The 72,089-nt window shown below is 38.3% G+C and overlaps 4 protein-coding genes across 4 annotated transcripts in view; 3 read left to right on the top strand and 1 right to left on the bottom strand.

Moving 5' to 3' along the window:
• Nucleotides 1-12,819, bottom strand: part of LOC139715531 (condensin complex subunit 3-like) — a 17,808-nt gene extending 4,989 nt beyond the window's left edge. Inside the window, exons 1-15 of the mRNA XM_071627098.1 lie at nucleotides 12,674-12,819; nucleotides 11,665-11,871; nucleotides 11,077-11,305; nucleotides 10,253-10,398; nucleotides 9,787-9,871; nucleotides 8,986-9,178; nucleotides 8,389-8,538; nucleotides 7,641-7,775; nucleotides 6,612-6,825; nucleotides 5,545-5,727; nucleotides 4,967-5,074; nucleotides 4,042-4,161; nucleotides 1,706-1,987; nucleotides 997-1,178; nucleotides 154-322 (exon numbers count right to left, since the gene is read on the bottom strand). Coding sequence (XP_071483199.1) covers nucleotides 154-322; nucleotides 997-1,178; nucleotides 1,706-1,987; nucleotides 4,042-4,161; nucleotides 4,967-5,074; nucleotides 5,545-5,727; nucleotides 6,612-6,825; nucleotides 7,641-7,775; nucleotides 8,389-8,538; nucleotides 8,986-9,178; nucleotides 9,787-9,871; nucleotides 10,253-10,398; nucleotides 11,077-11,305; nucleotides 11,665-11,871; nucleotides 12,674-12,781 — 2,511 coding nt within the window. The 5' untranslated portion in view covers nucleotides 12,782-12,819. The remainder of the gene's footprint in view (nucleotides 1-153; nucleotides 323-996; nucleotides 1,179-1,705; nucleotides 1,988-4,041; nucleotides 4,162-4,966; nucleotides 5,075-5,544; nucleotides 5,728-6,611; nucleotides 6,826-7,640; nucleotides 7,776-8,388; nucleotides 8,539-8,985; nucleotides 9,179-9,786; nucleotides 9,872-10,252; nucleotides 10,399-11,076; nucleotides 11,306-11,664; nucleotides 11,872-12,673) is intronic.
• Nucleotides 12,820-20,934: 8,115 nt separating this feature from the next.
• Nucleotides 20,935-37,469, top strand: LOC139715555 (aspartate aminotransferase, cytoplasmic-like). The gene is made up of 9 exons (XM_071627118.1): nucleotides 20,935-21,247; nucleotides 24,663-24,844; nucleotides 26,268-26,376; nucleotides 27,198-27,307; nucleotides 29,682-29,786; nucleotides 30,197-30,347; nucleotides 30,825-30,990; nucleotides 32,839-32,981; nucleotides 33,759-37,469. The coding sequence occupies exons 1-9, from the start codon at nucleotides 21,106-21,108 to the stop codon at nucleotides 33,911-33,913; spliced, it is 1,263 nt and encodes a 420-aa protein (XP_071483219.1). The 5' UTR covers nucleotides 20,935-21,105; the 3' UTR covers nucleotides 33,914-37,469.
• A 3,075-nt stretch (nucleotides 37,470-40,544) lies between these two features.
• On the top strand, nucleotides 40,545-60,756 carry LOC139715541 (endoplasmic reticulum-Golgi intermediate compartment protein 1-like). The gene is made up of 10 exons (XM_071627106.1): nucleotides 40,545-40,597; nucleotides 50,098-50,159; nucleotides 51,726-51,798; nucleotides 53,449-53,537; nucleotides 54,946-55,070; nucleotides 56,176-56,283; nucleotides 56,727-56,787; nucleotides 58,147-58,247; nucleotides 59,397-59,519; nucleotides 60,480-60,756. Exons 1-10 carry the CDS (start codon nucleotides 40,578-40,580, stop codon nucleotides 60,585-60,587), a joined length of 870 nt encoding a protein of 289 aa, XP_071483207.1. The 5' UTR covers nucleotides 40,545-40,577; the 3' UTR covers nucleotides 60,588-60,756.
• A 6,094-nt stretch (nucleotides 60,757-66,850) lies between these two features.
• On the top strand, nucleotides 66,851-70,511 carry LOC139715530 (NAD(P)H azoreductase-like). Its single transcript, XM_071627097.1, has 4 exons — nucleotides 66,851-67,145; nucleotides 68,807-68,964; nucleotides 69,544-69,757; nucleotides 70,201-70,511. The coding sequence occupies exons 1-4, from the start codon at nucleotides 66,851-66,853 to the stop codon at nucleotides 70,509-70,511; spliced, it is 978 nt and encodes a 325-aa protein (XP_071483198.1).
• The last annotated feature ends 1,578 nt before the right edge of the window (nucleotides 70,512-72,089 follow it).

Raw genomic sequence — 72,089 nt, 5'->3', positions numbered from 1 at the left:
TTGTTTAAAGAGTTCATCTAAACTGAACCAGTCACCAATGGTTATAGCATACTTCAGACGACAAGTCCCTCATGAAATTTTGTTTTTCACTGTATTCCCTATCTTTCTTCTTAATTGATGGGTTGAGTGAAGTTGGTTGTATGTTTTCCTCACCTGTATGTCAGAGGCCTGTCCATTGGTCAGCATAGTGTGGTTGGTTAGGTGGACCATGAACTCAGCCACATTGCTGGGGTTGACCTCGGCCAGAGGGGAGGTGGTTGGCGCATTGAAGAGTGTCCTCAGGGTTGGAAGGAAGGCCTCCTCCCAGCATTCCTGGTGAACCCTGCACAGTACACAAACAGTGCATTGATCAAAGTATTGTAATTAGGCTTTAAAATCAATGTGCAATCACATTGAAATTAATGATTCTTGCATGAAGCAGTTTTTATTGGAACTGATTGACAAATTGCCTCTCATCGACATGAATAACTGCATATGCTGAGTATTTCGCGAGGTTTTTATCTTCGCGAATTTTGCGAGTCAAGTGCTATTCGCGAATTTCAAGACATGCGAAAATATTGACTTTGAACCTGACATGAATGTGACATGCACGCATACATTTCTCCATTACGTACTGTACTTTACAATCTCAAATTCAAGCACATGCGAAATTGTCGGGCTTCGCAAAAATTTAGACTTGCTAAATGTATGGCGTATGCAGTATTCAGTGTTTTAGTAGGAGCCATGATAAAAATTATGAGCATACATACTTGGGTTAGACACATTCACATTGTTATGGCTACCTCATGTAGGTCTCATGTATGCTACTGTTTGGGCATGTGGAGGTTCCATAGAAATGGTGAAGCCATTATGATTCTGATATTGAAAATGCCAACAATGATGAAGAAGCAATGATGCCATTTTAAAGAGAGACAACACTTTGGTTGAAATAAGAATGGGCAAATAAATACAACATAAACCACTGATGTTTTCTATAGACACATGGCCTACACACACCTTCCAGCAAAGGAGTAGATAGGGAAGAAAGTTCCGAGGCAGGAACGGAGATGTTGGTCCTCCTCAGAGGTAGGGTTGTACCACAGCAGGAGGAGACGGGACAGCAGGCGGGGACTGGTGATGCGGCCAGACAGGAGAAGCTTGGACAGTCCCTCCGCTGCGACGGTCCGCAGCTCATTGCTCTGAGGAAGGAAGAGTGACGGGTGACAGGGAGGTAGAGGTCTTAGGTGAAAATCTTGCTGTATTTAGTTCATTTTGTCACAATCAGTTGCAAATTCCCTATTCAATAATTAGACATTCCAATCAGATGAATCTTTTCAGCAGTATTTAGTGTTGAATATTTATTAGTTGGTGCAACATCTATTCAAATCATTTCTTTGATTATTGGACATCATCGAATGTATGCATAGGAAAATGTATGAATGATGCAAAATCTTAATGAGTAAAGTTGATGCCTCGTAGAGAAAAACAATATGAGAAGTATACTTCTACTGACAAGACAAACAAAATACATTTAACTATCTATTGTGTGTTTCTCCATCAAGACAGCAAAACACTTAACACACATTTTTTTCATAATTACTTTGATAAAAACAGAGAACATTGATCAAATTGAAAACAAATTTAGTGAAGAATAAAAAAAGAATACATCTAACTAGTAATCACTATGTCTGGAGATTTTTGCAAACAAGTTAAAAACTAATCTCACCTCACTATCAAGAAGCTTTGTCAGGATGGACAGAACACTAGTGGCAGTGTTCTGGGAGGTTTTGTCTTTGTCTGTTGGTGTCTCTTCTTTTGCACCCTCCTCCTCCTCCTCCTCCTCCTCCTCCTCCTCCTCCTTGTCCTTCTCTCCTTCATCCTTTCCAGCAACACCCTCCAAGGAGCCTGACTCAGGGAGCTTGAAGATGTCTAGACCATAGGTATGGGCGATGTCGAAGACGGCCTGCAGGGCTGTGATCTGGATCGTCTCCTGGTCCACTTGGGAGATCTTGGGAGGGGCAGCACCAACATCGACACGAGATTCATTATCATCAATAACATTTACCACATCACAGGCGAAGAATAGCTAGACTTTGTCAGTGATAAATGGGATGAACAGGAGAGGTTGGCATCCAACTGTCACTTCCAAAAAAGCTTTTGTTTTTTTTTACCCACTTCCAGCCATAGTTTCACACAACTTTTTAAAATTCACAAAGTGGCTTCTCAGTGTGAATGGCTCAAATTAAGAATCAATACTCAGCACAACACCTTATCTGAGGTACCAGTACTCGCTTTTTACATAGGAGGAAGACAGGCTGACAAGCAGGTGCTATGATCAAGAGGATCACACAAGGCACTTTCAACAAAGGGTTTGGTGTCATTAAACAAGAAGCTACATCCGCACAGTTTCTTCAACCTGGGGGGATAAATGGATGCTTACTAGGAATTAAGCGACAGACCATTGCTGGAGTTGGAATAGGCTCAAGTGTGCCAGAAGGCAGCAACCTGGCTGGAAAGCTTCCGTAGTTCGTCAGGAGATGAGGGAATGCACCGTAAGGTCAAGTTTCACTCAAGTGACTGAAGGGATATGATATATGATTTGTTGAAGAGGACTATGAGCACTGCGACATGGTGGAAGGTGCTTTGTAAAACCCACATTTACTATCATCATATCACTCTTTCGAAGGCAACGTCACTCCTGATATTATGTTGCTTTGTATGAAAACATTAATATAAATAGTAGATCGGTAAAAATTTTGGGGAAAAAATAATCAGACACACAGAGGAAAGATATACACTGATAAAATGTAGAGAGTAAGGCAAATTGTTAACCCAGTGTGACGTGGGTGTTGACTTGAGTAGCACTCCCAAATTTGCATTGTACACAAACTGTCACTAATTTTCATCTTTATGCCTCTGCCCGAAGGGTGCCGGAGGCATCATATTTTTCGGGTTGTCCGTCCGTCCATCTGTACGTCTGTACGTCCGTCCGCATTTGTTTACGCGATAACTTGAGTAATATTGAGTGGAATTTTACCAAACTTGGTCCAGGTGTAAAGTATGGTGGGGCAATTACTTGATTTGATTTTGGGTGAAATCAGCCAAGGTCAAAGATCAAAGGTCAAATCATGAAATTGTATCCGTTTACGTGATAACTCAAGACTGAACAAAGGAAAGTTTACCAAACTTTGTCCAAAGATGACATATGATGGGGCAATTACTTTATTAGTTTTTCAGTGAAACCGACCAGAGGTCAAAGGTCAAAAGTCAAGGTCAAATCCTAAAATATATCTGTTATGCAATGATTCAAGACTGGATGAAGCAAATTTCACCAAACTTGGTCCAAGGATGATATTTGATGGGGCAATTAATTAATTAGTTTTTGGATGAAATTGGTAGGAGGTCAAAAGGTCAAGGTCAAATGCTCGACATTTTACTATTTTCACCATATCTATGCAATTTGAGAAGGTATTTTCTTGAAACTTACTGTAAACATGTACTACCAAATAACAACTCTCCAGAGAAAGTTTCAGGTCATGAGGTCAAAGGTCAAAGGTCAAAGGTCAGGTGAAAACATTAAAATTTCATGGAACTTGGTACATATACATGTACTGACTGACAGGGGTTATCAAGGAAATTTAGGGGGTCATGGGTAAAGGTCAAGGTCAACTCCTCAAAATTTCACTATTTCCCTAGGAGAACCATGCATTATGGCGGAGGCAGATCAGTTGCCATAGCGACATTTCTAGTTTTCAAATATTTTGGCACAGACAGAACTTATCTGCGAGGAGGACATGCAAAAAAGTATTACTCTTATTGTTTACTAATAACAGATCTGATGAAATTTTTTTGAGCAAAAAATTGACATTTGAGAACTTTTTTCTGCATCTAATATTTTCCCAAAATTTTCACTGATCTAATTTTCTGCTTTTATTCTTCTTTTTTTCACACAAAGCAACATAATATATCAGGATGGACTTCCCCTTTAAGGGGGTGGAGGTGGGGTCTGCATATGTGTGACACTGATGGGCCACCTAATCTCCATGAGGGAAGGAGGTTTACCTGCATGAGAAGGAGAAGCTGCTGCTTGGCAAAGTTGCGGCTGATTTGGGCTCCCAGCCCCAGGCACTTGACCGCCATGTTACGGACCGAGGGATCCTCATTGGTTATTCCAGGCAGGACCTGATCAAGGAAAGTCCAGACATAATATTGTGTCAAACCTGACCAGTCACCTTTATTCTCTCCTTCATGCCTCACTACTGCTTGAAATATAATTGACAGGGTAAAGTTGTGTAATATTGGCAGTTTATGTCAAATCAAACAATTCTCAAACATAGCTTCATAGGTGGCTGGCAGCCAAGAAGAACTTTTGATAAATGTGATCAGTTAATGTCAGTGCCATGCGGCCATAAGTTTCAAATGCATTTTCTATAAAAGAAAAGGAATCGGTGTGCCTAAAGAGCTCAGAAAGCATGGACTAAATTGGTGCAATATCAAAACACTGTAACAGTTGTACACAGTATCTAAAAAATGAATAACCTTCCTCATCCGTATTACCAGTATAAGCAGTTCCAAGAATGTGCATTCTTCAGCTGCTATTTACAATCTAAGTCTAATTTCGCTTGTCCACACAATTAGAACACCAATACAGACTTTATGCAGTCAACCATCTGGGACAAACTTTAGCACACATCATGGGGAACTATTTTCATAGATAAAATCATAATGAAGCCTTTATAATGCCAAAATTCACAGTGTTCACAAACAGGTGGTATGATTCATGTTTTCACAATACTCATAACCAAAATATAAAATCATTCTCATGCACAGTCCAAAATTAACTAACATACATGTATGATCACTCAATGAAACACGCAGTATATTCATATAAAATGAGAATTGTAGTACTGAAATACTAAGACACTTTGACGTCTTAAGCCTCTCTGTTCCTGATAACCCCCGATAAGGAGTCCTTTCGTTCACCTACCAGTAAGGTGAAAAGAGTCTGCAGGGTTGGGTTCAGCTCCTTCACACTCAGATGCTGCATCAGCTCTGCAGCTATGGTCAGGCACTTCAGTAGGGTCTCCGGGTCACTCTAAAAACACAGATACAATTTGTAATAAAAAACAAGAGAGGGCGCTAGTTTACAGTTGAAAGAGGGAGGGCAGTCATTTAAAACTTCCTACTGCAAAATGGCATTGCTTCTAATACCCTCAGCTTCTCTCAACTTGAGCATACGATCCTAATTTTGTAAATGCAAATTCAAATTGCCTGATTATTATCATTAGTTGTTGTTGTTGTTACAGTTGTGTTTTGGAGGTGGGCTTTTTAGATTCTGCCAAGCTTGTCAAAATAAAAGTAAACTGGTTCATCTGGCTAGTTGAGAACAAAAATTTGACACAATACATGCTCAGATGGACAGATTGACAAAGAAAGAGGAAGAGGAGGAGGAGAAGGAAGGACCTACAATTCAAAGCCTGAAACCAAGATGGATACATTCACAATATGTTAATCCTCCTCCTCCCTTTCTCTAATAACTGCATGGTGGGTGTGGTTCCAACGTACCTTCTCAGTGCGGATCTCCTGGGTGGTGTTCACGATCTGAGACTCCTCCAGGAGAGAATTCTTAGTGCATTCCAGCTCCTCCAACCTCTGCTTCAACTCGGCAGCCTGGCCAAAGTCCTGGTGGGCCACAGACTCCTCCAGGGCATCTCTGGCCTGGGTTAGGTCCAGCCGGACACTGGCCAGCTGAAAAAAAAAAAATGGACATCCAAGATTTTGAAGCCATGACAGGTTAATGCTTTGTTTGTTTGCTTGTTTGTTGTCAAGTCATGGTGGTTGCAGAAACACCTTCCTGTGATGTACATACATCTTGGGGTAGGTTTACAGAAGTATTTCAAGCAATGGTATTTGCATAACAACACATCCTAATAGGATAAAACGAGGAGTATACAACACAGTTCAGTTCTAACAACCGACACATTGAGCTGCACAAAAACATAAATATTCTGTAAGAATTTCATTAGCCAACTTTGTTAAAGTACACTTCAGCAAGACTTGTTCAAGTATTTCATTAACACCCAGCTACATCTATCAATTCCGACTCGCATAAAAACAAATAAACAAACTATGGCAATTGACGTAAGTCGATCAACCCACCGAGGTGCCATGATACCACAGTCATAAATGAATGTCATTCTAATGCCTAGGTATCAGCAGAATGTCATGAGCCCTCATTCAATGATAGCCAGTTCAAAGACATGTATCACAAAGAAAGTAAACCAGTGGATATCATGGCTGCCAGTATCCACACATGAAATTCAGGAGGGTCCAAAAGGCTAGCAGGAAGGCACATTTGTGTTGCAGAGAACTTTAAAAGTGAATAATAATGTCAAAATCAGGGTGACTTATATTTTTTAATTGGGGCATGAAGGATGTTACTAATTTTGGAAGGGAGCCTTGTGAACAATCAAGGACACTAGCAGACTTCAGTAGAGCATAGTACATAAGAACTTTGAGTACATCCTTACAGCATCTGCAAAGCGATCAAAATATTCATGCATCTATCTTGAGCCTCAATTGTCAAATACGTCGCAGATTTCCTTGTGCTACAAAAAGAGGAGGATGCCAACCTTGAGCTCTCGCTTGCGAATCTCGTCGGCTGGGATGGGCTTGTTCACCACGGTGATGGGCTCCCGGATGTCGGCGACGATCTCCGCCATCAGTCCGATGCGGGCCTCGTCGTCGACGTGGAAGTCCTTCAGCCGGACGATGAGAGTGGCCACCAGGGAGGGGGGCACATGGGGGGCAATCAGCAGCTCCTGCACCAGTGCATCCAGTCTCTTCCTGCAAAGTGAGGTTGCAAGGGTTAATGTTTTTGACTCATGGCAAAGGAAAAAGTACGCCAAAGTCCTCTCCTGATGTTTTCAAGGATGGCAGCCATCTCCAGTCTAGCTAGCCTACATCCATCACATAACAATGATGATCATCATAATCTTTTTCTTGATATCAAGGACAATTCTGATGACAATAATAATATAGCAAAACAATAATCATTATCATCATCAGTATCACAGGATTAACAATTGTGATTATGAAATAGGAAGCAGTGACACCTGACTTTATTCCTGCAAGGCTCATGGGAAAAAATAAATCAAGTGCCAGAAGCCACGCATTTAAGTTTGATTGGTTGAGGTCGAAGTTACATCTGACATTTTTTTTTTCATTACATTACAAGTTTGCATGCAACAATGCCCTGATGGCAAAAAAAAAGAAAAAAAAAAGAAGAAAAAAATATATATATATTCTGAAAGTGAACATGACTTTATCTTGTTCAAAATGTGATCACCGTGCAGGGGTCTGTGTTTCTAAGGTATGTTAACGGTTTAGTAGGGCTGGGCCCTCTTACATTCTAGGGACTTTGACAATGAAATCATCCCTTGTGTCTGACAGTACTGTGCTAATAAGACATATTTCCAGTTTTCTTTGATCATGACTACTTACATGGTGAAAATACCTTTTTCATTAAAAATGAATAACTACATCACCAGAAGCATACACTAGACTCCAGAGAAATCAAAGATCTTAGTGCAAGCATTGACATTTGCAAACTTCCTATTTGAGAGGTGCTGGTCACGAATGATGAATCAAAGTCAACTGACCTGCCAACCTCGTCAGACTGATCCAGGCTGGACGTCATCTTGAGGAGGTGCTCGCAGATGAATTCCTGCTTGAGGGTGTTCATGACGACAGTGGTGACATCATGACCGCCGGTCTCATTTAGAGTTTCACAAAACCTATTGTGGTACGATGTCATTGATGGGGAGAAATGTGAGAAGTGCGACACTTGTTTGAGAACCAAATATGTAATAGACTGCAGTGTTTACACACTGCAAACTGTTTCAATCAAAAGATTTTCCCTTTTTCAAGTATGTAATCAGTGACACTTCATATCACTTGTGAAGGCGGAAAGTGCTTACAAAACTAGACTGAGATTATGATAGCGTAAGTGTGGTAGTCATTTTGATGTCACACTTCGAAAAGGAAGGAAGCAAGGCAATGACTGTTCCTTCCCTTACAAAGATCTTGTATACTGTATTCCATGGATATCATTTTCTATGTTTGTGGCTTTCAATTAACTAAAATCTTTTCAATATATATCTTAATTTTATTCTGTCACTACAAATAAAAGAAAAAAAAAACAGAAATTGATAAAAACAAACACAAAACAAATGTCCTCGATTTTTCAGGCAATGGATTCCTTAAAACTATTTATCTATCACTGCAGTATCACACTATCAGCTGGGCACTATAGTTTCCGCTGCAGTGTTTAACAACTTACAACCAATTCTACACTGAAATAACTCTAAACATTTGAAATATGGGGTCCGATTTTGAGATTGTTCTCACTTCTGGATGTAGTCGCAGAATGCAGAGGCATTGGGCATCAGTTTGTCCATCAAAACTTCCGCCTCGTCTCCAAGGGAACGGACATGCTCCACCAGGCATTTCCAGTAAAGAACATTCTCACATGATAGCATCTCAGAGGGAATCACCATACTGCCAAGATTGATTAAAAAAAAATCAATTATAATAATAATCAAGCAAAACAGCAATCACTATGGCACATCTCAATCCAAAGTATTCTCAGTGCAAGCTTCAATCTTCTAGGAATTGCATATTTTTATGATACAAATCATCTCACAAAACTTCATGAAGCTTGAAATTTTCAAGCAAAATTAAAAGGAATGAATCATATTTTTCTACAAAAAAACAACAAAATTTCCATTTCTACGGTGTGAGTAAGGGCTTTCAGAACATGCATTCCTATATTACCATTAATGCAAGCAGTAACAATAAGTCCGCTTTTTCAAACACACTGGCTAAATAAACATAACTCTGACAGAGCAAACACAGATTTAACCAGAAAAACAAACAAACAAACAAACAAACAAGCAAACAAACAAAGGTGATGATACAAGTTTCCAGATACTCCTCTACACCTACTCTTCATTCAGCAGGTCGAAATCCTCAATAATGCCAGTTGGGGGGACCTTCTGGAAGATGGTCTTGAGGGCAAGCTCTGCCGTGGAGCAGGCATTCTCAACATCCAGCTTCTCCAGGAGGTCGATGGCGTTGCCGTCGAAGGCCCTCAGCCAGCTCTGCAGCAGTTTGCCGGCACACACATCTCTCACCATATCTGGGAATAAGAGCACAAAAGCAAGATGAGTAGCATGTAGGAGAGGAGAGAGTCTGTCTCACCTTTCAAATTTGATGGATCAACACAAGGACCATCACTTGCAAGCATGTTCTAACACCAAGAGTTTACGGAGAATGCTACCAAACAGAAATTCATTTTCTAACACAGACACAAGGGCATGCAACATATCAACTAAAAACAAACAAAAAAACAAAACAATAACAGAACAGACTCAGTGCTTGAGTGACACTTGAAAAACATGAAAATTAGTTTGCAGTCAATATGCCAGTGACTTACTTCCTAGGGAGAGTGCCACCAAAGTGATGTGGTCACATGTTTGTGATGAGCAAAAGACTTTTGATTCACTCAGTACATAACACTGCACTGTATTTCAAAGCTTAGTAGAAGAAATAATGTCCTCCCTTTTGTTGCTGCTTCAAATAAAATTGAATTTTTGGTATTGCACAAAATTTGACAAGTGATGCAAACATGAAGATGGTTGATGACAATTCCAAAGCATCATTAGATGGATGTCTAATTGACAAATGTGACTGTCAGATTTCTAGAAAGTTGTAGTTTTCAGGCACATTTAGTGTGTTTCTTTTTACCTGAGTGGTCAGTAAGTCCAGCTTGCAAGACTTTCACTCGTGTGGAGATGGACAGGGCCCGAATGTGCACCTTCTCTGCAAGAACCTATAATCAGGGGGAAAGGCACAAAGAAAGCAGCTGTAAATTTTAGTACCTCTGGCTACATTTTTTTGATAAGTGCTGCTCAGCCAGCAGTATCTCATCATTCTAGTTATCGAACAAGGAATCATAGTTCCTGTACATTGGTCACTCGGTACAACACTTTCTTCTGCCAACAGATTAAACTGTAATGCAATTAAAATGTCAGCCAACTTGTCTTCAGTATCCACCTGCCTAGCGCAATCACTTTTCATGTTTCTCTGCAGTAGCTGCTACATACAGGTGAAAGTGGATCTCTACTAATAGAAACGTACAATAATGTTGTCCATCAAGAAGATGTGATGAAACGATTAGCCAGCCAAGTACATGTAATCAAGAGATGTTTACCAGGAAGGCCATTTTTCGCACGCTGTCCTTGATGTCCCTGGTACGCTGCAGGATGGCCGACAGGGTCTGACCGGCCGGTGCAATGCAGGACAAAACCGTCCGCCTGACCTCAAAGTTGACATCCTTCTCCATCAGGTAAAGGTACGCTATTGGAGAACAATTCACCAACATAAATTCAAATTAACACACGGTAGAGGTAGTGCAACTTGCATCCCACACCAGGAATCATTTCTTTTAAATTGAATCATCGATACATATGCATGATGCCTTTATAATTTCATACTTCTGTGAGGTTCAGCCATGTGCAAGTCATGACAGGAATAGTAAGATGCTCTTAAGAAACTTAATGTAGCAATGTATTTTGCAAAGTGACAATTAAAAGAAGATACCGGTACATCTTTTACAGCAAGATCTTTTGACCTGCAAATGGTCTCTCTTTCAAGCAAGGATCTTATCATTTTGCTTAGAAAAGACATAAATTTCAATACAGTGTGTTCATAATGAAATATTAATAAATACTTAAATTTCAAAGCCTCTCAACATAAATGTATTTTAACCCATGGATTGAGGATGGGTTGAGGATGGGTTGATTTTGCTACAACATGCCATTTCCCATAGACACTTGCCCAAGTATATTTGGGACACATCCTCAACAGGTTAACAACCATAACAAGATATTTAACATTTGCATCTGTACACCAATTACAAGAAATGAATCTCGTCCGTTTTTTACTGAAACTGTCTCTATGTTCATGGGAACTTTGATAAGACTGGAACCAGCTATAACACATGAAAGTGCTCAGGGCCCTTGGCATGTATCTCACCTTTAATGACTGGGCAGTCAGGGTCGGAAGGGTCCTGGAGCCGTGCCAGGGCCAGCACTGCCTGGACCCGCACTGCGGGGAACTTGTCCTGCACTCGGGTCAGCATGCAGCGATAGATGCGGTCATACAGGTCATCATCGATCTGGGCTTCCTCCCCGAGATTGTTCAGCAGTTTGTTGATCATCTGGCATGCCCGGAAACGCACTGCTCGGTCCCGCCCGTTGTGCGACTAGAATATCAGATCAGATAAGAGCATTAGAGTCTTTGTGTTTAAGCTTTCCACCACAACGCTGATCGCTAACCTCTGGTGACTACTACATGTATATTGTGGAGAACCATGTTAGTGCATGCTAACAATCCTGTACTCTGAAGATTTTAATTTTTCACCAAACAAAATGGCTTTCAGAGTATAGAGCTGCCAATGAAGATATATTTTAGAATAGTAAATTATTAATGAGAGATATTGGCACCCCAACAATACACTTGAACTTGTTTGCCACAGTTCAATTGAGAATGCCTGGGAGATTTAACCTGGATTCTATTATTTGATATGAAAGTCCATGGCAAACAGAATGAGATTACCCGTACCTTCAGGAGAAAATTGAAGAGGAAGTATAGAAAGTTGTTGTCTGTGTCTGCATCATTCTCCTTGGCCTCGTCCTCCACAGCAAATGATGCAGCAAACTTGGCCACAAAGTCTAGGGTTCGTTCGACGGCAGCCTCCCTCTTGAAGATAACCATGGAGTATTTGAGAAAGCCAATCAACTCTTCGTTGAGTGCGTGCTTGTCCTCAGCCTGTTCAACATCAATCATTACATGAAAAGATCAACAATAGCAGCACAGGGGGAGATGAGTTGTTTTAATTGTTCAAAAGTCATTGCCCTCATTTTACAACAGACCCACACACTTTCACAAATTGCCATAAGTGATAAAAGTAATTGACAAGAGAGAGAACAGTTAAGTGTGTTGCATCTCACTGCAAACTTGAGTACACTCTAGTAAAAGACTTCAATTTAATTTTCTGCCTTTTGTTTAGATGTTTCAAAGTTTCCCATTGTCTTACAGGGGTCGCACTTAACTTTTTTTTTAACTAGCCAGGCGGACTACTTAGAATCAATTTTGACACTGAAGCAATATTTTGGCGAGCCAGACGGACTAGTAACTTCAGAATTTTTCGATTTTTAGCTAGTCCGACGTGATTTTGGGTGGCCAATGGCCAGCGGACCATCGCCAATTTCGAACCCTGTTGAAACAAAAGGGCTTCAAAGTTGTGTCACGATTCACTACTACTGTGAATGTAATACACGTACCAACATGACAACCGGCCGTGGTTCTGTCTACGTATGGGCTTGTATTTCTGTACTTCAGGTACAAGTGTATAAAATGTTTGAAACAATTGTGTCCTAGGTTGTTGTCATACCATGTTTTTAAAAGCTGATTTTGTATAATGTCCTCTTGCTGTGATAGTGCAATATGTTGTGTAAATCAAAGAATGTCTTATCTACGCAAGTTATAATTGAGACTCTTCCCTGACAACTTGCAATACTACATTGTATACCGTTGTTGGTGGTGTCGTTTGTAATCCTGTTCTTCTCACCTTTGCATAGGTCTTCTGAAGGGCTGTCATGAGCTTGTTGTGGGTATGAAGTCCCTGCTGGCATTCCTCAAACACTTCCTTCACAGTGTATTCCCTTCTGGGAGCCATGATTCAAAGTTGGGGTGTACCACCGATGGCAATCTGTAGTATAGTCTAGAGCTAGCTAGAGTGAAAATCATACAGACTGTACATGTAAAATTTGAATAAAGAGGACAAGATACCAAAGTTAGTAATGTAGGCCCTAGTTTGGTCAATATTTATGAGGTTATGGAAATTCACAGGAAATTTGACACCAGAATTTCACCTCAAAATCATGGTAGAACCTTGGGCATTACTTTGGGGTCCAGGCCTGTAAGTAGGATTTTTAATGGGGGGGGGGGTTCAAAATTATAAAAGTGGACCACTTTCGGGTTTAATCAGCTGCATAAGAAAAAAAAAAAACTCCCCCATGCAATTTTTTTCTTTTCTTGTGCCATTTCCGGGTTTCATTGGCTGATAAGCCCCCCCCCCCAAAAAAAAAAACAAAAACAAAAACAAAAACAAAAACAAAAACAAAAACAAAAACTGGGTGTGTCATTTCCTGCTTTGGTCAGTCAAATTTGTGACCCAGGTGTGCATCATTTTCCAAGGTTTGTCCGTCAAAATTTGTGACCCAGGTGTGCGTCATTTTCCAAGGTTTGTCCGACAAAATTTGTGACCTACGTACTAGGACCTAAGTGTGCATCATTTTCCCAGGTATGTCCATCCATCATCAGATTTTTGACCGAGGGGTACGTCAAAATCTCATCAATGTCAGTCAAAATTAGAAATGTCGCTACAGCAACTGGTTATACCCCCGCCAAACAACATTTCATAAGCTTTGGTCAAAAAACTGAGGAAGTAGTTAAATCCGCAAGATCTTTCCTTGATCTTCTGCCATTAATATGCCGTTACCATGGCAACGTACTTTCGGGTACTGTCAAAAAATGCGTCTTGCACATCTACAACCAAAGGCACACATCTGTACCAAATTTCATGGAAATTGGGCAAAAACTGAGGAAGTAGTTTGCAACACAAAATTTTCCATCATTTTGGCTCATAATATGTGAGCTGTTACCATGGCAACATACTTTTTGTCACTGTCAAGAAATGTGTCATGCTGACCTATATCCTAAGACAAACATTCAATATGAATTCCATGAGAATTGGAAGAACACTGATGAAGCAGTTTTGCCATGAAGCATTTTGCCCTATATTTTACCAATAACATGCCGTTACCATGGCAACGCACTTTTTGCCACTGCGGAAATATGTGTCTTGCACATTAACATATTCAGATGAACATCTGTACCTAATTTCATAAAAATTGATCAAAAACTGTGGGAGGAGTTCGCGACGCAAGATTTGTACCCATTTTTGCCCATAATATGCCGTTACCATGGCAACGTACTTTTGGGTACTGTCAAAAAATACGTCTTGCACATCTACAACCCAAGGCACACATCTGTGCCAAGTTTTATGGGAATCGGTTGAAAACTGAGGAAGTAGTTCGCGACGCAAGATTTGCAACGGACCGACCGCCCGCCCGACCGACTGCCCGACCGCCCGACCGCCCGACCGACCGACCGTCCGCTGATTCCTATATACCCCCTTCAAACTTCGTTTGGCGGGGGTATAAAAAAATGATGCAGGGTCAGTCATTGGTACGTCACTTGGCTATGGGAAAAACAGCAATAAACTGCACGCACATACTGAGATAGTAGAAGTGAACATATGCCATTGCACGCTATACAAGCAAAATATCGCAAGTGAAAGTGCAATAAGAAAAATAAGCGCTTGTCTGAAATCAAGTTGGGAAGCGTTTAATTGGATTTGGAAGAGGGAAAATGCTTGAACAAATTTGGCAAGCAAATAATTCAAAAGCCATTTTTTTCCCCCACATTTTCACTCCAACAAACCCATGCATGAAATCAAGCACAGATAGAGTCTACGCAAACTCAAAATTAAATGACTGTTCACTCAGCGATGTAACATTTCAACAACTGTCGAAGAACACTTACTGACTTAACGTTACTTGATCTGAAGAAGCCCTATGACTATGTATTATTAATTAAGTAGAGCTATTAGAGCATGTATTACAGAGCGTAGGGGTCTATACACAACCTATTTAACCGTTACATGTACCTGCAGGGAGGTAGGAAGAGACCACCTCCCTGTTATACATTGTACACATGTGAAGCTCCTTTAAAAAACAGCCTTGTCGCTGGCCACTAACCCGAACGGGTAACCGTTTAAATAGTACAATCAGGGGTCGCACTTAACTTTTTTTTAACTAGCCAGGCGGACTACTAGAATCAATTTTGACACTGAAGCAATATTTTGGCTAGCCAGACGGACTAGTTACTTCAGAATTTTATGATTTTTAGCTAGTCCGACATGATTTTGGGTGGCCAATGGCCAGCGGACCATCGCCAATTTCGAACCCTGACAATAGATACTATTAACTAGTGTACTGACTGACTGGCACTGCTGTCGCTGTACAGAATATACACAGCTCTCGTATAACTAACCCCGTCGCGGGGCGCTGTAACACAGTAACAACGTATTTGTCCGTATGGGGTCGCTGCTGCAGTTATCGTATACTAAGTAACTAGCTCTCTCTGACAGAGACTCTGTCGTCGGTCGCTGTAACGGTTTTTTAGCATGATCAACATCAATGTCTTCTTCTTCTTCTTCTTCTGATTAAGTCTGCCTCCTTCAATAGACTGAAGATTCTTGCAGACTGGTGGTGCTATTTACATTATAATACAATTTATTTACAGATATATACAAACACATAGAAAATTTGACGAAAATACTAGCCACTGTGATCAACCGTTAGACGGTTTCGAAATGATCCCACAGATGACGCTGAAACAATTTCTGACGACAGAGAATTCCAGTTCCTTACAGTTCTTGGGAAGAACGAATGGCGACGCGATTCAGTTCTCGAATGTACCTGATAGGAGTGTGGTTGCGAGGCTCTCGTTAACTGAGTAGCCTCTTTGATGATATAGTAGTCCTGTGCTGAAAGAGGAGTGAGATTATTGTGTATTTTGTACATCATGATCTCATCCATCCATCGTGAACAGTGAGTGAGGTAAGCCACGACACATCTCTGTCAAACTTTCCTTGTGAAATACAAAATGAGAAGAAAAAATGACTCACATTTTGATCGCTTAGCCGACGTCCAGTCACCCAACACTTTCAGATGCGACGTATGTTACGCTGTGTTTTACTAGTATGTTATGTGTACGGTACCCACGCGTACAAAAATGTGACGGTTTTTTGCGCTATCAGTATCACACAAAGTCCCATAGAAGCTATGCTAGAGGCCCGCTGGTGGTTTTGAAAACACCCGCCTCGCGATCGCCCGCTCGTCCGTGCGTACGTGTGGGTACATATCCCTTTGTACAATGCACTCGTATACACCTGTCACTGTACGTGTCGCATAGCGAATGAATGGAACGCACCCGCGCGCCTCTTCATAGTACACTGTACATGCAGGGGAGGGGGTGGGGTGGAATTTGCGCTGGGGGGATCGCGAAGTTTCAGTTTAGATTTCTATTTCAAGTGCTGGTCATAATTATTCATGTTTAGTGTTTACAACTTAAAGAAAAATGGTTATTATAAGCAGCTTTGTCGCTATTTTTTTCCTTTGTTTGTATAATCATGTAGTTGATTCCTGTAATATTTGTCTGATGTTGTCTAACAAAATTGAAAGATAAAAAAAGAGAAAACGCAAAGTGAAAGATACAAAGCACTTATCATTTTGTCCCATAGTTGTGTAATATGGCCTCTTGTCATGAGCCTCCTTCTCTAAATGGGAACCCTTCAACAATTCGCGATGTCACTGCAGTTGTAAACTGATATAGAATAATGAAAGGAACATTAAAACACAATGATATACTTAGTATTACTAGTATTGCTTTGACATCGATTTTCGTCAAACTTTCAATAATACAGGTCTGCTGTATAATAATCTCGATGACTAATTCACGGCTAATGAGTTTGGGAAAAACTTCCCCTAGATTAACCTACGATAGCTGAAAGAGTGCTACATCGTATAGCAAGGAGCAGTTTATATAGGTAAACTGTCAATACTTCCTTGTGGTGAACTTGAGGTATTCCTTTCTTGAAACAGTAAAGGGTCACGTAAAAAGCTATATACAAACATTACTTGGAACGGAATAAAAATGCCTATTATGACGTTATGAAATTATTTTGGGGATTTTAAACACATTGCAAAGGGGTGATCTCAACTTTTCCCTGTCTCTTTAATCCGGAAAAAAAAAGATGTTAGTACGACAATAATATCTATGACTAATAGTCTACAGTTTTTTAGAGAAATCTCAGTATCTCAAAATCAGTAATCATGCCAGTATCACCGCACGGACGCCCGTAAATTTTCAGGCATGAAAACATCAATGACATTATTGTATGAACGTTCAAGCCTACTCCATGTTGATGTTGATTTTATGAAAGTTAAACATTGTATAATGGTTGGCGTTTAGGGCAGTACAAGTCACAACATTTTACGGATTCCCAAGATTTCACAAAACAATATCAAACCGCCATGAAGATGCACCCATGCATGCAGATTAAGCAGTGACATATAGATGCACCTCACTTTTGTCTAAGTGGTTTGCATCCAACAACAACAAGGACACCCGTGGTCAATGACGAGAGTGCTAAACTTCCCTCTCTCCTTTGAAAGTAATTGTTCCTATTGGTATATTACGATTACACAGTCAAAAGTGGTGGGTAGAATTTAATTTTATGAAAACTAAGAGGTGAATTTTGATGAAGATTATCAAATTTGCATGATTTGTTTCCTCAAAACATGTGAACAGCTCATAACTGCTTAATACATAACGTTCGTATTATTATAAAATATGAGTTAATAGGTCCTATATTATGACTGTGACTTTTGTTTGTTTATTGTTTACTCTATTCATCAAAGTCAAAAACATCGAGTGGGATTACATTTCAAAAACATATATACGATGTACATAAAACTCACTGATATTCGAATTAAATACTAGTAAACATATGCATCATTCTGTCTGTTATATAGATTATTATATATTTCTGAGCGCACCCATTTAAGGACATTGGCCGGTTGTATTCAAAGAGTGTTTTTTGGTACACTGATCATGGCTCCATACTCCCTCCTCCTATAATGTCACCAATGATACTCGGTGCTCGCTTTAGTGGCGAATATCATCGCTTCATATTCATCCTGTCAAGAAAAAATGGAATATATTACTACATTGTATATAAAATATGCAGGGCCTACTCCCACAGAGTGAGTGAAGCGATGGGACAAAAACACAACAACTACACTCTTCCTAAAGCTGAATATAGGAACTAAAAGCTGTGTCGTTCCATGATACGAAAACGTGCAACACCCGCACATTAATAAATTGTGCTTGATCTTTGACGAGTATTTCTCAGGAGGGACTTTTAACTCCCCCTGCCACGCCCACTCCATCTTATCTAATTCCACTGAGTAAACAATTTTCACAAAAATTATATTGACACAGGGCCTATAATCATGTGCAATCTATATCTGTGATTTGAACTTACACACCATAAACTTTGATAGAGTATACAATATAGGAATAACTGAAATGTCAGTGATAATATTGTGCATGAAAAATAAAATTAAGTTGCCGTGTTCTGGAAAGGGTTTGACATGTTGCTATAAGGGGTCTACAGAACCGCCTTCGTTTTCCTTTTAGCTATAAGAGGCCAAATACTATAATTATGTACATTCATTCGTTTTCAGTGTTTCCCGTGAAACTCGTATACAAGCAAACTCAAAGCCACAACCCAACCCCTCATGCATGTTCATGCTTAAACACAACATTTTTTTTTTCTATTTCTTGAATATCATTTTCTTGAGCTTTAACTTTTCTATATCAGATCTAGATTATGGTCTCGATTTGTCGTGTAGTTTATGGAGACAGGTGGACTGCATTGAGTCTATATACAAGCTGCTCATTAGGTCCTATCTATTTGTTTTTCTTGAATTCGGTTCGGTTGTGTTATAAATCATTAATATTTTTGCTTCTGTTTTCTTAGTGTATATTCAGCAAACCTCACTGCAGACAATGAATCGTCATCAGAGGCGCATCCAGGAATTCCGTAAAGAGGGAGCGCCTTTACGAAATTAAAGGGGGGCACGCACCCCTCCCCATTTTTTCTTTTTATTTCTTTTGTTTTGATAAAAAATAAATAAAGGGGGGCGCCCCCCCCCCCCCCCTGGATCCGCCACTGGTCATGATTGTATTGGAGCTTCCGCACAGTCTGCGTGCTCCCAGATTCAGCGGTATTCTTTTATTTTTTCGGCGATGGGGGGGGGGGGGGGGGGCGGCGCTGGATGGGTGAATGGAGGCGGGGTTGCGACCGGGGGAGAGGGTATATAGCGTTTGGTTATAGGCATGTGCCCTGAACTGCACGTCTTTCTAAATATAGTTCAGTGGTTAAAGTGCCTAGTTGGTTGAGTTAAGGGCCAAAGCTTCTATATTTTTCGGGTGGAGGATCGAACCACTGTGTTCTAGTTCAGTGGATCAAACCCTCGGAAATCATGTTGTTTCGATTTTTCAGCCAAAATTGTGTACATAATAAAGGGATGGGGGCGCGGCGGCGGCTGCAAGGGGGGGGGGGTGCTTCAGCTCCCCCCCCCCCCCCGACTTCTGTTTTTCTTTATGCTGATGAAGACCCTATAGATGTGTTGAGTCCAAATAACGGAACTAGGCCTCCATTGAATCTTGTGCCATATCACCGCTGATTCATTATGAGTCACTCATACAGTGTCAACGAGGCGTCATTCTAGCAAACTGGATTAATCCGTCTTCTTCCAGTCTTAGGATCAACTTGATTGAGATTACTTAGCGAGACAGCATGAAACGACGTTGCCAGAGTTGGCATAATCATGCTTCTGGCATAATTTTTGACGCTTCAGCATCCGGTGGATAGGCGTGTTTTATTAGACGGCACAGATTGGGGACCCTAACCCTAACCCTAACCCTAACCCTAACCCTAACCCTAACCCTAACCCTAACCCTAACCCTAACCCTAACCCTAACCATAACCCTAACCATAACCCTAACCCTGACCCTGACCCTAAACCCTTACCCTAGCTCAACGTGTTTCCCACATGTTTAATACGCCCCATGTCCCAATCTGTGTCGTCTATAAAAAAAACGCATCCGGTAGCATCATGTTAGGCATAATTTGCATGTTTTTAAGCTCTAGCTTAATTCCTTTTGTTTGTTAGCTAGTTTGTCATCTGATCTATTGATGAAATTGAAAGTAAACAGTTGTGATCAGAAGACCTTTTTTTTTGGGGGGGGGGGTATTGCTTGCCAGCTGATTAGCACCACACTTGCGGGGAGCCATAGAATTCGAGGACCTTTTTCTTTTTGCTCGTCACTTTTTGTAAATAATATTTATTCATTTCCAGTCAAATGATAATTCCTTTAAAGATTATAACTGAAATGATTAATTTCAAGTTTCAATAACAAATAAAATATCAATAGTACAACAATTACCTACATACAAGTTAGGACTTTATCTATTTATTTATTTATTTTCTTCTCTCTTCTCTCTTTTTTTTTTTTTTTTTTTTTTTGCTTGTCAACTGATTGGGCACCACAATTGAGAGGCCCAGATTTAAAAAAAAAAATGATATGATATGATTTCATGATAATTTAGCATCCTTTCTAATTTTTCTCCATTACGAGACGCTCATAGCGCTTAGAATCTTTCGTAATAAGCGCTTTATGAATTATATTTATTATTATTATCGTTATAAACATGCACAGTAATTTATAGAAATTTGATTGTCACATCAAATTTCTGTTCATAATTGCCATATTTTGCATTAATCAACGAATGATTATTTCAATAATAGATTGAATTGAAAATAAATTGAAACTTGGAAAGAAACCGCAATAAATCCGTTGCACGAGCCCTGATGAGGGACTCCTGACACTTCGTATCGTATGGCGATCCCATTCGTTACCACCAGCTGTGCAATAACGTAATGAAATGCTTTAAAATAATGCTTTAAAATAATGCTTTTATAATGCTTTAATCGACCTTGTCGATTTTCTTGCTGATAATATCGACCCAGGGGCCATCCCACCGATGGAGCAGCTGACTCGAGACCGGTATCGACCAATAAGAGCACGGTGTATGCGCGTGGTAGTACGTGTGCAGTGAGTGCAGTCAGTGGAGCCTCGCCAGCTAGCTTGAGGCGTTCGGACGCCGGACGTACGTGAGCGTACAATAGTACTTTACATACAGACAGTGCGTGTACGTACTACAAGTATTTCAAGAATCTTGAAGCCAACTACAGTATTATTTTCTTTCGGGGAGGTCATCGTCGTCAAAGTTCAAAGAAAATGGACGATCAAGTCAAGAAACCACGCATTGGGCAGTCAGTGTTTGCTTCAATCGAGCAAGCTCCACCGGTAGCCGTTTTCAAGCTTATGGAGATATTCAAGAACGATCCTCATCCGAATAAAGTCAACCTGGGACCTGGAAGTAAGTTGGAGCGAGCAAGCAAGCAACACGGGTCAGCAGACTTGTGGTGCCCCACGTACTGCCAACAGTGTTGGTTGATTTACAATTTAATACAAGTTGGTGGTCCTTGACCTATTCAAATTCAAATTCAAATATAGACAGTCTTGACCTTGGTCCTTGCAGCCTGCATGATCACAGAGTTGGGCATTGGGAGTGTGTCATCAAATATCTTTAAATTACTTTTCTATAAAGACTAGTCTATAACAGTTTATAAAATCAGAACAACCTCAGAAACACATTCCTTCAACTTTCAAAGTTCTGAAGATGGTCCTGGGGTGGTATTCTGAGGTCGTAATTAAGTCTGTAATTAACTTCGTGATTAAGTCGTGAAGTTAATAGGCCCTTAATCATGGGCAAAATCGGTATTCTGAGGACGTAATTAAGGTATGATTAAGTCCCCTGTAATTATCTTAGGTCCCTCCCATCTAATTGTTATTCCATCCAATCAGACGCGTTGTTAGAAGCCAAAATGATGATTACACGCGCAAATATGTCCTCAATGCGCGCTCCTGCACGCCCCCTGTAATTACAACCCAAGAGCTCCGTGCGCACACTCCGGTATTTGATTACAACCCCTCACCTACGCACGCGAAGATCTCAACCTCTTTGCTCACAAAAAATGACAAAATTCGTCGAAGATCGGCTATATTTCTTTTTTTCTCTGAATTCTACGGATACCATGATAACAAGATTCAACCGCTCCTCGGTTACCGAAGACAGTAAGCATCGTTGTGGCAGAGAAAACACGATTTAATGCGTGATATCGGAGTAGTTAATGACACTCTTTGGTATCATTAAGTTTTCCATTAACTTTCATACTTAATTACACCCTCAGAATACCGATTCGTAATTAACTCTGTGATTAAGTCCTCTCAGAGGTGCACACGCATTGATACGCGCAAACGCGTAGGTCCTTCCCGCCAAAACGCTTGTTGCTATGGTAGTTAATATACCCCCTACTTAATCATGCTCTCAGAATACCAATTCGGTAATTAAGTGCTAATCAGACACTTAATTAGCTCTCAGAATACGGCCCCTGGTAATTACTAATTTATTGGTCGAGGTGAGCTGAGGGGAGTGAGCAGCTTTTTGAATTTTCACTTGTTCCAAAAAATGTAAAATAGATAACCTTAAACTAAGTTAGGTAGATATTAATATTTATTATATTTACCGGCGCTAGCCTAGCGCCGGTAAATATACTAGTAGTGTACCTTTCGCACCTGTTTGTCAAATGATCTCCAAACATGCACAAACTCACCTTTGTTATTCAGTAACCTAAAATACCTGCATCTGATCAAGTCTCCAAAGTTAAATGGTAGTTAAGTTTTAACACTTTAAGTATTTACAAGTGCCGGAAAATTATTGGAAAATCTTGATCGCTTGATATGCTGAGCTGTACACAAGCACAGTACGAATACGGTCAGCGCACGCACTAGGGTCGATCATTTGGTCTTAATGTAGCCACACACAGCGGCTTTTTCTATGGTGTCATTGAAAAGCTAATATTTATTTTTCTCTTTTCCTAGTTGGCCAAGTCTTGTGTTAGCAGTTGTAGCTTCAAAGCGGTTGAGCGCGTGCACGAGAGTGTGCTGCCACTTATATCTTTCTCTTTCTTTTCTATCTTTTCTTCTTTCATTTTCAGGTAGAATCTATACCTTAATTCCCCTTTCCTTCCTATCAGTCATTCCTTTGTGGTTTTCCTCTTGTCTAACTTTCTCAATTTCCTATTTAATTGTACTTTCTAAAATGAACAAACAAACATACCTAATTGTTCTTGGTTTCCTTCATGGGTTATTTTCCCTCCAACTACAAAGGTCTTTCCTTTAGAACTATCCTCTCCAATATCTTTTTCTTATGTGTCTTGAATTTTTTTCTTTATTTTCTTTTCAACCTGTACATTGTATAATTCTTTGCTTCTTATTCATTGTTGCTTTTATCCAGTTTTGATTCATCTCTCATTCTATTATTCTACCTGGGTGTGGTGCTTTTCTGTTTCTGTTTCTATAGATTTTCTCTTTGCTTTCCTCTTTCCTTTTCATACATATCCATCTCTCCCTTACTTTCCTTTATAATGCAAGTTTCTCTTCTTTCTTTTCTTCCATTGATATCTTTTAGTATACTCTATATTTTGTAAACCTTTTGTTTCATTTTTCCATTTTTTGGGGGATAATTTCTTTCATTTCCTTTTCCCCTTTTTCGTATCCAAAAACCTTTATTTTCTTTCACCCTTGTCTTACAACCATAATTTTCACAATCTTCTTTCATTCACACACACATACATACACACACACACACACACACACACACACACACGCACACCGACAGACATATGCACACGCACATGCACACACACACACACACACAACACGAAGAACTCCAATCCTCAATCATACCGCGACTCGGTACAAGCTGAGAGAAAGGCGGAAAAAGTATTAACTTTTTAAGGATACCATAGAAGAGCTTGCTATGATCGTCCTCAGAGAGCTACATTCAGTTGCTCCTGTGCAACGCAGTTATTGCAGAATAAAGTAGCTGCGATCGACATAATCCGACAAGTGTAAAACTGTCAAAACAGTGAAAATTCCTTTTCTATTGGCCTGGAATCTCACTCAGATGCAAATATTTGAGGCTGTTGGTTATTTAGAGTGAGTTTGTGCTTGTTTGGAGATTATTTGACAAACAGGTGCGAAAGTACACTAGCACCATATTTACCTAATCTTGAAACATAAACGCTGCACAATCAGATTCTAACTAGCTTAAATCTGTAAATTTAAATCTAACAAAGTTTTCACATGTCAGGTACAGGTAGATCAATCTTTACAGACTCTAGTCTAGGCAGAGTCAGTCAGTAAACAAACACTAAAACAGATACATTGTGTGAAGTATTATATACATTGTAGAAGGTCCAACCCCATCACTTAAATCAGCACCAAGGTTCGACCTCCCATGCCAAATTTTGACAGCATAGGTTTCTACATGTAGCCATCCAGCAGTCAAATTTGAATGGGGCGGCATTATGGTCAGATTATTGGCATTATGGCGCCTTGCTTTTTTTTACCTATCACAAACAGACAAACAGCATGATTATACTATGAATATTTGAACTGTTAATGTACATAATCCCCTACATGTAAGGACTTTGGAGTGGTGGTTGATTCTAAACTTAATTTTGATCAGCATTTCCAGGCACGAATGAATAAAGCCAAAAGATTGATGTTTGAATGCTAAATAACACACATTGACAAAAGTTCACATTTTACATTTATAGCTGCATTAACCCAGTAAGTACAGTCATGAAAACTTAACTTAAAGAAATTCTAAATAATTTCAGATCACCTTTTTAATTAAATCATTGCTCTCTTTCCCATGCCCATAGCCTATCGCACAGATGAAAGCAAGCCATGGGTGCTACCGGTGGTCCGCAAAGTGGAGCAGGAAATGGCCGCAGATTTGACTCTCGACCATGAATATCTACCCATCGCAGGACTTGCCGAATTCACATCTGTCTCTACGCGGCTGATCCTTGGAGATGATAGCCCTGCTATCAAGGAAAACAGGGTAAAGTTGCTTTAAATAAGTGTTTTTCCTGTATGAAATGTTAAAAAAGATAGCGGTTATAGAAATGAGGTTGTTGTCAATTTCATTTTCTTTTGTGTGATGTCAAGGGCTCCATCATTTTGTGAACTCAAAAAAAGAAAAAGAAAAGAGAAAAGCTTTGGCTTTGTCAGAATGTCACCTCTTTAGGCAGCACAGTTGATTGAGGCTGCATAGCAGTGGGTATTTTTTCCTTATGTAAGATATATTTATCGTATCGGCATAGCGACTCATTGCACTCAAAATGCACTAACCACTACAATTTGTACCAGGCTGTGGGTATGGAAAGGGGACAAAAAGTAATCTAAGATTTATCTAGTAGATAATGAATGTTTGCGTTTATAGCTGTACTCCAACAACACTACAGTTGGGGTTTGTAGTGCATACCATCAGGACTGATACCATGCATTACATAGAGAAAGCTCCAAAATACATCATGTGGAGATCATTAAGCAAGTATCTGGAACAGGATTGATTAGGATGGGTAATCTGCAAGTTTCATTTGCCTCCTGTGAAAAACCTCAATTGCCATTGTGAGTAGATGATTATGATCTTATCAAACTGTTTTTTGATGGGGTCGAAGTGTTCATCAAAAAAAAAAAAAAAAAAAAAAGAAAGAATGATAGTCAAATTTTGTCAATTGTCTTGAATAAAGGCATCTTGAACTATAAACTGTCATATCTTTTTCTTTTGTTCTCTTTGTTTGCTCTCAAGCATCACTTGGGGAAAGCAAACAGAAACTGATTTCTAAACTGTTTTGATACTGTAATAGTTTTGTATTATATGTTGACTATATTTCATCCAGGTTAGTACATCCATATTGAACTTGAAGCATTTGATATCATAAATAGTATAAAAGATAATTTCAGGCATTCATAAATAGGTTAATCTTTGAACGAATGTTGAAGGAAATACCAACAATCCATATTATCCTTTTGAAGATGGTTACATGTAACATATCAGAACCTCATAGGCAATTGCAAATTAGATGTATTAGGGGTTTAGGGGTAATACAAGTTTAAAAGAAGAAATGCAAAACTTGCAAAAAAGAGCACTAAAAATATGATGTACTGTAATAGAGAGAAACAGATATTCTGGCTAACTTGTTCAGGAACGAAAAGACTATAACAAACAAGGTCCTTGAGTAGCTGGATTGTAATGGGGAAAGGTGTCAATGCATGTAGATGAGTGAGACTAGTGGAGTATTACATGTAACAGATAAATTCCAGTTTGAGGCTTGTTTCATTGTTGTTAAGATTCTCTGGGTCTCAGATATTTCTTTGTTGTTTACAAGTAAATCAATGATTCATCATCTTCCTCCAACCTCAAGATACATCATCTCGGAAGCTGCCAAATAATGAGAAGAAAAATGTAATTTTTCTTCCAGTGGTTGGGATTTCAAGCTTTGAGTGGAACAGGAGCCATCCGCCTAGGGTGCGAGTTTCTCTCCAAGAAGGCGAACTACAAAGTAATCTACGTACCAGAGCCAACATGGCGTAAGTAAAGAGTGTCCATCCAGAAATTTACATGAACCTGTTTGTTCTTGGTTCTAGAGAATCATATAAGACATTTTAACACCGTTGAAAGAAGTGATAGTAATGCTCTCGTAAAGAATCTAAACAATGTAAAATGTAACCCATCATACCGTGTTCATGCTTTAACCCGTTAAGGATGGTTTGATTTTGCTACAACACGCACTTCCCATAGACACCTGCCCTAGTATACTCGGGACTTGTCCTCAGTGAGTTAATGCCTACGATAAGAAACCAGTTATTGTCTGTTCTCTTCATCTTTGATAGCAGATTGTATTTTACACATGACAGATTCCGTAGATAGAATATCCCCCACTCAACTGTCCCAGTCTTATTCACTTGCCTGTTAGGTCCTTGGCTGAAGACAAGTTTGCCAATACTTATCTTATCGTCTTCAAATAAAGCTGGCACTGGATGGGTGGTTTCTTGGCTACACCTGAATATGAAATGGCACATTACTGGCTTTAGAATTATAAACATAAGAAAAAGGTGATGTTAAGAGATGTAATGTATGTATGTTTGTTTGTTTGTTTGTTTGTTAGCATACCAAAGAAGAAAAGAATTTGTGTATTCATTCAATGACATTGTGGTAACACACTATGGCAAACTGTCATATGCTGAATTGCAATATATTGACTATCACTACTGTCTTTAAAGCTAACTAAGGTGGGGATGTTTTTTTTTTAATGATAAAAAACAAACAAAAATAAAATTTATGCTAATCAGCAAGACCCTCTTGGCCAGAGACAGTCATGAATGATGTCCCGATTCCTCCCCACTTCCAGCCAATCACATTGGTATTGCGAATAATACCGACTTTGAGGTGCGAAAGTACAGGTACTACCATGAGTCCACCCGGGGCTTAGATATAGAGGGCATGCTTGAAGATCTTAAGGTAAGCAGTACTAATTCTTTTGTAGCATTTTATGCCAGCATGAACTTGATATATTTTATGGGGTGGCAATTTTTATGTATTTTGGTCCAACATGATACCAATGCAAAGATAAAAATATGTTGATCAGGGTGTTATCCCACATAGATTTATACTGTAGTAATAAGCACATCTTCAGTCAAGTATATGGGACATTCGTTATTCTGAACTGAGTCAGAAATATTGATTCTGAAAAAAAAAAAAAACAATCCATCCTTACCATCAGGAATGCCATGTTTCAGCCCCAAATGTGTATTTTGGCTGTGATTGAATACTTTGTACGCCTTTATGTGTGTAGAATAGCCTTGCACAGATGGTTTTCAGGCCCTCTCTGACATTCTTTCCAGTACTCCTATTACAGTACATCAGAAAGATTAAAGCAAGTAGTCTTGCTGACACCATATGTGATTGTTTCACATTATTTGGTGGAAATCATTGCCAAAACTATCAGATGTTGGGGAAGTGAAGTTCTGGTGAAATCAAAATTTTGTTTTGTAATATACATGTATTGTGATTTGAAACGAAAACACAAGCAAGAAGACCGCTGATTCTTGGGATTTTTTTTTTTTTTTAATCAACTTTTCCCCTTCTAGTGCAATCTGTACCTGGTGCATATTGTATGAATATGTCAATCTATGATGCTGTACTTTACTAAAGATTATGACTTAAAGAAGTTTTTTATTAGCTTCCACTCAAAGCTTTGTAAAATGAGACTAGGTCAGTGAATTATGTGCTTTCTTGGTGTCTGGTTGTTGGAAAGTTATAAGTGACTGAAGATTCAAGATTTCAAGATTCAAGATTCAAGATAATTTATTGTCATGTATAAAATATACATAAAATTTGTTTTCGGACGTACATAAAGATAGAGGTGCATAAATGAAGAATATAAATCATGAAATAACTTAACATGAGTTTTATACCATACATACATAAAATACATACATTTAATACAAAAAAAAAAAAAAAATTGAAATATAGCAGGAGAAAAATAAGGGTACATAAAATATGCATATTTTTTTTTTCCTTCGCCCCATTCGCCCCATCCAGGCACTTCCATATGCCGGAGCACTCCTTCAGTTGAGACTTTAACACATGTTCTACACACCACCACTACCCCCCCCCCCCCAACTCTCACAGAGTACACTTCCACATACACACCCACACACACACCCACACACACACACCCACACACACACACACTCACACACACACACGCACACACACACACATACACACACACACACGCACACACACATATCCACACCAGCGAGTTACACCCATATAAACTTATACATACACACACACATACACCAAAACTATCACCTAATCAACGTGAAAGAGCGCTCCAGCACACAAAAAGCCTGGGCAAGGATAGGAGACAGTAAATTATCTCAAAGAGAATTTGCTGCGTGACAAAGGCTATAAAAAGACAGAGACATTCATACAACATACTAAAATATAGCAGGCAGTGTGACGTATTACAAATGCTCAATAATGTTATCATATTTGTATTTTGTTTAAAAGTTCTCTTAATTCTTTTTTCTTCTTTCCTTTTCTGCGTATGTTCCAGTAACAAATACAATATATAATGAATTAAAAATATTTCATCACAAGATCTAAAACATTCAATTCAGTCATAGGTCATAGGGTTGGCAAGACATGCAGCTCAAAACTTCCCAGGTCTACTATTGACTCATCCACAATTACACTGCTGCTGTTTACAAATTTGTATACAATTATTTTGCAATGAGTCAAAAATATGTAACAATTCAACATAACTAACGAATACAATTGTCATCAAGTGCACACATACTGGACTTTCACACCACAAATACATTGCACAAGGGGTAGTTAAGCTCAACACATGCAGTACATGTAGATAGGTCAGAGCCCTGCTTGGGCCGAATCATCTGGCACTTGTCTTAAAATACGACTCATGAATCATGAATCATTAAAACAGTTCACATATTTTAAACATATGACATGTACTATAAATAACAAAAAACATAACCTCATCTATTAAATCTGCTATTGAAAGCTTTACATGCTGCAATCAGAAATGACCCTCTGAACCTCTCCGTCTTTACTTTTGGAAGTCTAATTCTACCTGATCTGTTTACAGTCACCTCATCATGAAGCGGATGTGATTCATCTTTCATTACAATATCAAGAAAATTGTCTAATCCCGGAATTTCCCTGGCTGGGGTATTTTTAACTGAAATAACGAGGTGATAAATACAGTCTAGAATCTTGTCCTATTTCAAACATCACTTTTGGAAATGTTACCTCCCTCCTTTGAACTCACTGAATATGCAGTCTTCCATGTTTTGTCGTATAGGGTGCCTCAAACGACTCAGTCATCATTCTTCACGCCTGCGCCCACAACCCGACTGGAGTAGACGCATCTCGGGAAGACTGGAAGAGAATCGCTGCAGCCATCAAGGTTTGTGACCTCTCGTCATATCTCAGATGGTCTGTCACTCTTCATAGGAGACATTGTGTTTCACTCAAAGAGTTTGATGTAATGCATGGTAGTATGTTGTAAGTTCAAAGTCCCTATATTCATACCATTATGGAAATGCCTGACATCAAATTAATGAATATCAAAGATTAATCCTGAGAGTAATCTCTTGAAGCTTGAAAATGTGATCATGCAAGCATATTTAACCTGACTGCAACAGAGAATGTGAAATAGATACATAAATGTTTACCCAGAAATTTTTCAGTTTTCCATTATTTGCACTAATATACCCAGCGGATACTAACTTTTTTTTTCTTTTTAATGGAGAGTCCAAGTAAATACTTACGGTAGAAAAATCATACCATTTTTTCCTTGATTACACCGGTACGCAGGAATCGGGAGCATTCCCCTTCTTTGACTGCGCCTATATCGGCTTTGCTACTGGCAATGTGGACACAGACAGGTGGCCGATACAATACTTTGTGGATCAGGGTTTCGAGTTCTTTGGTGCCCAGTCCTACTCCAAGAACTTTGGTCTCTACAGTGAGTGTCTTGGAGCATTGATCTGGAGGTGGATGTATGTGTTTGTGTGAATATATTTTCTGGTTCGTTATTCCTTCATTTTTATTTTGAATAGTATCGTCTTCAACATTCAATTCAGTAATAGCCTGATATGATGTTGCTTAATTCCAGCATCACAGACAGAGTTGACACCAACTGTGTTTTGTGAGAATACGATTTTTAGTTTGTTTTATCTAGGGAAAAAAGGAACCTACATGTACATACTGAAATTAGATTGGTTGTGCACGGATATGTCTATATTATCAAATGCCCATTAGGGTGCGTGGCATGAAGTTGCTTCTGTGGAAAATTATTGAATAAAAAAGATCAAGGAGTAAAATGTTCTTCCATATCAGTTGACTTCATCTTGCTCTTTTTCCAGAGCCGACATTGCTGCTTAAAACTGATTTGATAGAGTTCTTGTTGAATTCATGCATATTTGTGATTTGCCTGTGACAGACGAGCGTGTCGGAAACTTGGCCGTCGTTGTCAATGACCCGGACACCAAACCACGAATCAAATCGCAGCTAGAGAAACTTGCCCGTTGCTTGTGGTCCAACCCGCCCAATCACGGAGCCCGGATCGTCGCCATGGTTCTCAGTAACCCCTCCCGCTACCAAGAATGGTATGTGGAGGAAAATCATGACTGACATTTGTTCTGTTTTCTAGCATCTGTGATATGAATTTCCCATACGTAACAGTATACAAATGACGCACAGGTCTGAGTGCGTCAGTCGGAATTGTGTGCATAAAGTAACTATGGAATGCTTAACCCACGAGGCGAAGCCGATTGGGTTTAGGCTAAATTCCATAGTTACCGCATGCATACTATATTCCGACTGACGCACGAAAAGACATGTGCGTCATTTGATTTATAGAATGGGTAATTTTCTTGTCAAAAACCCATTTTTCTATCCTGTTACCCGATGACAAAATTACTGGATGCATTTCTTTTTGGCTTGCCGTAAACGGGCGTGCATACCCGTGCTTACCATTTTTACTGGATGCATGGCCAAGCTGAGTGCGCGAACGCTTGCTTTAGTGCGCGAACCTTTGTTACAAGTACGCATACTCTTGCTAAGTGCGCGATAACATGTTTACCACTGTGACTCAGCGTGCGGCCAGTAAAAATGAACACATAGCTCTCGACCAATCAGATCGCAGGATTCTCGCTACCCATTCTATAAATTAGGCCTACAGTACCCTTCTCCCGATGTTGATATACTGTAGGCGTATACGCCGAATATTTCGCAAGGTTTGTATTTTCGCGAATTTTGCGAGTCAGGTGCTCTTTGCGAAATTAAAGACAAACTCAAAAATATTGACTCTGATCCCGATGTGGATGTGATGCACGCACGTACATTTCTCCGTTCAGTGCAGGACTCCACGATCACCAATTTAACCACTCGCAAAATCGTTAAGAATTCCTGATTCACGAAAATTTAGACTCGCGAAATATATGGCGCATACAGTAACTGTATTTATTAGATTTGTCAGTTTCTTTGGAGTTGCATTGAAATTTACAGTTAGTGGCTAGTATGGACAGCTTTGACTGTACTTTGTATGTATTTTCCTACTATGTTACACATATAGCTTTAGTTTTGGGTGAACAGAGTCACAGGAATTTGCACGCATGGCTGTCTTTCTTTATGCATGTATCCCAAAGGGAGTCCAAAGTATTATGGCTTGTGGCTGATCATCAATCCATCCATCCACCTGCCCAAGATCTTGTAACTGCAATTTTTTGAAAAATTCTCAGGCATATATATATTTTTGTTTAGATGCTAGAGACTAATGTGCTCCTTGAGGTGTAGCTAAATCGACTAGATTTGGATAAAAATCGCTCAAGATAAGGTCAAAGGTTATCACAAGAAATGTAAATGTATCATGAATGATTGTTTGAATGTACACTTGTAAAGGTCAGAGGTCATTTAACTAAGGGAAATCACCCATTTTCCTGCCATTGTATCAATTCAAAATGTCCACTGGTAATTGTCTTTGGTAGGAAGGAATTGAAAGAATAAGCAATGATGTAGGTCAGATGACAGGGGTTAGAGGGCAAGAGCAAAGGTCATTACACATTTGCATTCATTTAAAGTAAATGTGATTTTCCATCCATAACTGCAGCTGGGAAAGTCATATTGAAATGTAATCTGCAAAGAAGGATGGAAATAAATGGGAGACATTTTCTTCATGCAAACAGACAAAGGGTCAATTCTCAAGTTTATCAGAATTTATCAACTTTGGTGACATGCAATGAAGGGCCTATTTTGGATGGAAAGCAGTAATGGTTTTTGAAGTCAGCTGTAGGACATTTGACCAGTAAACAGGGTAAAGACTTGTGATGGCAGGTTTATGTTATTCAACTGCAGCTGAAATGCTCTAGCTCCAGATGTGTGATGTCATTCAAAACACCCTTCTTCAGTATTCCTAACCCATCCCCCTCCCCCTTTCATTTTGTTTTGGATCACAGGGAGGGTCACATTAAGACAATGTCAAATCGTATTGTGGCAATGCGAGACCTGTTGTACTCCAAACTGAAGGAGCTTGGAACGCCTGGCACCTGGACCCACATCATCAACCAGATTGGGATGTTCAGTTACACCGGCTTAGGCCGTAAGTAATTCTCACCGCCACAGTCACTTGCTTTATGCCATACACATTATCTCCCTAAAAAGCTCTATATCAAGTAGCATTCATGTTATCATACCTATTTAACGCTCAGGTAAGAAGCCCATGGAAGGTTCTGAAAGTATTTTCAAGAGAGGTTGATTACACAAACAGGTATACTAATGATAAACAGAGTTACCACTGCCATTCCAGTCTGTAATTACAGAGTATTATCAACAGCTCATTTTTACATGATGAAAGTAGCATTTTGAGGTGATCGCACTGACAAAGCAATTTGTATCTCTTACTACTGTCAATATAGAATTGGGCATATGGACGATATGTGCTTGACTTGTACATGTGTGTGTGTGTGCCTGAAGGAAAGTTCCAAATGGAAATTGAGTCCCAAGTGCATGAATGATGACTCACTGGTCAACATGCCAGAAAAGAGGTTTGTATGGATGTAATATGGGAGCATTGCACCCATGTTAGTTTCAAAATTAGCCTGCCAATAATTTTTGCAATCCGCACTTCATTCAAATTTTCGTTGTGTTTACTAGTCACTATCCATACTGTGTAATTTTGTCAGTGTATCACTGAGTTATGTCATATTTTGGGAAGAAGGTGCTATACCAAGGACTTCCTCAAATATTTGTAGCACTGCGGGTAGATGCAATGTTTGTCATGAGAGTGCTTTTACATGAAAAAATGTAACCCATCCCTGTGTTTTGCCAATGATAATGGCTTGCTAACATATGTTTTTCACTCTCTATCTGATCACAGCCAAACAAATGGATTTCTTGAAGGAGAAGTACCATATCTATGGAATGCGAACGGGGCGCATCAACATGTGCGCCATCACGACGAAGAACTGCGACTACGTGGCCAAGGCCATCCACGAAGCCGTAACGACGATAGCAGAAGACCCCAAGCTGTAGAGGAGCTCAGGTTTTGCATACACTGTCTTTTTCAGCAATGTTGGGAGGTAGTATGACCTCGAGGTTCCTCAATTACCAAATTATCATTGAATTGGAATATATTACCTCTGTGACATGCAGGTCCCTCTCGACAATCAAGAGATGCCAGTGAGGAACGAGAAATAAAACGTCCCTCGAATCCGCACTGCCAATATTAGCAGCACATTTTAGTTGAGATATCATTCATTAAGTATGTCATAAGATTTCTCCTGTGAGTGTAGTAATTGATGGGACACATAGTATTAGATTGGGTGCAGCTGTGGTTGGGTTACTGTTGTTTGATGAGGTAAAGTGCCCTCATTGCTGTGGTTTACCTGCTGCTTATTCATTATCATTTCTGAAGGTATTTACATATAGATTGAACTATTTGATGGAAAAGATGGTGGCGTGACTGATTGACAAATTCTTTTATTTGAAAAAATGGTGACTCGTTTATTAGTGTAATGATAGTGTTCAGAATGTAGCTAGTATTGTGTGGTGGAAGTTCATGTCATCAGAAAAAAAAAAGATTGATGAATGAAAATAAAGCATTGGAGATATAGTTACAACCAAAGTTGGCCTGCTTCACAAGAAGCGAGAATCAGGGTTTATTGGGCATTATCATAAATATACCGTAATATGCTCTGATAAGTACCCATTATAAGCCAAGTTATTTTGATGTTTGTCTTACATGTATGTAACGCACATGTGTAGATCTTGTGACGTGTGCAGACATGCTCTTTACATTTTGATGAGTTTCACAGACATGTTGCAGTCATACTCTATAGATGGGCTTTTTAAAGCTTTTGAATCCACACTTTTCGTGGGGTCACGGGGGAATTTCATGATGGTCGTGTGGGCACACAGGCTGCTAGTAGATATTTGTCAAATGCTTGAAGAGAAGATGTGATGGGGGTATACAAAATATTCTTCTGTGTTGAAAATCAAGGAGTAATACTATGGTTCCTGTAATGTCAGTATTCAAATTAAAAATGCTTCACATCATTACCTCCTCATTTCATACCAAAGTCAGGAATAGCTCGCTGGAAGCCTCATTTTGCCAAGTTTTTTTTTTTTGACAGAGCCGAATCAGCTTCCAAAATTCGACAAACCAAAGTGAACAATTATATTGGAGTAGAAAATAGCCACATTTATGACTCGCTTCATTCAGATTACATGGTGCATCTTGTTAAAACTCGTTGGTATTTTAAATCAGGTTGTTGACAATTGCTTTAGTATGTTCTCAAATTTACTGCAAATCAAAGAGCGTAACCTTTTGCATGCAGGATTTTTAGCTCTTCAAACTTCTTGAAATTTTTATGTGAATGAGAAATTGAAATTGAATGTACATGTTAGCATTTGAATTGTCAAATACTTTACTTATCATGTTGATATATTTACTTATCATGTAGATAATAAAAAGGAAAGTGCTTATATATGTGATGAAGTTTTACCCTATCAGGGCCATTTAATCAAGATTGCTCTTTCAACGATGGTGGCATTGGTATGCTAAAGGTATCACTTTCTAATCTTGCCCTTCTAATCGGTATGTATGAAAAACAGATAATGTTTGCAGTTATATTGTGAAACTTGAAAAGGTTATATCACACATGTGTCTTCATGCATGGTGGTACCCTTGGAATCAATTGAAAATGAGGGAATGAGGTCAGACATAATTTTACACTTTGTAGTCACCCTTCTCTGGAGTGACAGTTTGCACCAAACAGGAGTGTCCTTTGATGGACATGCAGCTGGGTTTCATATCGGGCAACTAAATTCTGCAAAGATTATCATTTATAAGCCATGGGATGTCCACTTGGGCAGTGTCTTGAAGTTATCAATATGCAGAAAAGAGCAAATTACCCTCAAGCATGTATGCTAAATTATATTGCCCAAAACGTACAATATATCAAGATGCACATGAACCAATTTCCTGTAACCAAACTTGACATTTTTTTTTCCTCTGTAACACCTTTATTCTTGTATGAAATATAAATACAATATAGGTTTAGGAGCAGATGTTTATTTTAGTTCTATTTTTTTCTCTTGTTGTGATGTAATGTGAATGTATTGTATAACACCAGGTATTTCCTGTCTGATCTGAAAAGATCATTAAACACAAATTTTAGACTCAGAACTTATATAGATATAAAGTGTAAAATACAAGGATTCGTTGATGTTGGGAAATGTGATGTATATCAATATACTGAGGAGCAATTGTGATGCCAAGAGTATTTTAGATTTTGAAACTGAAATAGGAATTTTGAAAGCTGATGATTAATACACAACAGGAGAAGAACCAGTTACTGTAAACTTGGAATACTTTACAGGGTGGATATTGTCTTCATATTTCTATGTCCATCAAATGGTGCAAAATTGATACCCTCAGAAGTTTACAGTATTTTTGTGCCAAAATATTTCCTGTGTCATTTACCAGGAGATCATAGTAAAAACGTAATAAAATTGCAGACTAGCTTCTGTGATAATGTGTGATGTGTGAGCACTTATTTACCAACACGTGTTATATGGAGTGGCAAATGTGATTCTAGAGAATGTTAAATGCTTGCAACATCAAATGGTAATTATGTAACGGTTGGTGTAGTTTGGAAGTGCTGAATGGACGCTTTCCATAGCATATTATTATGTGTACAATACACTGTATATATATATACTATACAAAAGAAATGGTGTAAAAATGTATTAGTGATACACTCGTGCATCTATAGCTATTCATGGACATGCTCTATCATTCTTGAGCTTCGGTGACGGGAGTCCAACATGCATATTAAGCATTTTGTTTAAATCTTCCAAGACAGAGACAGCAGATTATTTGTTGTTGACAAGAAAGTTTCAGAATAACCATAGAGTGTTTTAGACACAGGGTTCATTGTATGTAGTATGCATTTGTAGGACAAATCAGGAAAAATACTGTGTAGAAGCCATTGCTTCCATTTCTACATCATGTAGCACATGCTTTAAACCAGCATTATTTTGTGTACATGGGTATTATGATAGAGGACAAATGAGTTAATATTGAATAGATTTTCAAGATTTGGGGGATCTTCTTTTATTTTTTTAAGGGGACAGATCAGACATTTGGCACAGAGTCCTTTATATGATAATGATAGTTGAAATTCTCAATCAAGATGTGCATCTTCATGTTGGGGACTTACATAACAGTGGCTGCATCATTACAACTAACAAACGAGACAAACATGACTTTTCCACAGCCTTTTTACAGAGACTATCAAGGATCTGCTTTGGTAAAGTCAACTGCATCTTAGTCCGATCCTGTTTTTTCCCGATTGAGACCCCTGAAATTACTGTGTTTATTGTATCTATCTTGTGAGACATTTTTTGATGTGAAATATTTGAATGTGGCTTGATGAAGCACTGATTATAATTCATACAATTCATTCATGGCATTGGATGTGAATCCTAAGTACCAGCATTTCAGCATGAACCAAAATGTGATTGTTGTGTTCTCTTTCCCTGTTTGCACAAGTTTGATGGCAATAAAATCACTGAAGTGGGAAAATTGCTGCATCTCTTTACAGTAGTTCTTAAAGGACAAGTTCACCTTCGTAAACATAAGGATTGAGAGAATGCAACAATATTAGTAGAACACATCAGTGAAAGTTTGAGGAAAATTGGACAATCGATGCAAAAGTTATGAATTTTTAAAATTTTTGTGTTGGAACCGCTGGATGAGGAGACTATTACAGCTTGTGAGTCATATGCGTACAACAGTATAAAGAAAATGTAAAAGAAAATTCAACATATTTTCACTTTTTTCGCATAATAAAAGAGCTCTTGACTTGCCTCTTTCTAAAGGCAGGGGGAATAATATTGCCCATAACATTTGTCGGTAACGAGTCAGTGGAATGTGTACTTTTTCCAAAAGATGGAATTTTGTGAAATTCTCTTTATATTTTCCTTATATTGTTGTACGCAAGTTATTCATACACTGCAGTAGTCTTCTCATCCAGCGGTTGCTGCACAAAAATTTTAAAAATTCATAACTTTTGAACGGATTGTCTGATTTTCCTCAAACTTTCAATGATGTGTTCTACTAATATTGCTACATTCTCTCAATCCTTATGTTTATAAAGGTGAACTTGTCCTTTAAAGTCTTTGCTTGCTCTCCTCTCTCTCCCTCTTTCTCTCCTCTCTCTATCTATTTATTTTTCTTTCTATCTATCTATCTATCTATCTATCTATCTACCTATCTATCTATCTATCTATCTATCTATCTATCTATCTATCTATCTATCTATCTATCTATCTAATCTAATTTAAACTATCTTGTTGAGGGCTTTCAGATTGCAAACATTTTTTCTAAGTAAATTTCTGAAACATTATTGTAATCATGTGTAGGTGGACTTAAAGCCATCCAGAAATAGAAAAGACTGTGCTTGCAGACCTCTAAGCAAATTATATCCATACACCATCTGTCTCATAAATCGTACAACTCAAGATACACTTTTCTACAAGAGCAGCTGCCGTCACCCTGGCAGAATGGACAGTAGAGAGAAGACAAGCTCCATCCCACTCTTCAATCATATTTTTGATGGTCAAACAGATCAGTTTGCTGTATAAATCGTACCTGAGCAGCCCACCACACAGAGCAAACACAAAGTGAATTTTACGATCACATTGAGTTTTGATACTTGACATCATTTTTTGTCACGTCAAACTCACTAAAGAAAATCTTCATTATTTAAATGAGACTTCATAGATGGACTGGGAGGCAAGCAAGCTAGAGGCCGACCCTACTTTTCATCACAAAGTTGGCCTTTGCGAAATCTATAGTGACAGGCCAGAGTGGGAAAAGCAAGGACTCAAAGTACAATCGTACATATAATTGCATATCTAACGAATATAAGACAAGTTTTCTGAAGCTATATTGCTTTGTAGCTGGTGAATATCTGAGACTTAGCAGGGCCGTTTTGCAGTATAACCGGTGAAAGTTGTACATATAGTTTGAACAATTATCGTGAAAGCATGCTTCGGGCTTCTACAATTTTGTTAACTAATACACAGCCCAGTCGCACAGCATCTGGTCGGGCTACAATTTTGTTTGTCTGTGTTCAGAAATAAAAATGTAGCATTTTTTCTTTGTCGTTTACTTCATGAGACATTGTCTTAGTGTTTGCTTTTCATCGTGTTTACGGCTTGATTGACATTCCGATACATAAATTAAAAACATATTTTATCATTTTCATTAATAACAATAATAATAACAAATTCGTATATAGCGCATTTCAGACTTGAAAAGAATTCTAATGCACTTTACAAACAAATCATACCATAACACAAAATATAAGAAAAAAAATAAAACTTACTAAACACAATATATAATTCTACAATAAATATTTCTTATACATTTTTCATTGCAACTGATTGACAAATTGCCCTACATCGACGTAAATAAGCACTGAATTGATCAGTGTTTAGTAGTAGCCATGATAAAAAATCATGGGCGTACATACTCGAGCAGGATTTGAACCTACGACCTCCTGATCACCGGACAGGCGTCATCTCCACTAGACCACCGAGCTTTCGCCCGAAAGCAAGTGTTGGTTCTAATCCTTATAGCATGCAGCGGGTACTGCTTTGTTATTTAAATTCATGAATTTCTTCCGTCGAGATGTTTTTCATCGATGTAGGGCAATTACGTCGATGTAGGGCAATTATTTACATCGATGTAGGGCAATTTGTCAATCAGTTGCAATGAAAAACATCTCGACGGAAGAAATTCATGAATTTAAATAACAAAGCAGTACCCGCTGCATGCTGTAAGGATTAGAACCAACACTTGCTTTCGGGCGAAAGCTCGGTGGTCTAGTGGAGATGACGCCTGTCCGGTGATCAGGAGGTCGTAGGTTCAAATCCTGCTCGAGTATGTACGCCCATGATTTTTTATCATGGCTACTACTAAACACTGATCAATTCAGTGCTTATTTACGTCGATGTAGGGCAATTTGTCAATCAGTTGCAATGAAAAACATCTCGACGGAAGAAATTCATGAATTTAAATATTTCTTATACATAGGCCTATATAAAAGGTCAGAGTTGCCAGTATATCTGAGATAACTACATTAATGATTTCAAATTTAACAATCATATGCTACTTTGTATAGATAAGTTTTGAGTTTTTGTTTGAAATTGTCTATTGGCATCTGACTTCTCAGTGGGTCTGGCAGAGAATTCCATAAAGTAGGTGCGGCAAAAGAAAAAGGCCCACTCCCCGTAAGACTTTGTTCGAATGGCAGGTACAACAAATGTACTACAATCAAACTTTCACAACTCGAGTTTGTATTAAAGTTTCATTTGCCAATCGATGCGGAACACATTTTGGCCAATCACCTGCTAACATGTGCGATAAGTGGGCGGGCCCACGATCATACGCGATCCCATGTGTGTCGATTGAGCTATCCGACGATCTCAACTTATCGCATCGGCAATCGTGCACGGTTTCCCGATCATCAACACAGAGAACATGCTCTTTGATCTCAACGCAACGCAGCACTAGGACAGCTAGCTCACCGATGCGCGTGTGCCATCATCACAGTGATCGGGTTATCTGCACAAAAGGCATCACTCAACTTCTTTTGAGTACTCTGATCTTGATATTAGTCTCAACATGGTATTCGATTTGAGGAGGTAGGAATGTTTCGTGAATTTTGTTGATGAACACACATTTGCCATGTTGACTGTTGTTTCTGGTCCTTTGTGTAACGGTTAGTTTGTATGTCTTTCTTTGGTCTGTGTCTGGGGCTGAGTGAGAACACGAAAAGTCCTCGGTCCCATACGTTTTCATGTATGTTGCAAAGCTTAGGAGCTGAACTGAGGGACGCTACCACTACCAGGCGTGTGATTAGAAACACATATGTTCGATAGGTTAAGGCTCAAAAGATTATCAAAAAGTATCCTTACTATAATAGATATCTAGCGCACACATAGATCTACCTGTCCTACGTACTGTTGAAGTATTTAGAGCCACCATAAAAATCTAGATCTAGTTATGTTTATCAATGCCAATTGGGTGTGAACTCGGCAACAGTAGGACAGAGTAGATCGTATCGGATCACCGGACGCTTTTTTTTTTTTTTTTTTTTTTTTTTGTGGCTTTGAATTCCGTACTCAGAGGATGAAATTTCGGCTAAAAATAACACTACTTATTCACAGACTCCTGGAAATTACAAATTCAGCCAACTTATGTCAATTGTTCGCTCCAGTTTTTAGAAAATATGCTTCAAACATACCAATCTAAAAAAAGTTGTCTTTTTGCGCGGTGCAAAATCACATTGTATATAGATAACTTGTTAATTACCGATTTTCGCAATGAAATAATCGACGTCTTTCGCACCTAGAGTCCTTGCACCAGAATCACAATTCATCCCACAAATCACCATAGGCCCTACACCAGCTCACCGAGCGGATGACAAAGAAAAAATCGCCAAATGAGGCTCAAATTTAGTATTTTACAGTAAAAATCAAAATGTCTGTCTTGAACATTTCGAACAGTTCACGCAATAAAACCTTGTGAGAAATCAACAACTTCTATTTAACGTGCTTTGTCTATGGGAGCTGCAGGCGCGGGTGACGAGTTGCGGCCCCTATAGCGCACAACTATTCTGCATCATTTGCGTTTAAGGACGATAGCTACCCGGTACAAATTTCCGATATCGATCAGTGAACTTTTGGTTCTAGACTCTATTGGATGGAAATTTCAGCATTACCCTGTATGAAGTGTATGTGAGTGGGATTTCATAGAATTTCAGTCATGAAATGTGATTCAAACATGCATAAATATTAACTATGACAAGGTGCGGGTCACTCAACAATTAATAAATTTGAGGTAAAATGTGAATTTCTTCGTGGTTTTACATTTTTATGTGGCATTTTTTTTTTTTTTTTGATTTTGGTCCACACAAAGTTCTGTGAGGCTGATCTACGAAGTCTCATGCGTTCAGAATGTCATTTGTTCGCAAAAATGTGCGTGTCTGGTACAGTGCACTCCCGTTATAACGAACACGGTTATAACGAAATTTCGTTATAACGAAGTAAATCTTCTGGTCCCAAAATTATCACCATTAAAGTCTATGGTAAAAAATTTGCTTATAACGAACACAGTTATAGCGAAATTTCCGTTACAACGAAGTCTTTTCCGAGCGCCACAGACAAAGAAAAACAAAAGAAATGTGCTCCGTTATAATGAAATGCGAATTGCTTTCGAAAATACCTAGAGGAACAAGCATTTATAGCGTCTCTGCATGGGTGAACGCTTCACATCACTGTGTGTTCGCTCTTTGTGTCACGCACAGTTTCTGAGGGGAACTTGCGTTTATTATTGTGATACAGTTATCCCATCACATTTCACATAGCTTTCCGGTGTATTGTGAGTATTCAGCAAACAGAATATGATATGTACGTAGTTTCCTTGTTTTCATTATATATTGTATTTGTTCGGTTATAACGAAATTTCGTTATAACGAAAGAAAACTGCCGGTCCCGAGCATTTCGTTATAACGGGAGTGCACTGTAATACCATGCCTGTATATACCGGTATGATGAGCATTTGTGCCTTTAAAGCCGTTGATGAACAGGATTTGATGCCACTGTCATTCTGAGCAATGTGAAGATTCATTTTGCATGCTAACATAATGTCGGCTGTATTTTGCTAATTTATTTGTCAAATTGAATGAATATATTCCCCTAATGATAAAGTAAGTACAATGTATTTCAAACAAAATATGGGAAAGAGTAAATATGAGCTGTATGTTGTGAAAGTGCTTGAAACTGTACTCTCACTGGAGAGCCTCTTATTATTTTTCCGATCTCTTCGGACGATTGAAACTAATATTAGTAATAAGTTATAATCTTCATGTATATTTTCTTTTTACTTTATGTATGCCTCTGCCACAAAGTGTCGCCAGAGGCCCTATGTTTTCGGATGGTCTGTCCGTCTGTCCATCCTTTCATTGTAATCAATTTTGTGGACAGCATAACTTAACCGGCTCTATCCAAATGAAGCTTGGCATATATGTATGTGGGTAATTCTGTGAAGTTGGGGCACAAAGTGTTACATTTTAGCATAACTCAATACTAATTATGCTATACATATATTCTTTATAGGCTTTACATTTGTATTGAGACCATACATTTTCCTGGAAAGTTTGTGCCATTCAGACTCAATTTTGATGAAGTTATTTACAAAAAATGTAACGGTGTCCTGTAGCATCGTGACGTGTCCATGTAGCATCGTGATAGTTAAAATATGGTCCTAAAAGACAAATTAATGCAATTAGCTTGACCAAAATTTGATATAATATGCATAATTACTAGATTAGTCAGATAGCTAAATATCTCAACTCTATTTTCCACAGTTTTACTTTTACAAGAAAATTGCACAATGTGTCACTATGCTACACGGTGTCCACCAAATGTAACAAAAAAGGACACCGCGTAGCATCGTGATACATTTTGTAATTTTCTTTTAAAATTAAAACTGTGTACAGGAAATTTGAGATATTCAGCTATCTGACTAATCTAGTAAATATGCATATTGCATCAAATTTTGGTCAAGCTAATTGCCATAATTTGTCTCTTAGGACCAAATGTTAAAATTTCACAATGCTACATGGACACGTCACGATGCTACAGGACACGGTTACATATTGTTTAATAACTTCATCAAAATTGAGTCTGAATGGCACAAAATTTCCAGGAAAATGTGTGGCCTCAATGCAAATGTAAAGCCTACAAACAATAAATGTATTATATAGCATAATTAATATGAGTTATGCTGAAATGTATTTTTCAAATATCACGATGCTACATGGACACTGCCCCAACTTCATGGACTTACCCACGTATGAATGGACAAAGTTTTGCCTATGATGTGTGCACAAGCTCAAGGTTAAAGGTCAAAGGTCACAATGTTAAATTCTTAAAATTTTACCTATTCCCCCATTTTGTTGCATTGCCCATTGGATTTTCTGAAAACTCTGTGTATACATATTACCAGATGGAGATTCTCCAGGGAAAGTTTTTGCCATCAGGTCAAAGGTCAAGTGAAAAAGCTAGAATTTCACTTTTTTTCTCTCCATATGTGACCCTGCATAACAAAACCAACAAAAAGTCGCCAGAAATTGATTTTAAGTTAAGGGCAGATTCTGAAAGAACTCATTCAAATGGACTTCCCTAACCTATCTAAATACTGGAAAGAAAGCATGCACTCTAGAAAAGTGTGAACTGAGAAGAGGCTCTGAAGTACAGGGTCTATTCAAGCACTTATTCATTACAAGCCATGCTAGCTGTGTGATGAGAGGGACAAAACACAGGATGTAAACAGCTGGAACAACAACAATGAAAGGATTATCAGAAATGCTGAAATTAAGCATGGTCTATTAACACATTCTGTCCATAATTTATGCCAACTTCCAAAGCAGTAGCAGTATCCTTTTAAAAGTTATTAGACTTGAAAGTGAAGAGTATGCAAAGGATTTCAAGGAATGAAAGGGGACCTCTAAGACATACAGTATGTAGCTTCATCATTCTACTCTCCACCCAAAAAGGGTTGTAGAAAAACTGCTCAAAACACACTTTCCCATTCATGTTATGATCCCAAACCTAAGAATAATGTAGAAGAAGGATAGCTCTTTCAGAAAATATGAAAAACTCAAGATTGACCAATTTCACCTTTATTGTGAGTCCTCGTGTAAAATCCCTCTGGGTGCAACCTATCTTTCATTTTGTGATGCACAGTCACATAATGTCAAAGAGAGCTCAAGGAATCTTCATTGAATTTAAATGTACATTGTACTGTCCATCAGTGATTCTCTTGGGTCATGGGGTAAAATGTCATGGGTCAAAGGTTTTGAAATGCCAACAGTCTATTCTTTAATGCAGAAATTACACTATTTTCTACACACCTTTGAAATTGCTTAATGCATAGGTTAATGTACTTAAATATTTATAAGCATTACAGTGCACACTACAAATTCTGTAGTTAGGGAGGGATTTTGGCCATGGGGTCAAAGATCAAGTGAAAATGTTAGAATGTATTATTTTCCATGTAAAAATTGCTCAAAGTACTGTCATGATGGATGTCGCCAGAAATTTAGTGATTGTTTGAAGAAAGTTGTGGGCTATGGGGTCAAAGGGCAAGGATTATGAAGTGAAAATGCTCATTGCCAATACTTGCTCTCTTCTCATTTAGCCGTCCAAATGAAATGTGGTTCAAGGAATGTAAGCACTCAACACATTTGTGGTTGTGCCAAAACTTTCAAACATGTCATTTATTTTTTTACCTCTCATGTGAAACTGTTGTCTCACATTGTCAAGTCGTAATACTGGTATAGACCTGTTCAGAGAACCTTGCAATATGACAGAGACATACCAGTTGCCATAGCGACAAATTTGTAGTTTCATTTATGTCTCAGATTTGTGTTAAGAAATGTAAAGTTAAGTAATTTTGATTTTTTTTTTTCAATCAATCTTTGCATAATTCTTATTCACTCGTCCCTGTGGCTGTACCAGTACATAACGTACTGCTCATCTTTTGTAAGAAGGGATGGCGAAAAGTAACTACCACTTAAAAGACATATCTTCCCTAGAGCATGGCTGGTCATTATGCAGTGACGCATGAATCAATTGTCTTCCCTGTAAATGGTGGGCAGCTCCTGTTTGGCACATAGGCTACACTTTATTTTTGAATGGCAGCATCAAACTTGGGATCAAAGAGAATAAGACTGTCGTAAGTTCATCTCCTGAACCTCCTTGTTCAGATCAATGGGAGGTCCGATTGAATCGGTCTACGTTCGCTGCCCACCAGGGTATGTTCAAACCCATGAATAGCGCCTGTCAGCCACGTGTCAGCAAATTTGTGCATTCTTGATTCTTCAGCTGTGTGCAAACTTATATTTGTACGTACATAAAGATCAGTTCCTTCATTCAAGCGTATGGCACGGTGTGCCTGGTTGATACTGTTTGCTGACTACCGTATTTCTAGTCGCTTGGGGCGAACCACGAGGGGTCGGCATCATTCGCCTGTTTTCTTGGGTAATCGTTTTCTTGTGTGGGTGGGTAGGGGATTCACTTCACTGGGTTAGCAGTTAGCACCCTGCTCTTTGGGATGAATGAATGAAGTGGGATCTTTTACGTTCGTTTGTTGTGGCTAACACACACTCTACTGGACCTGCATTTATTGTCCTATTCAATGGACAGAGTGTTTTGCCTCTCACTAGATGGGAAGGAATAACTCGGGAATAACATTGCTCAGTGAGACTTGGGAATCGAACCTGATACTTGCATATGAAGATAGACACGCTACCGACTGAGCCACAACCCCGCCCTTGCCTCCAAAGTAGCTGGATGACAAGTGCACGCCACAACGCCCAGCCACTTAGAGACAAAGCTATAAATGTACCGTACACAATTTGTTACAGAGATTCTCAAATATTTATACCCGAACCAGGCCCACCTTCCCACTCCATTATTCCCTATGCTGTAGGGTCTTTAAGCTGGATATTCTGTCAAAGGGCATAATAATTCTGTGTCCAAAGAATTCAGAAAATCTGTAAGGACAAAACTGACAAACAAGTATACCTATTGAGATGATGATATCAGCTCATGCCTAGTAAAACTAATCTAGGGACAAAACTAGACAAGAAACTTCATGAGAGGAGGGTATGTCATGGCTTGCCATACACCCAGTAACTACAGTGTAGAGATCAAAGTTAAACTGTGTAAGAGAAAGTCGGTCGAAACTATTTTTACTGTTTACAGTGCCAGTAAGAGCTTGAACCACTTTGTTATTGTGCTGAAGAACATACATCCACAGGATGTGATTGATAAGGACTTTTAGCATTATTTATAAGTCTTGTTGTTGATGCTCCTATTGCTTGTGTCGTAATGATGCTGGTGTTGATGATGATGATTAGGATTATTTGTATTGTTTGGATAGTTATTGCTATTACCGGTATTATTATTATTATTATTATACCCCTGCCAAACGAAGTTTGAAGGGGGTATATAGGAATCAGCGGACGGTCGGTCGGGCGGTCGGTCGGGCGGTCGGTCGGGCGGTTGGGCGGTCGGGCGGTCGGGCGGTCGGGCGGTCGGTCGGGCGGTCGGTCCGTTGCAAATCTTGCGTCGCGAACTACTTCCTCAGTTTTCAACCGATTCCCATAAAACTTGGCACAGATGTGTGCCTTGGGTTGTAGATGTGCAAGACGTATTTTTTGACAGTACCCAAAAGTACGTTGCCATGGTAACGGCATATTATGGGCAAAAATGGGTACAAATCTTGTGTCGCGAACTACTTCCTCAGTTTTCGACCGATTCCCATAAAACTTGGCACAGATGTGTGCCTTGGGTTGTAGATGTGCAAGACGTATTTTTTGACAGTACCCAAAAGTACGTTGCCATGGTAACGGCATATTATGGGCAAAAATGGGTACAAATCTTGCGTCGCGAACTCCTCCCGCAGTTTTTGATCAATTTTTATGAAATTAGGTACAGATGTTCATCTGAATATGTTAATGTGCAAGACACATATTTCCGCAGTGGCAAAAAGTGCGTTGCCATGGTAACGGCATGTTATTGGTAAAATATAGGGCAAAATGCTTCATGGCAAAACTGCTTCATCAGTGTTCTTCCAATTCTCATGGAATTCATATTGAATGTTTGTCTTAGGATATAGGTCAGCATGACACATTTCTTGACAGTGACAAAAAGTATGTTGCCATGGTAACAGCTCACATATTATGAGCCAAAATGATGGAAAATTTTGTGTTGCAAACTACTTCCTCAGTTTTTGCCCAATTTCCATGAAACTTGGTACAGACGTGTGCCTTTGGTTGTAGATGTGCAAGACGCATTTTTCGACAGTACCCGAAAGTACGTTGCCATGGTAACGGCATATTAATGGCAGAAGATCAAGGAAAGATCTTGCGGATTTAACTACTTCCTCAGTTTTTTGACCAAAGCTTATCAAATGTTGTTTTGACCACAGCTTATGAAATGTTGTTTGACGGGGGTATAACCAGTCGCTGTAGCGACATTTCTAGTTATTATTATTATTATTATTATTATTGTCATTATTATTATTATTATTATTATTATTATTATTATTATTATTATCATTATTATTATTATTATTATTATTATTATTATTATCATTATCATTATCATTATTATCATTATTATTATTATTATTATTATTATTATTATTATTATCATTATTATTATTATTAGTATTATTAGTACTATTAGTATTATTAGTATTATTAATATTACTATTATTATTATTATCATCATCGTCATCGTCGTCATCATCGTCATCAATATCATCATCAAGGTACATGTATAGTAACTATCAGGGAATTGATTCGCAATCAATCTGAGTTTTACGTTGTGCAGACATTGGGTTGACTGCCAAGTGTACAAGCCTGTTATGACAGTGTAGTGTGACTACCAATTTGAGAGGAAGAGGCTTTGAAATCAATTACATGTTCTCACACGTTCCCTGCAAACCAAGCCAGATGCTCTTTTGGCCAGACAATTTATGTAAACAGCTGCTCTATGTATGAGCTCTCGTGAGCAAAAGGGTAGAGTTAACGTTTTTGTGGACATGATATTAATTTCAATCTGTGCATTATGTAGGGAGGATACCATTACTACTGTACTGACATAGATAGCTGTGCTGTTGATATAAGTGAACACTGTTTTCTTTTATCCAAAAAAGGATATGAACATGATATGCTTAGCATTACAACAGTTACATTGGATGGTACATTGAGTATGATACGTGCCTGACTATGGATTTTCTTTTTACAAGTTTCCCCCTGAGATTAATAAACAATGAAGTTAGTCATTCTAATGCAACCAACTGGCTATCGATCATGCATATGTTATGAGTACACCGTTTGGTTGCTGTGGGTTTTGTTAAGCTCATCAAATGAAATGGAAATTTGTTCCGTATCAATGGGGGTGAGATAGAAACAGTTAACCATGCCTTATACTGCACACTGCAGTCATTTTTGCCAAAGAATTTCCATTATTCATTGATTTTGCTGAAAGTGAAATGACAAACCAACAGCCACTTGTATCATAATAGAGATGGATGAACCTGCACAAACAGACATTTTATGGAGTGATTATGATAATTATGTAGAATAGAAACATCTGATTTATTTTGCTGGTTTGTTTGAGGTGTGCAATGTCTGAAATTAGAGGCAAAAATGTGTGTGAAATAAGTGTGAAAATGTGTGGGACGTGGCATTTGTAATCTGGTTTCTGTATCACTTGTAGATGCAAGACCTACAGCTGTTGCATGAGTCTTTTCCTTCTCATTCAGCACATTCAGACTTTACATTTGGTAGTTCCAATGCATTATCACAACATTTTCACTGGGTGTTGATTAAAATGCCGCCTCATAGTCATTTATTTGATTCAGGAAAGGGCAAAAGGCCTCATGTTTGTTCAGATCTCGATGGCTGGGAAGGAAAAATTGCTGTTTAAACACTGTGAAGACCGCTCAAGTATCTAGACTGGATTATTGCTCTGGTGTTTGATGTGTTTGCACAGTATGTCAGAGATTAGAAAGTTTTACTGGCTTTTGTCATGAAATTCCGATATTGACTGGAGCTTGGCTGTTTACTCTGTGAACAGACCAACCAATATCTGCCCTTTACTCATGTTTTGTTTGTTTTCGTGTTGTGACGGAGGGGGTTGGGGAAGGGGAGGGAAGAATGCCTAGAACAATGCATATACACAGATGTAATGTTGAATCTGCTAGTTCTTACCTTGAACAACTTTATATTAAAATTTTGTTGATTGTACATGTTCAAGTTGGCTTTGATAAATTAATTACAATTAGACAAACCTAATATTTATATCATTTTCTGCCTATAATGCAAATGAATTAAGTTTCCAAGTGATAGAGAGGATGAGTTGTGATATTGAACCTTGCTGTACATTTTCTCTTTTATCATGCAAATGAGTAAAATTTTCAAACTTGAGTGGTTGACTTAATGACATCAGGCTGCTAGGATATAAATTCATGACTTATTCTGGTACTGCCACTCAAGCCCAGTGCTATCAAGAGAAGTTCATTTCCATTTTGATACAATATAATTTGTACATTTCTTTTGCAGACTGGATGTATATCGCAAGATCCCCAAGGATCTCACACAGCCGACCTATGCAGGAGCGCTTGGTAAGATTTATGATGTATTTAGGAAGGTAATGAATCTTTTAAATACTATGTTAAAAGAAGTGTCAGTTTTGCTACACATGTTGTGAAGTTTTGACTGGATCAGTAAATTCTCAGAGTTAGAACTGTATGACAAGAAGATATTGAAGGTAGCAGTGTCATACTGGGATCTTTTACATTAATGGTACTAGGCATGCAAGTTAAGATTGTTTAGTGGGTATTGACAGAAAGAAAACCCCATAAGACTTGATATGGCTGTATAGACTAGGGAATAGCTTACAGGCTGTAGTACAAGAACAATTCCAAGATCAATTCCAAGAATGATTCCATACCGTTGAGTGCAACAACTATTGAGGGAATGAAAATATATTTGGAAGATCACATGATTTGTATTCTTTTATATCATTCAGAAATCCTACACATGGCCTTACAGAGGCCCTTTTCATGTGAATAATACATAAGCCCTTGTTAGATGTGAAAACAAGCAATCAAAATTTTCATGGATCTAACATTTTTCTTAGATATTGAAGGGTATCCCTTTCTTTCTAGTAGGGAACCAATAGGTGGTGTTTTTTTATTCAGTAAGTCAATTACTGTAAAAGTGAACATCTTTATATCTGAGTATTTTTTTTGTGCTCTGCTGGGTAAGACGAGTTTCACATGTTTTTTAACTCTGCAGAATCAAGACATTAATCACTAGAGCATACGGTATATCTCTCACAAATATTATGTGTGCTTTTATTTTTGTGATAGTTTCTGGTTGTGCAAAATGTGCAAAAATTTCCACACTGCAGAAATTTCTCTTTTACAGTACATGCACTGACATTTTCTATCCAATGAACAAAAATACTTGGCAAGTGAAACTGCATACTGGCTGCGTATGAAGTAGCTGATCACATTAAACATGCAATGTAATTGCAAACATAAACATAATGGAATTGTTCAGGCATCATATGATAGTACTTTATAATTCTGGAAAATGGTCAAACGTAAGCAGTCTCAATCACTAAATCTGAATAAAGAATAAAGATTACTCAAACATAGTCATGAAATTGGATGACATTATGATAGACCCTGCAAGGGACATTTGAAATTGGCAGTATTTAGCAGTGTTATTCACATTACACTATAGTCAACAAATTGATCAAAGAGTGTTATTGTCCATACTAGTGAGTACTTAAAGTTGTCAAAATCTATGATGATGAATTGTTCAAAAGTGGTCTTTTGGAATGAGTGTAATATGAATTCAGCATGTCAAATTAGCAGCAACTACTGCTTTCTTTAAATAGTGAGTGACAAATACATTCCTAGATAAGAGAAATCCTCCCCAATTTGGGACTTCCAGTTGAAAGTCAACTAACAAAAATATATCTCCTTGATTTCTATTTGTAAATTGTAGCCTTCGTGATTTTAATTTGTGAATGTTGGTAAGCCAGTATGGCTTTCAATATTTTATACACTGAGAAGCTTTAGGACCATAATGACTCAACCATCAATACTGGTCTGCCTCAGTACTAAAACAATTTGGTTACTATCAACAATACTGTTGTCTCACCATTTTTTTTCCAGTTTCAATACTGAGTGGCCTTTTCATCACATTCCTGTTGCTGTCAGAATTCACCTCCTTCATAAGACCAGATGTGTAAGTATTGTTGTTTCTCCATCTGCTAATGGTATGAAGTAGAGTGAAAACATTTAGCTCTGAGATAAGAAGACCTATGCCTCTTGTTGAATGTATTATGACCTCAGTAAACAAGTTTTAAGTTTGTGACAAAAAGAAAGAAGAAAAATCTTGAAATCAAGCAATTGTTGCTGAGCGGCTCCAACCATATATTAATTCTCGTCGTGTTACTGTAAAACGAGGAATGTTCACGTGCATTTTAATTTCACGAATTTCGCGAGAGCCAAGATAGTTATGCGAAATTAAAATGCACGCGAAAGTTCTTGTCTGCACTATATGCATTGAATGTTAGAGGCAACTTGCGAAAAATTAATGCTGCAAAAATATTGTGTATTACAGTATAGTCCTCTGTCTTTTTATCTTTACACCACATAATTAGTTTTTCTTACTCTCTTTCTCTCTTCATTCTCTCTTACTGCATGACAGCAACTTAGTGTAGGGATTTGACCATGGTGCTCGTTTCGGGTTAGTTAGGTTTCCATGTCGTAGTTTGTTTCGTAATTCCACTTTTTATGTATAGCAGTATATCTACCAATACCATGTGATTTGTTGTATTACGTGCACGTGTGTGTGTGTGTGTGGGGGGGGGGGGGGGGGTTGGATGCACCCTTCAAGCATTGCTTCTTAGCATCCCTCCCTATTTCCAGCATTTCTGTATACTTTCAATATTCTGCAAACTTGTACATTTTATTTTATTATACATTGTGATGTAATTTATGCATTCAATTTCTGTAAAATATTTATATGTTTCTGCATGAAATGAAAAAAATGAATGAATGAATTATATCTAGTATGTCAATGTACTTGTGGTTTTGATGTTATCTTCTCCTTTCCATGTTATTCCTCTTGATCAACCTTATAACTGCTGATATTCCTCATAACTGCTGATATTCCTACTTTTCCTACTGTTACTTTGCAAAATATTACTACCACTATTACTACTAAATAAATGCTATTTCTACTGCAACTGTTTTTTCACTTTCATCATAATTTTCTTCACCCTCTCTTCAGCTCCTTTGTTGTGGCAGTAGTGACAGTAATGTAAATAACAGTGAGGTAGCAACTCTGGCAGTATATCTGTCCTGGTATTCACATTGGTCCCCACGACACGGGGACAGCCACAAGAGATCTTATCTGTTTTTTACGACTGACCGTCCACACTGCTATCTTATCTGTCCCCGAGCTGTGGTGGCATTTGGGGCTTGGAGCAAGCTCTACCACTTAAAACCAGGCATCGCGCATGCGCACAATTGATGACCACAGCTGGACGCTATAAATTGCGCCCCAAGGTCACTATCAATCGCGCCGAAAGGTCACTCTCCCCTCCAAATCTTGTCCCAGTACCCACTTGCTTCGAGGGGACGAGGGGACAAGTCCCAGCGAGCGTTCACATTGTGGTTTTTGAGGAGAAAGTCCCGCTGCGTGGGACTTCCCCGCATCGCGGGGACTAATGTGAACGCAGGGTAAAGTTGTTACTGACTCAATTGAACTTTGATGTGGTTGTTACTCCCCCCCCCCCCCCCCCCAAACAACCAATAGCATGTACTATCATCCTTTCTGAGTATTGACCACAGCCAACAAATTGATTTTATCACATGGTATGTACAACAGGGTCAGTGAGCTATATGTGGACAACCCAGGCGAAGTGGAGCGACTCTCCGTACGGGTCAACCTCACACTGCCCAGGCTCGGTTGTCATGGTAAGTTTGGTGATAGATGGCCTCTGTAGCCCACCTACCTACTCTTTGTATTCAATTTGTATAGCCCATACCGTAGTTGCATGTCTGCATTGTGGTGTGGTCTCCAATTTACGCACCATTCTGTCAAAACACTGGCACACATATTGTCAACTGATGTGATAATTATGTGGTCACATTTTAGATCACAGGAAGCGAAGCATCTTGTTGAAACTTGTTTTTGCCATTGATGCAAGACCCAACCTGACAGTCTCTGGTTTATGGAGCTCATAGCAGTGGCTGAAGGCTCTATCCACTATTGTATGAGTGGAAATTTTCTAACAATTAATTGCAATTTCATCTACTCTGGGCCAGTTTAAGTGAACTTGTCCACAATTTTTTCAAGCAAAATTATTTCTTAACATGTTTCACTATCTCAAAAGAAGTATTCGTGTGTTATTTTTGTGCTAGTTCAGTAACATAAAAAATTTGCACAAATGTCAACACCCTGAAATATTCAACATTTATAATTTATTAGAAAGGGGGATTGGTACTGCACCTATATTTTGTAGCTGAATGTATGCACTCATTCTTTTAGGACTGAGAATGAAAATAAAAACATAAAATTCAACCAATATAGAGTGAGAAAGAGATGCAGGGTAGAAGGAAATGTGGCATTATGGTCAAATAATGAAAGTGATTACAAATGTTGTTAGTCAGAGTTGTTAACAGACTAGCTTGCTGTCCATGAAGTCCCATGGTGAATCCTTTGGAACAAGGCTACAGTGTTTTACTCTCACTCTGCAACACTATATAAATGTTCCCAGTTCAACTGATTTACAGTATGGCAAATGGAGAGGCACCTAACGATGGTTTTCCACACTTAGATATTCTAAATGTGCCGTGCATTTTGCATTGCCAGCTTGAATATCAGTGGCATAGGAAAACACTTATGGAATATTAAAGAGCATACAAATTCTAGAGGGAATTCAAAGTTTATTTGATGAAAATCAGTTTTGAAATGGCTGAGATACAACTGTATCAAAAAACAAAGTAAAACATAGCAGTTTTAATGAAAGGTGGGTCCCACCTCTTATTAGGGCCTCTTTATTTTTTGATATCTCGGCTGTTTCAAAACCAATTTCATCAAATAAACTTTGAATTCCCCCTAGAATGTTGTGCTCTTTGATACTTCATAAGAGGCTTCTCATCATCTCACAAAAATTGGAAACATGCAGCCCATCTCAACCAAAACTATACCATCCCTTTGAGCTCTACTCTGATATCTTAATAGTATTTGTCCTTTTTTTTTCTTTTTTCATTTTTTCTTAAAGATATTCATGTTGTTCATATCCCAAAACTCACTCTGGCTTTGATTTGTTGTTATGATCTACATCTTCTTTTCTCTTTGCATTATGAATGATGTCTCCAGTTGTTGGGTTAGATATACAAGATGATATGGGGAGGCATGAAGTGGGTTACGTGGACAACACCAACAAAGAACCAGTCAATGACAAGAAAGGTTGTCGATTCTACAGTGAATTCACTATCAATAAAGTGAGTACTGATTGTTTGTTTTGTCTATTTGTTTTGGTGGGGATTTAGTGGAAGTGTTGAAGTTAGAAATGAATTTACAGCTTGCTCCTCCACACCCCTCTCCCCCCTTCTTCATGTCTCTCAAGATGCTCTTTTTAATAGCATGAGAATGCTTTTGTATGTATTTCCTTGAAAAGCGGAGGCAGCAGTATATCGGTTTAGCCTAAATCCTATCCTTGTGTCCATCAGCGAATACTCAGCTATGTCCATCATTGGCAGTGTGTCACCAAAATTGCACCACAAATGCACTTTATGACTGCAGAGAGCACAGGCTAGATTGGAGTAGGGGAAAAATTCATTCATGATTTAAGGGTCAAAGGTGAATTAAACATCCTTGGGTGATGTATGTGCCCCCTCCCAACTGTTGTGTTCAAATGCATAGATTAACAACTGATTTCAACTCCACTATGATTTGCAATGCACCAAGCAGAGTTTTCTTTGATGAGTGTGGTCCTTAACCGGTTGAGGATGAGTCCTGAGTATGCTCGGTCAAGGGTCTATGGGAAATGTGTGTTATATCAAAATCAGTCCGTTCTCAACGGGTTAAAAGGATCTGCTCGTTGATTTTGATATGTGCCACCATCTTATCATCTATCACTTTAGAACCTCTTAAACAGTGATTTATCGTGGCTGAAACCAAAAGGTCAGTGAATTCTCCATCAAAAGTGGCATATAAGACACTTAACTGGACTTGATCAGCATCACACCATTACAGTGTCTGTTTCTGTTGGTTTCGTATTCAATTCACTTCTTTATATCATTCAAAAAGTTGAATGAAACCAAATGATAAAAGAAATTTGCTGTAATGTTACGATGTCAAATGCACCTAATGTGTAGTGTTTGTTGTTGTTGTCTTTTGTTTTGTCTTTGTACACTTTACAAGTGTATGAATTTTCCTTGTGTATCTTTTACTATCATTTTATGTTCTGATGTATAGGTCATAGATATGTAGTTACTTTTTTTGTGCAGTTTCTATAATGATCTGTGTGAAGAATAGAAAAAAAAAATGCCTGTAAGTTGATTTGTACATTTCTTGTTTGTTTCTTTTTTGTCTTCTGTGGAATAGGTGCCTGGAAATTTTCATGTATCAACACATGCAGTGGGAATGAATCAACCAACACAGCCTGATTTTACACATGTAATCCATGAAGTATCTTTTGGAGATGACTTAAAGGTAAATTAATCAATTTCAGTGTTTTCATCAATCTAAAAAAAAAAATCATCCTTAACGTGTTGAAGACAAGTCCTGAGTATACTTGGGCAAGTGTCTATGGGAAATGCGTGTTGTAGCAAAATCAGCCCTTCCTCAATGAGTAAATGGTTTCAGTAGGTGATAGTTAAGGTGATCATTGAATGTTTTCAGCAAACGTGTAGTAGTCTTTCATAGCATCAGCCAGATAAATTCCTTCAAATGAAGAGTGAAATTTTCCTAATTTTGTTGTTTCTGGTCAGTTTATTTATTTCTTCTACCCAAGACTTCTTACATATTTTAATCTACATTGTAATGCTTTTAGTCTACAAAAAGATAACATTTATTCTCTGCATCTACTATCATTCATTGCTTTTGAAGTAATGTGTTGGTACCGTGTTTCACTCTTTTTGCTCCCACCTTTGCAGAATAAAAGTTTGGGTGCCGCTTTTAATCCACTAGCAGGAAGAGACAGGACCACAAGTAAACGTAAGTCACACACATATTACCAGCTTCCAGATGTATTTACATATCTGGGTCTAAAGACCCTGAATTTGAGAAGGAACCAGATCTGTTTCAGTCAATTTAAAGTGTCCTTGATAGACATCATGAGATTATGATATTTGTGAAAATAAGCCACCAAAACCAAAAAGAAAAAGAGACATTTAGTTGATGTAGCATTTTCTTGTGGCAGGCTTTATATGCACATTTATGCACCAATTTAGTTTTTCAAGTTTGAAGTCAGGATGCAAAGTTTTCATTTTTATCATTCATTTTGCAATGCGCAAGTTACTTGGTTACATTTTCTCTGTTACTGCAAAGAGATGTGACCAATTACAATTATAAAAGCAGAATTTTCATCCATTATAGATTAAAGGAGCCCTTTTTGCCTTAGTGTGTGCTGTCAGATGACACTACAGTAGTTTAATCAAACTTTTTTTGCTGGGTGAGGTTATATTTCATGAGATTCACCTTCAAATGTATTTCTTGGTGACAAAGACACCCTGAGATCCAATGCATGCAGTGGATGATGATCCCTGTATTAGCTACATGCTGCACAGGCAGACATTGAGAACTGTACCGTATGTCCCCCCAAAAAAATTTCAACGGAACCCTCCGCAATGATATCTTTAAAAGTTGTGAATCAATCCAAATGCAAATTCAGGGTATTAAACTATAACTCATTGCCCACATCTTACAGAAAACCCCATTCGATTTGCTTCAGTGGTCAAAGAGAAATGAGGAATTTTGTAAAGGATGTCAAGAATCTCTTCCCTCCAAGTTCTCTCTATTGTATTCACACACAAAAGCATCGAAGTGCTAAACTTGGAAGAATCAGACTCATGACATGCTTTACAACATTCCACATTTCTCTGTGACCGCTTAACCAAATTGAATGGGGTTTTCTGCAAAATAGAGCTAAGATGTTATATTTTAAGACCCTGAAGTAGCATTTAGACAGTTTAATCATATTGGGTGTTATCAATGCGAAAATTTTATTGTAATTTTTTTTTTTGGACATACTGTACTGCAAACCCATCTAACAGTATCTGTTGAGCATTTATGTAATAAGAAAAGTATAGGATTGTGCCGTATCTCTCTCCCTCTTTTTCATCCTCTCTTTCTCCATTCAAAAGCTGTTAAAGATTTAAATTGGGGATATTACTTTGAAATTAATCTGAATAACGGCTATATAGGGTAGTTTTTGAAGTGCATCTTTATTTTACAGACTTCTTCTCTCTCTCACACCCACACACATACACATTGTGGAGCAAAGAAAGTAATGATATGGATGTTGCACATTGATTTACTGTTTATTTGTTTCCATGTGTGTTCATTTTTCCGCAGCCGAAGCTTCTCACGATTATTACATGAAGATTGTCCCAACAGTGTATGAAGATCTGTGGGGAGCCAAAAATGTCTCATACCAGTACACATATGCGTATAAAGTGAGTATTTCCATCAGTAACCCCATATAGTGCAGGGGCTATGAAACATTTTCAAGTGGAGTCGGGGGGGGGGGGGATTGCTCGTGGTGTTGTCAAGGGGCAATACTCCCTTTGAGATTGTTATAGAGCTAAAATTTCCAACCAACTTTGTAGATTTTAAACACTTTCAAGTACAGTTCGACCTCGATTATCCGGCCTCCTTTTATCCGGAAATCTCTATTATCCGCACGCGTTTACGCAGTGACTGACTTTTTTTTTTTTCATCCAAAACTTGAGAAAAATTTTCTCAAGATTGCTTGTGGTGTTGTCAAGGGGCAATACTCCCTTTGAGATTGTTATAGAGCTAAAATTTCCAACCAACTTTGTAGATTTTAAACACTTTCAAGTACAGTTCGACCTCGATTATCCGGCCTCCTTTTATCCAGAAATCTCTATTATCCGCACGCGTTTACGCAGTGACTGACTTTTTTTTTCATCCAAAGATTGAGAAAAAACAGTGACTTTAAACTCAATTAGAATTTCTACAAAACTCCCATGATTTACCTGCAATATTCCCGACAGAACTAACATAAATTCATACCACATTATCATCGTAAAAGTAAGCAGTCATGATCTATCGGGACTACAACTTTGCGCAGGCTAGCATACATTACACCATCGTTTCGGGGTACGCTACCTGCCTAGCTGCCAGTGCACTGGGATGGCAGCTTGGACGGCAGCTATATACATTAACATTGTGTCTCCCATATCTGGCCAATTCGCTTATCCGGATGAGCACCAGTTCCGACATGGCCGGATAATCGAGGTCGAACTGTAATGCTCGAATGAGAAAAAGAAAATAGCATGACAGTGTTATTGAGAGAATTATCATGCCACAGTTGAGAGTATGTTTATCACTTGTGAGAGTATGTTTATCATGTGTGCATGAATATGAATTATTTATCAGCATAAAGGTAAAAGAGACAAAAGGAGATATTGTGCTAGCTCCCTCAGGACACTTGCAGAATGTAGATATTTTAAAACCTTCTAATGTGTCATTGACTTTGTGAAATCTAAAGACTAAGGAGAAATACCTCACGGAGGGACAGTAATCCTTCCGAACCCTGCTGCCTTCTAGAGATGAATTTTAGCGCCCTCTTTCCTTGGCAGGAGTACACCTCATATGGCCATGGCCGACGAGTCCTCCCGGCTATTTGGTTCCGATATGACATCACTCCCATCACCGTCAAGTACCACGAGAAGAGAGCTCCTTTCTACACGTTTATTACAACTGTGAGTAAAAAAAAAGAAATGAACATGTCCTTCTGTCTTTTGCTCTTTTTGGCAAAAGACCAAGTGACTAAGGATGTCACTGTTTTTATCGTTGTCATGAAACCCCTGATTAAGTTGTGGCATTGATAAATCTACTCCAAGAGAAAGCTGGCTGCATGATAGTGGTTGGAATTGTTGGTTATTTAAATCTCATGCATAGTTTTGATCACTTGAACAATTTAAAAGAGAAATATAACAGTTTAAGCAAATCCACAAAAATGGAGATAAATTTAAATATATGCCAGAACCCCTGTGTACACTGCAGAATACTTGGAGGTATGTAGATATGTGGGACTAGTGTGATTACTTGTGTTCATGGAAAATTGAATCGTCAAAATGTTAGCCCTCAAGCAATTTTCATATCCAAATCTTATTTGCATATATAGAAAACCTGTTACACATCCTTTTCCATTTTATGTTTGTTTGCTTGCTTGTGTGTGTGTGTATGCATGTGTGTGTACTTGTGAGCTTCTCGTGATAGAGATGGCTTTATTGCAAGATGATGTCTGTACGTGTCTAGTCCTGTACAAGCAATTCTTTGCCTCAGTTCTGAATCTCATGGCTAGACAAAATCAAATGAGTATACTGCCCTCTATTGTCCACACATGATAACATGTTTTTATGTACTACATTCTCTGATCATTCATTAAGCCCAATATTAGCATGATGTTCAGCCATCCTAAGCTTACTACATGTATTAAAATTCTCCCGCTAAATGATCAGGGCTGCTTGTCACAAAATTTGTTCTGAAGGAAGTCAGGGAATAAGTGTGCTTATGTTTATAAGTGGTCACAGATTACACAGCTCACACCATCAATATACCAACCGAGTTTCATTTGATAAATCCAGTGAAGTTTCTCTAAGATCAATGAATTATTCTGTTTGTGTGTATGTTTGTTTTCTTTTTCTTTTTCTTTGCAGATATGTGCCATCGTAGGAGGAACATTTACAGTAGCAGGCATTATTGATTCATTCATATTCACGGCGGCTGAAGTGTTCAAGAAGGCAGAGCTGGGCAAGCTGAGTTAATGGCCCCTGTAAACCAATCTGTGTGTAATTCCACCTCTGCCTTGGTTGTCTGCATCATAAATCGTAGTCATCATCATCATCATCATCATCACCCAGTTTCATTGTCACCATCTTTTTTCCCTTGTTGAGTTTATACGTCTTCACTTGTCCGTTATGCTGCTAGCAGCCACCTAGGTTATGATTCTTTTCCTCTCTTTCATTTCTTTTTTTTTTTTTGTGGGGGGGGGGAAGGGGAGGGGGATATATATTGGGTATTTTTGGTATGACACAGTCTGTGTACAATGCTTTGTTTATGTCCTTGTTTACAGTTTTATTGCATGGTCAGCATTTTAGAACCATCCAAAGTAGTCAAATAAATAATTTTTGCCGAGAGGTTGGGCCATACTTTCAAAATTCCATTATGGTTGCAGATGAGCAAAAATGCCCACAAATATAGAGATTAACTGCCAGCTTTAGTCACAAAATTAATTTTCTGCAGTTTCAAGGCAGCTGTTATGTCATAGGGAAGTGAAAAATAATATCTGTATTATTTGCAAATCTGGAAACATACATATTTTTTTAAAAACAAATTTACCGTCTGATATGTTGATATGACTATCGTAAATGTGTAATGGCACAGTTTTCCAACTGTGTGTTTTGTTGCTATGTTCTCAGGTCTGTAGTTTTATTGTTATTTTGTTTTTGTTCATTTTACTGTTTGTTTGCTCTTCCATATTTAATAAGTCAGTTTTTACTTCAGCTATATCAACTGACATGCAATAACTGGAAATATCTTTTGATTATTATTTCAATTCCTTCTTAGGCTTTTTTTTTTTTTATCTTGATAAATCACAAGTTGACAATGAAAAGAATTTTCATTTCTTTTCTGTTTTTGTACTGCTTCTCTGATTTAGCTAGATCACTTCAATTTTGTTCTTAAAAAAAAAAAATCTTTACAAAATTGAATAACTCAGACATATGAATACATACATTGAAGTCATTGATAAAATTTCCTTTTAAGGTTGTATACAATGTACTGTGTTGGGGGCTATGGATGATAAAATAATGATAAAGCCAAGCAGTGTTGTATCTTTGTGGCTTACCACACGTGTTCATACGACCATTTCCACATTCCATGAACTGTCCATGGTACTGTCATTGATGCTCTTGTATATCCCAGATTTCAAATCTATCTCAGTTTTTCAAATTGAGAATAATTGTTTACTTTTCTAAGGAACATATTTGTCATGTAATTTAAATGTAAATAGTGAAACTTTACTATTCGATGTTAGTTTTCAACTTAAAGTTATATTTCTTCTACACTTTGGGTTTACAACATCATGATAACTTTGTATTGCATTGCTACTGCTGTATTACTTTAATTTGGTAATTCCTTGTAATGTTATTGCTTGGCAAGGTATTGACAAGTGAATCAACTAGGAATGTGATTTAATTTTTATGTTTCTAGTGTTGATGATATTTGCACATTCCTGAAATCTGAATGTTACCCTTTTATTAGTAGTAAAGTGGCTTTAAAAAATAATCTTATATGTACATGATATGCGAATGTACTCAGCTCGAATTATACAAGCATGCAAACAAATAATGTCTCACTCTGAGATAGGCAAGTAAAATGTATTTTGTTTAAAAGATGCATGTTCCTAGCATGTTTCTAGTGCTGTATACAGTATTTCAAATGGATCTGAAAAATAGGAAGAATCATCCTTAAACTATATGTAATATTTATACCTTTGCCCCAAAGGAATACAAATAGTTTGCAAAATTAGTTTACGTACATATCTATGTAAAGAATATATCAATGTTTCCTTTGTCTCAATACCTTTTCTTTTTTTCATTGCAGGCTAGTGATATATACTTTCCCTTGATTCTGTTTTCTGTTATTGCATCCAGAAATATGTGTATTCATGTAACAAATTCTTTTGTTTTCATAAAGCGTTGACTATTTACATGTTACTAAGTTGAAGGTTAACATGAGTAGATTATGTTCCATGACATTTGCACCTGTGGCAGTTGCTCCCATGAAATATCTGCACGCTAAGCCAAACATAAATTCTACCCACAAACATAACCCTAACCCTAATCCTCAAATCAAACTAAACATAAAGCCCTACCACAACCCAAAACCTAACTGGAAGGCCTTGGAGTAAATAAGACAGGAGCAATTATCGCAGGAGAAAATGACATGTCACTGTAGAATACTGACGTAGATAGCAACTCTCTGTTTTGTCTCAAAGTCTAGTGATACACTGTATCAAGTTTTGATGGAAGTAGTATAGTGGCATTTTCTGCTTTCCTTTCTGTGAAGTCAGCAGAATGTTCTGTTAGGTTTGATTGTCAAGCAGATATGTTCCTACACCTTTCAAGGTACTTTTAAGAGGGAAAGTTAGCAAAGCAAATCGTGGCTGAAACACTTGTATTTTTATCCTCTTTCTGAAATTTTTGACACCAACAATTGTAGTCAACATCACTAGTGAGAGCTCACTGAGTTTACTACCTATGCAACTGTTAACTCTACATGTTTTAAACCCTTTCTCCTCTCTGAAGTCATATGAGAGGTTTGTGTTGAACATTCTCGCTAGAAAATGTGCCAGTTTGGTGTTATTCAGTCTTGATTGGGGGATATCCTAGAGATTTTGCCTTCCTTACCCACTGTGTTGATTGCTTGGAAAAAGAATATTTGATTGCTTGGAAAAAGAAACTTTTCAGCATTACGAGTGAAGCAAGCGAAAGAGTAGCCTCTATCACGGGCAGCTGTGATTGATTAAAGGTCTGATACCAGTGATAATTCAGTGCTCAACCGTGTATTTGACCATCTTAAACAACTTTTGCAATATTTGTTGATACTCTCTAGAGGGATAATATTGTTCATTGGGAAAAGGAAAATGGATTTGCAAGTCCACTCTTATGTAATGTGGGAAGAATCCTTCTCTTCTCATTTGCAATCCCAAGTAAGAAATACACTGTGTGTCTAGATTGAAATTCAGGAAAGAAAGGGATGAAACATATGCTCCGGATGGGTTGGCATGTTTGATGGCGTGTATGTAGTATGATACACATGTAAATGAAACAGCTACACACACTAGGAATCTTTTGTGGCATTACTTGATAGCTTTATCACATGGGAAAACATGCAATTACATGTTGAGCAAAAATATCATTAGGTCACAATCAAAATGATATTTAGTGTGTGTGGGATGAGGAAAGTTTGTCTATTTTGCCGTATTATATGGCAGTCCTGCTTATTGTAATTTATCTTGTCTAGACATTTTGATAGCTCAGTTAGTGTATAGTGATGACATTGCAGTATATTGCCTTCTGAAGACAGTTTATGTGCAAAAGTGTATATATTCTTTACCATTATTTTATTTTTTTTCTGCAAGAGTATTTTGGGACTGGTTATTGGGATAATAAATTCTTTTCAAGATTATAATAAATCACCTGTGCACCCTCTTTATTTACTGCCATTATGATAGGGACAGAGAGAGAGGGAGAGAGAGAGATGTACATGCTTATACTAGGCCTATATTTCGTAAGAAGGGAGGTAGATACTGTGTGTACACATACAATGCGTATAATCCACAGAAAAGTGTGGTTTACTTCTCACTTTAAAGGCACTTTGAATAATGTTTTAAGATTTAGATATCTTAGCTGCAGGGTCCTGTGTTCCACAAGTGTTTCTGATGTTTGGAAAAATGAAGTCACAAAACTGCTGTTTGCAATGATAGATAAATGTTTGTGAAAAGTTAAAATATGTAAGTGAGTTGTCAGAATCACCTTCCTCATTTTTTCAAAGAGACAGTTGTGTTGGAGTAAAAACAAGATAAAGGAATTCATAAATGATTTACAGGCGAGATGACATTTTCATAGGTACATTTGTATCTTGGCAGTGACAGCATAAAGTTCACAAATTTTTTGTTTTTTGTGGCAGAGTGTTGTTGTTTGTTGTTGGGGTTTTTTTTTCCAGCCATTTGATATCCACCACATGGCACAGTAAGCACAAGGAGATGTGCAAAAACATCGATGTTAGATCTAACACCAACACCATGGGTGTTAAATCTAACACCGATTAAGTGTCAATAGAGTACCCCACCCACAGGTATAGAAAGTATTGTGATAGTGTGGAAAGTGTTCACCTGGCACTTTGTGGTGTTAATTTGAAACTGTAGCTGGTGATATTTTTGGCACTGCACTGGTGTAGATCCAAAATGACACCGAATGGTGTTGACTTGATATTGCTGGTGTCAATGTCAATGGTATAACACCCTCCCAGTGTCAATAGGAGACCACACCAACTGGTGTTACTCTTGTGTAGATGTGTTCTCACTCTTTTTTCAAAAATCAAGTACTCTAGGAAAATTCTTGATCGTCTTGTTGAAGTTCAAAATCAACAAAAAGAATGGAAACTAAGTAACTAAAAAAAACAACAACAAACAATTGTACAGCACCACAAATAAGCATCGGAAATTTAACACCAGCTCGGTGTTTCATACATGTATTTAACACCAGACTTTTTGCAGTGTAGAAGGTCTCATCTTCAACTGTGATCTGTCACTGATATTGAGATATCTAATAATTCATGTTATTTGTTCGTCCACTATTTTATAGAACCTTGATCCGAAGCAATCAGTAAATTATCAGTATCATTTTTATCGATTGTTCTGAGAAAATCACACGTCGGTTGATTGAGCTCTTTGAAATACAGCGCTCCGCGGCGCGTTTTTGAGTGTGCGATCAGGCAGGTGGTGGAAAGAAACATGACTGTTAAAAACAGAGGAACCAACGGAGCATGACTCATTGTACAAGCGAGATGTTGGCTGAAGTGAATTAACTTTAGATCAAAGTGCAAATTAGTACAAAAAAAGAAAAGAAAAAAAAAGGAAAATCTTAGTATGATAAAAATCCATGCAGTGAATATACAGCGCCTGCCTTTTGTATCAAAATTGGGGGGGGGGGGGTATGAACACACCTAGTTAGGAGGGGGAAGTGTAGCGTGAAGTCTGCCGAATGTGTTGACATTGTAACTGGCGAAACGTAATAATTCAATGTACCCGTGAATTTGAAGAATGGCCGTCATGGTTTGACCTTAATACCATGATGATTATGGGAGCTGCTGCTCGATGATCCACGTAACAATTACATCTGCTTGGCATGTAGAGTTTGCGAGTTGTTCCTTTTGTGGCGAACTTGCGAATGACAACATTCGGATTTATCAGGAGAAGACAGACAGACATTTTTTTCTTTCGCTGTGTTCATTCGTCTCGTCGCTGGTTTTCAAAGGTTGCTAGGCAGCGCCACAATATTATTCCCGAATGTGTTCCATAACGACAATAACTGAGATGGGAATTTTGCGGCCATTCCTGACAGGTATTTGGATTGTTACCGTGGAGGTAACCAAAACAGGAACTGGAGTCGTAAGACATATAAAATCCCGTCACAACAACCACGAATAGCGATCGCCGAATCATGCCTGGCTGTTTTTTAGTTACAATGCTCACGAAATACTGCCCAGAGTGAGGAGACATACGCCTCTCTCTGCTGTTAATACGTTTATAGGCCTAGATGACAGATTGTTATTCCCTATATACCCATGCCTTGTCATTATAATGCTCACTTCTCATTGACGAGGTGGTTGTATGTGAAAGGAACATCGCATTCATCATAGCATCATTGATGTGGAAATATGTCTTTTTCTAGGTTTTTAGGAGAAATTACATCATAGATGTCCTGACGTTAGCTTCTTTTCTAACAATTAAGGTTGTTTCACTAGCATTGTGAATTATCTTGGTATCTCACATTCGCGTTGGAAATGTTTAGAGTGATTTCAATTGCTTATGTTTTCGGTATAACGCTCGACATTGCTTTCCACATTTGGTCTTTGTCCTGGTTTTATTTACTTTGATGTTCCGAAAAACATCGATCGCTATAATAGTTCAGTAAGTGCAAGCACGGCGTAAGTTTCATTCAACGTTGTGTTCAGTGACTTCTCTCGAAACCACAGCAAACAAACCCATAACATTTCATCTGCCTATAGCCGTGTATTGTGTCAATCATAATAATGCGCAAATCAAATGTGCAGATGCGACAAACTTGATTTCATGAACCAACAGAAGAGTGCGTTGCCAGCGAGTTGATAATACGCCAGGTAATTTTACACAAAAAAAAAGGAAGAAGAAGGGGGAAGGGGAGCAAAATGTTATCAGTTGAAGTGTAGAAGTCATCATCACCAGTGTTAGGAGTGAACAAAGTACATTCATTTCGGAATCATGGGAAATTGTGGAGGGAAAAATGCGACGGCTCCTGCCGATGACGAGCAAAGTAATTCGGGGGATGGTGATGGGGAGCAGGAAAAGGTGGTCGTCTGCGTTTTGGACTGCGCGGACTCGGTTGGTTCGGCCACGGTTCGCGCCCTTTCCGGAAAATGCGGGGACACGGTCAGCATCCGAGGAGGAGCGAAGGAAAGCGACAAGGAAAAGGTGGCGCCGCTCGGGGAGCTTCCGGGAGTCACCTTAGTGACGATTACCATGACCGATAAAGCTAGTCTCGGCACCGCACTCGAAGGTAGACTTTATGTAGTTTTTTTCTCTCTCTCTTTCTCTCTCTTCTGACGCACATGACGTGTATAACCGGAATTATTTTCTGCGATTGAGAGTGAGCACTATATTGAGTCAACACTTCCCAAAACCAATTATTCGTCGAATACAGTGATATATGAGGCTTGAAGAAGCAACATCCGACAGCAAGTTTTTATATGTATATTTCTGTTTTTAATTCATCGAAACTTATGTTTTTCAAATAGATTTGACGCAGTATAGAAAGCATCATTTATCATAGATTAAGTCTACACAAGATCGAAATTAATGGTATTTGGAGTGCATATATCATTTATTCAGGGTACTTTTCTGAAGAAAAGAGTCAGCCAAACTAATTGCTTCTTCGTATCACTTTCACATCAATCTATTCTAAGGTGTATTCTGTGCATACTAACCCTTTCCCTTCTCTGAAAGCCCCATAATGATAGTTTGCGTAGGACCCATGTACAGTTACCCTCGCCAAGTCAACTCGCACAAGTTGAAAATAATATGACTTAAATCGAAGAAATCTTTTACACAGATGGGTATGAACATCTTGTGTTAATTATGATATAATTAACACAAGATGTTCTTCACAAAATATTATTGTGTGAATCGAAATTCACGTAAGCCGACACTTTTGATTCGACTAGATAGGGGAGGTTGACTGAATTCCCATCCTCTCAATTACCAAAGAACTTGGTCAGTCTTTATGTCCTGGTATATCAAGTGCACATTATGCTTCAATATCACAGTAATGACAATGAAATTCGCTACCCACGTGTGAGTGTAGTAACTTTTGTCTGCGGTCATCGTACGCACACCACAGTGTAACTTCAGCTACTCTCGTCTTATTATAAAGCTAAGCTATAGTGCTATATATAAAAGTCGATCATCATCGAGTCTCTGTGACCACTTTTATTGCAATAATCAGCATCAATCGTCATCAACAACAAACGTTATAATTGTCATTAGTAGAACTTGTTATTGCTAAGGACACTTGAACAATACCTTAAAGGGATCGTACAGTTCTGGTTGAGACCTAATTTCAGGTTTCTAACATTTTTAGGTGAGATAATGAGAAATCTCATATGAAATATGAAAGATCATGCAATTTTATGAGGAATTCAACGTTTATTTGATAAAAATTGGTTTTGAAATGGCTGAGATATCCAAAAAAGAACGATTCTAATAAAGTGTGGGACCCACACTTTGTAACGATCGCTTTGTTTTACTTTGTTTTTGGATGTTTCAGTTATTCCAAACCCGATTTTCATCAAATAAACTTTGAATTCCTCTTAAAATGGTATGCTCTGTGCTATATCATAAGTGTTTTCTTGGTATCTTGCAAAAATTCGAAAGCCTATTTCTCATCTCAACCAAAACTGTACCATCCCTTTAATTTTACCTGTAAAAGCTTGATGCAGTGAAGGTTAGTAGGCCTACATTATTGTGTAATGCAAGAAAAATAATATTTGCGGCCTTTTATGTTCGGCTTGCTTCTGTCAGAAAGTAACTATTGAATTTGTCAGAGAAGGGAAAAAGAACCGCAGGAAAGGAAGAAAAAAAACTATCGCCACTATAATTGCCGAAAATGGTAAGTTTCACGTCATGGTCAAACCAATGCTTTCTTCACAATTTGATACATAGGTGTTGGTGTTGTATTCATAACCCTGGCCCCAAGTGAAGACCGAGTCGATGTCATCGACGGCGCCTTGGAAGCTTGTAAGGAGGCGGGAGTGAATCAAGTCGTCATCGCATCCTCGACGTCGGCTGGTCTCGACATCGCTTTCGGAAAACAGTGTGGAGTAGGTTTATTGCAGATTCCCAAAACTAAAACTCTTTCCGGGGTTTTAAAAACCGTTGTTTTTGTCATTGCTTTGTTGTTGAGTAATTGAGTCTTGACCTTTGAAAGAAATACCATAGTGTTATGAAAGTAAAAACTTATTTTGTTATATTCTTCTTAAATGGAAAACCATTGTTCCACATTATCGTTTGCCGTTGAAAACTAATACTATACTCATTCTTCTCCTCAATCTCTGTAATTTGTTAACACACGGAAAGAGGAGTGAAAAAATAGTTATTACCCCTTACCCAAAAGAGAGAAAATGAGATTAATCATCAAACAAAAGTGAAATATCCCTGCAATTTAGAAGGTCTCCCTGCAAATACCCTGTGATCATGTGCTTACACAGGCCAGCAAAACCACTTTTTTTCAGTTTGAAATTTGTTAAGCCTTTCGTGCATCGTTATAATTCATAAGACCAGTTCTTTGTATCTTGTCGTTGCCATAGTGATATTCCTGTGGGGTTGGTCGTTATGTCGTGCGTGTGACTGCAGGTATACCAAGTGTCGAGCTCGCTTTCAATCTTATTTCGCTCCATCAGGAGATCGAGTCCAAGGTCAAAGAATCCGGTATCCCTTGCACCGTCGTCCGACTTCCTCTCTTCGTAGACAGCTACATGGGCTTCAAGGACGGCATCGTCAACCAATCCAAGATCTGCTGTCCGGTCGATCCGCAAAAGTCGCACTGCCCCGTCCTGGTCGACGACGTAGGAAAGGCTGCCTCCGCCATCATGTCGTCGTTTGAGAAACACGCTGGTAAAATACGGGGGAAGTGTTTTTCTCCGCGAATTGAAATATATACTGACGAATATAGATACTGAATACGGAACTACGGGGTCTTTATTTAGACTTTATTCGATTTGCCACGATTAGTCATTTATGAAAATTGTTCATTTATTAGATATTGTCAGAATTGTTACAATTTGACGGAAACAGACATAATTTAGCATGTCGATAGCTGAGGAATCTGTAAATAGATATAATAATAATAATAATAATAATAATAATAATGATAATAATAATAATGATGATGATGATAATAATAGTGCTTGTGGTTTATATGCATTCAAGCAATATTATTCATGTGTATTCTGTATTTTTCTCGTCACTGTCCATCCTATCTTCTCTTTCTTTCATTATGTCCCTTTTTCTATTTTCTCTGGTGTTTATTTCTCTGTTTGGGTCACTTTTTTCTACAGATAAGACCTACAACCTGGTCGGCCCTCGTCACTCTTACGGCGAACTCGTTGATATTCTCGGAGAAGTGCTCGAACACAAGATCGAGTACGAGCGCGTGCCGTACGAGTCGAGCAAGCAGTCCCTCATCAATGCGGGCATGGACGACTGGCAGGCTGCCGGCGTCGTCGAAGTCATGCAACTCATCGACGAGGGCGCTCCAGAGGCCGACATCGCTGAGACGGGAGATTTCAAGAGCATCACCGGGGAAGAGCCGACAGAATTGAAGATTTGGGTGACGAGCGTCAAGAGCGAGTTTCAAGCGGCAGAATGAAAGAAAGATATATCAAGAACGATGTACATGGTTCTTGATATTCTTGACGATGATGTTTGTTCATAAGAGGAAAGGTAAATTGGAAGCATCATAATATAAACCAAACTGATGTTTTAAAAACATTTAGACCATTTTGCTCATCTGTAATTATCGTACGCCTAATGAAAGCGACGAATTAAATCTTCGTCACCACGCATCTATCCTTTGTGTGCGCGTGAATGACAGAGACTGTTGTAACCGAACAGATTAGATGTAAGCGTTTGTGTATGTGCATCTGTGTGAAAGATCGAGGGACAAGGGAGATGTAAAACTATATCATTGTTGTACAATGTAATGTCATGCAAGGAAATATTATGTACAACTTTAAGAACACTTCTGAGCAACATAACCAACCTGTTACTGCCGATGACATAAGTTTGAAGATTTGTCAAATCTGATTTTTGCGACACAAAGCCCATATTTTACCCTGATTTTGTACAGCAATTCATTGATCGTTGCGGATCCATTTTGTCTTGTTTATATTTTGCTAGGGGAAATAGTATCACATCTCCCTATCTTCACGTTTTCGCCCGTTTTGTTGTTGTTAAGCACAAATTGTACAAAGGCATCGTATATATATAGATTGATGATGAAGGGGGGGGGGGGGGCAAACAAACGAGATGCCGAGTAGCTGATAGGATAAAATAACAAAATGGGGATGTCGTTTAAATTTGACACCTTTACCGCTTACTGATGCCTGAGTATCCTAGAATAATATACCATAACACGCTGTTTACACGTATAGATCACTATAGACACCTCGGACAGTCTTGACGATTTAACCACCAAAGAATAGTCAATTCTATATTAGGTGGCTCTGGGTCTCTAAACAACAACAGCAACAACAACAAAACAACAACAACAACGACGACGAATTATAACTTTATGATCACAAGAAATAACAAAAGGGTTAAGAAAGAAATGAGCTTGAAAGAGCGTGTTTGTATATAAACATTTCCTGTTATTATGTACATCCCCGGTATGAAAGTTCAAGCCGGACTGTCTGCCGAAATGTTAGTTTACTTGAAATCTTACAGCTGTGTGAAGTTGAATTCATCACTCGTGCTATAGTAAAACTATTGAAGTCAGTCAGAAAATAAACCTCACACCTGATCTAGGCACTAGTTGTGATGAATGTATTATTTCTTCATAAATTATTCTTTAAAGTTTGGAGAAACTTCGTCAATTTGGTTGAATATATATAGATAATCACATACTTTCCTATAGCGACAATCAGTCATCACTAAATGATCCAGGATCCCTCTCAGCATTTTACTTAACTATATTCTGACGGGACCTGTAAAACATCGTTATTGTTGATCTAATATCTGACTAATTACTGTAAGTATACGTATTTGTCACGTGTTAATTAAGAGGAGTAAAAAAAAGGAAACATCATAGCCAAGATTTCTCCAAGATATCAATCTTACAGCAAAATGACCAAAGTATTGTCAATGAGATCTTTGTTGTTGTTTTTTTAAGATACTGTTATCAATCATGGAGTCGTGAAAAGAACAGAGTGGGCTTCTTAATATTACA

Source organism: Diadema antillarum, unplaced genomic scaffold, assembly GCF_040938485.1.
Source record: "Diadema antillarum isolate AM-2024a unplaced genomic scaffold, OU_Dant_1.0 scf00000050, whole genome shotgun sequence".
NCBI lineage: Eukaryota > Metazoa > Echinodermata > Echinoidea > Diadematoida > Diadematidae > Diadema > Diadema antillarum.
This window is presented reverse-complemented; position numbering and strand designations above follow the sequence as displayed.

What these genes read in the sequence shown, in the direction of transcription:
- LOC139715555 (XM_071627118.1), top strand. Translation starts at nt 21,106, where the DNA reads ATGGACGATCAAGTCAAGAAACCACGCATTGGGCAGTCAGTGTTTGCT. An exon ending in CTGCTATCAAGGAAAACAGG is followed by an intron (nt 24,845 to 26,267) that starts GTAAAGTTGCTT and finishes TTTTTCTTCCAG; the next exon opens with TGGTTGGGATTTCAAGCTTT. An exon ending in CAGTTACACCGGCTTAGGCC is followed by an intron (nt 32,982 to 33,758) that starts GTAAGTAATTCT and finishes ATCTGATCACAG; the next exon opens with CCAAACAAATGGATTTCTTG.
- LOC139715541 (XM_071627106.1), top strand. Translation starts at nt 40,578, where the DNA reads ATGGTATTCGATTTGAGGAG. An exon ending in GCCCAGGCTCGGTTGTCATG is followed by an intron (nt 53,538 to 54,945) that starts GTAAGTTTGGTG and finishes TGATGTCTCCAG; the next exon opens with TTGTTGGGTTAGATATACAA. An exon ending in AGACAGGACCACAAGTAAAC is followed by an intron (nt 56,788 to 58,146) that starts GTAAGTCACACA and finishes ATTTTTCCGCAG; the next exon opens with CCGAAGCTTCTCACGATTAT.
- LOC139715530 (XM_071627097.1), top strand. Translation starts at nt 66,851, where the DNA reads ATGGGAAATTGTGGAGGGAAAAATGCGACGGCTCCTGCCGATGACGAG. An exon ending in TCTCGGCACCGCACTCGAAG is followed by an intron (nt 67,146 to 68,806) that starts GTAGACTTTATG and finishes TTTGATACATAG; the next exon opens with GTGTTGGTGTTGTATTCATA. An exon ending in GTCGTTTGAGAAACACGCTG is followed by an intron (nt 69,758 to 70,200) that starts GTAAAATACGGG and finishes TTTTTTCTACAG; the next exon opens with ATAAGACCTACAACCTGGTC.